The sequence below is a fragment of the Urocitellus parryii genome, chromosome 7 (genome assembly GCF_045843805.1).
Source record: "Urocitellus parryii isolate mUroPar1 chromosome 7, mUroPar1.hap1, whole genome shotgun sequence".
NCBI lineage: Eukaryota > Metazoa > Chordata > Mammalia > Rodentia > Sciuridae > Urocitellus > Urocitellus parryii.
Genome location: NC_135537.1, coordinates 131445416 through 131517264, shown reverse-complemented (window position 1 = coordinate 131517264; position 71849 = coordinate 131445416). Strand labels below are relative to the sequence as shown.

At 47.9% G+C, this 71849-nt stretch overlaps 2 protein-coding genes and 3 pseudogenes across 2 annotated transcripts; 3 read left to right on the top strand and 2 right to left on the bottom strand.

Moving 5' to 3' along the window:
• Positions 1-38170: 38170 nt before the first annotated feature.
• LOC144255873 (olfactory receptor 1E2-like) lies at positions 38171-39179 on the bottom strand (annotated as a pseudogene).
• An 8269-nt stretch (positions 39180-47448) lies between these two features.
• LOC144256170 (ras association domain-containing protein 5 pseudogene) lies at positions 47449-48396 on the top strand (annotated as a pseudogene).
• Positions 48397-49556: 1160 nt separating this feature from the next.
• LOC144255948 (bcl-2-like protein 1 pseudogene) lies at positions 49557-50262 on the top strand (annotated as a pseudogene).
• Positions 50263-61504: 11242 nt separating this feature from the next.
• LOC144255777 (olfactory receptor 1468-like) lies at positions 61505-62455 on the bottom strand. Its single transcript, XM_077800672.1, has one exon. It carries the CDS (start codon positions 62453-62455, stop codon positions 61505-61507), a length of 951 nt encoding a protein of 316 aa, XP_077656798.1.
• A 2804-nt stretch (positions 62456-65259) lies between these two features.
• Positions 65260-66192, top strand: LOC144255882 (olfactory receptor 1-like; the record flags this gene model as incomplete). Its single annotated transcript, XM_077800925.1, has 1 exon — positions 65260-66192. A coding segment is annotated over one exon (933 nt), but the record flags the coding sequence as incomplete, so codon positions are not given.
• Positions 66193-71849: the final 5657 nt, after the last annotated feature.

The following is a 71849-nucleotide window of genomic DNA, read 5'->3' as shown; positions in this document are numbered from 1 at the left end:
CCATCCTTACTATTCTAGAAACTTCCATAAGTAGGATCAGTCGGGGGACGCTGCTCTGAAGTTGGCCTGGACTCTGTGCATGCCTGTGCGCCATGGTCCTGTCCTCTCTGCTCTGTGCTGCTGCATGATGTGCTGTTGACAAGGGTGTCACACTGATTCCATCTTTCTTCTGTTGATGGACAGACAGGGAATGGACACACACAAGTCCCTGGGGATGCTGACTTTCATGCTCCCTGGCCGTGTGGCTGGGAAAGCAAGTGCTGGGCCATAGGGAGACTGATGTGGAGTGTGAGAGTCAGCTTTCCATTGCTGTAACACCATGCCTGAGACCTAGGAAGAGGCTTATTTTGTCTAACAGTTCTAAAGGTTGCCATTCAGGCCTGCTTTGGGGCCTATGGTGAGGCAGCACACCATGGAGGAGCACTTGGCAGAGCCATCTTCACAACTCATGTCTGGGATATAAGAGAGAAACAAGGAAAAGGCCAGGGTCCCTTCAAGGATTCACTGAAGTGACCTGAAACCTCCTACTAGACCCCACCTCCTACGTTCCACCACCTCCCAGTAGCACTCTCTAGGAACTAGCCTTTAACACGTGGGCCTGTGGGGCACTCTGTCCTCCAGGCAGTCCTGCTGGGATTCACTCCTCATGCTGCATGAGACACACCTACAATTATTCATGTTTCTCTGAAACCCAGACCTGACCAGCACCCTGGCTGCTGAGGCAGGCCCAGAGGCTGCCGGGTTGCCTTGCCTTCATTCTGGGGGGAAAGCATGAGGGTCGTCTCTTCAGGGGTCAGTTAGACCAAACTGACAGGACAGAGGCATCTGGGACCTGGCTCAGGCCTCTGACTTCTCCTGCTTCACTTGCCATTCCTAGGGCTGCCCTGGTGGCTGATGACCTGCTGTCTCAGCAGAGCTTGCCATGTATACTGGAATTGGGGTTATCCCCCCGACTCTGGGCAACGGCATGGCTTCCCTCCCTCAGCCACGTCACCCCTCTCCCCCAGCCAAGGCTACAGGATGACTCCAAGCCTGGGAAACAGCAGAAAAGGGCACAGAGAATGATTCATAGCAGATGGGGTGCTGTTGGGGCTGTTTGTGGGGGGGGACTCATGACCCCATGTATGTTATGCAAATCCACATGGGCCATCATAGCACTGTAGGTGTTTTTGGAGGGCGTGCCGGGGGACACCAAAAATATCCATCAAGAAAGATGGCATTCCCGTCATAGAGAGCACCCTGGTCCAAGAGTCCCAGAGAAGGGACCCTCCAGCCCCATCCTGGTCAAGACGCTCCCCTTGAGCAGGTATCACCCTGGACAATGAGGAGGAAGCTCTTGGCCTGGAAGGGCCCCCAGGATTACCCTCCTGTGACTTCCACCAGGGGACACCTTCTGTCCAAGACTTTGAAGCTTTGAGTGGTGGAATAAGAGTGTGGGGGGGTGTGGAGAGCGGCCTTGTATCTGTCCCGGGCCTTTGTCAGAGCCACTGACCAGCAGCAAGCATGCCCTGGCTTCCTACTTCATCCGTCTCTACTGTGTGTGAGCACTTGAGGCTGCAGCTGCAGAATTGCTGTCATTACCAACATGGCCACTGAACACGTCTTGGCTTTGGTGGCTTTTCATCCCTGTGGCCTTTCCAGCAACATGAGTCTGCTCCTGGGGTCTGTGAGCAGGAGCACAGCTGTGGGAGGCTTTCCCGGGCCTGCCACAAAGGAGGGCAGGGGTGCTTCTATCTATCCTGTCCTCCATGAGGCCACTGGAAGCCATGCTCCTGCTGGGCACTGGCCCCATCAGCCAACTGCCATCTTGACACTGGAATTCTGGGGTGGATACTTGGGTCTGGCCTTATATGTCAGTCTGAGGGTGCTGCTTGTCTGCCACAGGCTGTCCTGTGGACACAGGGATCATTGTCATCGCCATAACTGCCGTCCACCAGCAGAGGGCAGGGTGGCACTAGCTCTGCTCCCAATGATTCTGAGGACCTGGCTCTTCAAAGGCATGGTCACCCCAAATTAACAGACAAAACACGCACACACCACGTGCACACGCACCTGCTACATATCACATGACACACACCACCCAACACATACTCGACACACAGTACTACAACTCACACGCCACATAACATACCATCCTATACTATGCTGTACGAAAAACACGACATGCATAGCACCCAATTATCCACACAAGCACAGCACACAACACAAGCACACTTCACACACACACACTTCACACATACACATTAGACTACACACCCACACTGTGAACCCTATTAAGCTTTTTTGTGGTTCATTATATGGTTATTGTTTGAAAAGCTCTCTGCACATGTGTCCTTGTGTCCTGTGTCACAGATCACGGTTCCTGTGTTGTGTGGGGTAGCCATGGGGCGACTTGGGACCTGGAGGAAGGGTTTGCACTCCCCTAGGGCTCACCCTTCTGGGCCATGCTGAGCCCCTCCCTCCCCAGCCGCCCCTGACAATACACTGAGGGATCAGGGCCCCACTGAGGGATCACACCTGGGCACCCACAGGACAGCCACACCACATAACTCAGCTTCCTCATGCCCTCCATGTGGGCTCCCCTCCACCGCTAACCCACTTGGCCTTTCTTTCTGCTGGCCAAGATGCCGGAGCCCCTAGTCTTTCACATTTCTCCAGGAGACTGGCTGCTGCAGAACTGGGGAGGAGGCTATTAACCTGACTGTGCCCATTGACCTGCACTGAAGTCCAGGAGCAGCTTGAGGTAGTCTGGGCAGGTGGAGGCTCCATGCTCTTAGGAGGACTTGCTGTGGGGGCCTGGCATAGAGGGGGAAAAGGGAAGAAAGTTGGGGAGTCCCTGAAGGGACTGAGATCCTGGAAGCTGGGATACCATAGGCCCAGGCTGCTCATGGCCACCAGGTATGCAGGGTACATGCACAGTGCCTCAGTGAGGGGCTTAGGGTCAGATGGCTGGGGACTATTGGAAGTCCCAGAAGGGTAGCAGGTACGGGGTATGACGTGGGGCCCAAGAATCTAGAGTCTTTGTAACTGGATTTGGGCATTCTCCAGTGTCAGAAATGAGAGAAGACAATATAAAATGGAAAAATGAATTAAATCACAATTTGGCCAAAATGGAGGAAGATGCTGATCTGCCTCCACCTGTCCCAAAGAATCAGTGCCATCTACAGGAAAGAAGCTGGGAGATGCAGATTTGTAGACCCTGGGGAGCCCTGATAGGTACTGCAGTCAGTTTCCTCCAGCCCTGCATTCCTTCCTGGGCCAGGGCTTTGGCCTGGCCAAAGTTCCATCCTGGGCATGGGATGGTTGCATGCAGGGAGCTGGGACACTAACGGGATAAGGTAGTAGAGAAAAAAAGAAATTTGGAATTTCTATGAAATTTTCTGATTTTAACTGGGCCCCACCACCATCCCCTGTCTTAGCCATTCTGCAGTCTTGAGGGATATGGGGCTCGCTGACATCTGGTCCTTTATTGCTGGGTTGGTGCAAAGATCTCCTCAAGGGCACCCAGAGCTTGAGTGAAAAGAGCCAACTTCTGTGCTTTTCTTTACAATTCCATTGCATTCTGTGTTCTTAAACAATGCTTGGTTTTGTGTATTTTAAAGCTTCATAAATGAGCCAACTTGCAAAGTTGCCCACTGGCTCCACCTAGTGGAAGACTTGGGAACCCTGCTCCAAAGCCTCCCAGATCTGTGAATAAATTTTTCTGAAGATGTTACTGATTGTTCGTCCACCAAGTGGTCTTGCAGGCTTGTCCCATCCTTTGGTGTGATCTGACCCTTCATCAGAGGGGAAGTGACAGACTTTTAAGAGTCAGTATCAAAAGACCCTTTTTGAGACAAATTTGAGCAACAAAACAGGCTTAGAAAGAGTGATTCCCAGACTAAAGCTTTTACTAGGAGTCCTGAAACACCTGTGTGGGGTCTTCCAGGTGAAGCACCGGGAAGGCTTGCAGTGAAGGAGAAGCCTTGGTCAGCATCTGCCCTCTCAGACTCCAGGTTCCCTGGCTGTAGTCACTATCCTATCAAGTTCCCTGGACCCCTATTCACCTTATGGGGCTCCACTTCTCTCAACGGATCTGGGGGCTATCCACTATGAAGGTCACCAGGGACGCCTGTGAGGACATGGGGCTCACAACGGGTGCTCACACCTACCTCCCCCATTCTCCATCCTCCCCAACATGTATGTATGGAGAACTTTGCCATCTGAGCCCCCACACTCTCCTCATTCACCCTTGGGCTACCTGCACCTGAGTGTGGTCACAAAACCCAGACACTTTCCCTAATGGTAGAGCTAAGAGCTCTCACGTGTCCTCTGCCTCATCCTCCCCCTTCAAAAGTGTAGCTCCTGCAGTTCTAGCTGGGAGTCCATTTGTGATGGGGGGCAGGCTCCCAGAGGCCCCAGCTGTAGCCTCAGCACAGTGACACAGTGACCATAGCTACAAACTCACACTCAGGGTGGTTGGGAAAAGATTCCATGTGCAATTAAATTCTTTATTGTGTTACAAAATGGCACACATTGCTGTGGAAACCTTGGAAGATCAGAACAGGAGGAGATCCCAGACCTACATGGAGGAGCACCCGAGGCCACAGCATCCGAGCCACGCTGCCGTCTCTTCTGGTCTATGAGCAGGGAGATGGAAGCTATTAGAAGCAAGGAAGCCTTGCTTTGCACATTTCACTGTTGAAGCTGACCTGCAAGGCACTTGGTAGAAGCCTCCACTCCACCTCCACCAGGGCTGGACATGGCCATTGCCTCCTCTCCATTTTCCAGGGCTGAGTGATGCCATTGTTTGCAGAGGGCCGCGGACATTTACAGTCTGAATTTTCCAAGAGCCAATGCTTCCTTTGCACCTGGGGGAAGGCATATATTTTTATTTACCTTTCACTGCAACCACTTCTTCCCTGCAGGGGCACAAGCACCTCTCATGTCAGTGTCATTCCTCAGGCCATGTCCGTCAGATCCTTTTTCCTAGTTCTGGTGCCCATCATTCTGTCCCTTTACCTATAAACTGGATCCATCATCTCAGGTCTGATCAGGAGCCCAATCTGCAACCACACTCCCAGCCAAAGACAAAAACTACCCCAGCCCCTAACTGTCCTCTAGAGACTCAGGAGATTCCCAGAAACTGCCAGAAGGTCACTCCAGAAGAGACCTCGGAATTCACCATGCAGTATGCATGAGTCCACTGAGTGTGTTCACTGGGCTAAACATCCATAGGGCTTGGTGCAGTGGCCACCCCTGCAATTCCAGCTACTGGGAAGGCTGAGGCAGGAGGTTCACAGGTTTGAGACCAGCCTGGGCAACATTGTGATAACCTGTGTTGAAATTGAAAAGAAAAAATAAAGTGTGGGAGAGTGCCCCTGGGATCCATACGCAGTACCACAAATAAACAAATACACGATGTGCCAAGAGCCAGCAACAGGGTCCAGGATGGTCCCAGACCTGCCTGTGGAGGAAGCAAGTAGCCAGCACCACCACGCCTGGCCCTGCCTCCGCACACCTGGTCCTGCTGCCTGTCAGCTGTCAGCTGAGCTTGGCTCAGGTTGTCTAGGACAGGGTCATACTGGTCTTTATCTTGGCATTTGCCTTGTCTTGACCTGGCTCAGCTCAGCCCTGGACTTGGTCTGGACTTTGGTTTTAATCTTGAATGGACCCTTGGCCTTGTGCCTTATCCTGCTCTGTACCCACAGGCTTCTGTGTACCTTAGATTTAACTTCAATCTAGGTATGTCCAAGTCTCTGAATGGGCCTTCCAACTCATGGGGCTCCCTCAGGGACAACTTCATGGTAGACTATGCCTGTCACCTCCCTGGAACAGCCAGGCAGAACAGCCCAACAGGCCACAGGACAGACCTGGCTCCTCTTTGACCTGTTCCTGTCTGCATCCTCCCTTGGGAGGATCTGTTCTTGCTAATGGACAGCATGGTTCAGAGGTCAGATGGGCCACAGTTCTGGTACCTGCTCTGCCCCTCATTGCTTGGGTACTACTGGCAAAGTCACATAAACCCCCTGAGCATCCTTTGCCATTTAGAAACTGAGGGGAACGCTGCTACCTTACAGACTTGAGGCAGATGGTCCCTGACATCAGGTGTGTTGAGCATCCTGCCAGACTCAGGGAATAAAAGGTGCTGTCAACAAAGGAAAGCTCTGCTCTCTCCAGTCTCACCAGCAGGATGGACCTGGGGACCCAGCCTGCCTTCACATCCTCAAGTCAGTGCCCACACTGGGTGCCTCCCCTTCTAGCGCCCCACAGCCTCCACTTGCTCTGTGCTCACATTCTCTCCCTCTCTCCCTCTAATTTCCAGAACATCCAAAAGGAGGTTCAGTCCCACTCCTTGGGCTTAATGCTGGGGCAGAGGCCTGTCCAGCAGCTCAGGGAAGGCCCAGCCTGACCAGGAGGGTGGTGGTGCCAGCTCTGTGGCCATGCCCTGCTTGACATTGGCCTGCAGACCTGGCCAGAGCTCTGCTAGGGATGGAGCCTCTCAGAGGAATGCTCCAGGGCTGCTGGGAGAGTGCTGCAGGGAGGGGCAGGCAGCACTGCAGGGCTCTCAAGGCATAGGACTAGTGGCCAGAGCAGAGCCCCATGTGGGAAGCACCACTGTCTAGCATCTAGCAGACAGATGTTCCCCAAAGGCCCAGCCAATGAGTCTGCACAGAGCATTCCAAGAACACATGCCTGTGGGCCAGTGCACACAACCCCATGGTCAGAACTTCAGAACCAAAAATGTACAGAGCTGGTGGCACCTTGGCCTGAGTCCATCTGACAGGCAGATCTGTTCTTGCTCTCTGTGGCCTTCTGTGCAGCGGCATCATGGCCCTGCCCACTCTGTCCAGCTTCTCAGCTCCTTCACCTTCACTCTTCATCACACATCTGAAATAAAATTTCCATATCACATTTCACATCCCGCTCTACTGGCTTAACAACCATCCTCCTCCAGCTTTCAAGTGCTTGACAATTTCTAGAAGTAGCCAAATGAGCAGAGTTCCTTCTGATTGTTCCATCTGCATTGTTTAGCCCAAGGCATGTGAGCTTGAGGCTGGGTTGTGTGCTGGTCCAGTTACCAACTCGCTTTCCAAATACTTCCTACTGGCTTCTTGGCCTGTAAATATTTGGAAATGTCCAATTCATCTCAACCTCACTGGCACCTGATATTTTCATTTTGAGAAAGGTTCTTCCTGATCAGGAGGGTGAGATCTGACCTCCTGGCTTGACTTTTTATTTGTTTCCAACTTCATACACCCTAGTGAGTTCTAAGGCCTCACTAGGGTGTATGTGTTTGCCTAACCTCTTAGGTTTTGGTTTTCTCCTGAAAGTCCCTGTTGATGGCTCTGAATGAAGATAAGTATGATTTCCTTAACATTGACTTCAGGTTCAGAGGAGCCAGGCAGAGCCCAACCCAGTCTGACCACGGGTTTGGGATGCTCAAGAAGGATGCAGTGAGAGAAGTGCCAGGAGAAGAATGATGTGGAGGGGGGGCTGCAGGGCCAGGAGAAGCCAGGGGAGGGAGATCAGCCCTGAATGCTGGAGGGGAGCAAGGAAGGCTCTTGCTTGAGCTCTTCAGAAAAAGAGAAGGATACAGAGGAGCCTGAACACTGGTGGGTGAGGGGCACTCACCAGCAGGGAACTGAGGAGACTGTGTGCTAGTGGGCAAGGGGCCCTAACCATCAGGATTCAGAGTCCATGAAACCTTTTGGAGAATATACCTAAGCCCAATGTCTCAGTGATTTCAGTGATGGTGGGACAATGGTGCATTCTCACAGGTCTCAGGAAGTCCTCCATGATGGTGGGAAGTTTTTCTTTGCCACATTTCACACTCATCTGTCAAGGTGGGAATTGCACATGATCCACAGATCCCAGAGGGCTTCATCTCTGGTGAAAAGAGAGTCACAGATTATGATGAAGATCCCGACAAGAGTTGGAAATTTGGCTTTAATTCACTGGTCACAGGGACCTCAGAAATCCTGGGCATGTTTCAATAATCCATAAGAGTACAGTGACTTGAGCAAGAGTGTGGAAATTCTGGAAAATGAGTGAACAAAACCAGGTCCTCAGTGCTATTGGAATTGAGATCCACCAACAATTGCCTTGTGGTTTTAAGAAATTGGTGAGAAGTCTCTGAATAGCAGCACCAAAATGTCAGCAAGGTTGTTTGAAAGGAGAACTATCCAGAATTTTCTCCAAGGCTTCAGTAGTGTTGACCTGGACATTCAGTTAAGACCGAAGATGTTGTACTGGTGCTAGAGGAAAAGGGACTCACCCATAAGGTTCATAAACAGAGCCAGGTAGCACAGGAATCAGAGAAGACTGAGCATTGGTGGGGGCAGGGCAATACCCCCAGGATTCAGAAGAGACTTTGAGGACTGGTGGGAGAGGGGCGCTCACACAGAACCCAGAGGACACGGAGAATTAGAGGACTAAAAATGTTTACACTCAGGACCATGGACACTGAGCCTTTGTAGGAGAGAGGCACACATCCACAGAACACAGAGGAGACTGAGGATTGTTAGGTGAGGGGAACCATCCATGGATGCTGAGGAGACCGAGGAGTGCAGAACAAGTGGCAACAAACCACAGCATCCATAAAACACTGAGCACTGGTGTCAAGATGGGAATCGCACATACAAAGGCAGAAGAGATGGAGCACTGCTGGGCAAGGGTCACCACCCTAAAGACCCAGAGGAAACTGAGAACTGGTGAGTAAAAGGTGATCATCAAGAGGACCCAGGAAAGAAAGAGAACTGGTGAGCTCCTTGTGTTCAGCTACAGGTTGAAAGGAGATTGAGCAATACTAGGTGAGGTGTGCTCACCCGAAGAAGGCAAGAAACTCAGAAACTGTGTAGACCTATGATAGGCCACAGGGACCTCATGACATTGAGCACTGAAGGGCGAGGTACACTCTACACAAACAATAAGAAAATTTTGAGCACTTGTACCTAACAGGCATCATGAGAAAAAGAGAAGACTGAACACTGAGAGACTAAAGGTGCTACCACAAGAAACAGAGAGAATGAGCAAAAGTGGGAGAGGGGCGCTCACCCACAGGGTTCAGAGTCCCGGGAACCTTTGCTAGACAATCCCTCCACTCAATGTCTCGGTTACCTTGGTGAGGTTGGGACAGGGGTGCTATTCCCCAGGTCTCAGGGAATTCTCCATGATGGTGGGGAGCTGTTCTTGGCCACAGTTCCCACTGTCCTGTCAACGTGGGCATTGTTCCTGATCCAAAAGTCCCAGAGAGTTTTTCCCTGGAGCAAAGATCACGCCCAGTGGAAAGTCACAGGAGATCTGAAAAGAGAAGGATATTTGACTTTCATCCAGTGGTTCCAGGACTTCCAAAATCCTGGGCATGTTGTAAGCATCCACAGAGCACAGCCAACTGAGCACAACACTGGGGAAATAGTGGCTAATGAGTGAGTGATCGATCCCAGGCATTCAAGCTGTTTGAAATTAGATCCACTAACTATAGGATTGTGGTTGCAGGCTCTATTGAGAAGCCTGTCTGAATGACTGCAGGAAAGACCAAACATGGTCTTTGGAAATACAGAGGAAAGACTCAGATGGCTCCAAGGTTCCTAGGAAGTGTCAACGAGGGACCCCCATCTAAGATCAAAGAGGGTGTCCTTGCAAAGAAGAAAAAGGCACACACCCAAAGAGTTCATTCAAAGAGCCAGATGGCATAGAGCTAAGAGGACATAGGGCACTGAAGGCTGAGGGGCGCTCACCCAAAGAGCAAAACTGCTGAGCAGTGGTGGGTGATGGGCGCTCACTCTTGGGCACCGAAGAAGAATAAACACAGGTGGGACATAAAGGACAGGTGCTACCCACAGGAACCTGAGAAGAAGAACACTGCTGGGCAAAGGGCACAAACCCAGAGGCCACAGTGAAGAATCAACACTAACAGGCATGGGGCAATACCAACAAGGACCTTGAGAAAAGGAAAGAGGCCTGGGAATAGGGGCCAACACTCAGAGGATACACAGCACTTTGAGCAATGCTGGGAGGAGGAACTCACCCACAGGACCCAGAGGGCACTAAGTCAGAGGGGGGGCGGCCCTCAGCCTCAGGACACAGGGGACAATGAAGACCTGCAGGCGAGGGGTGCTCATCCACGGGCCCCAGAGCTCACTGGTCCTTAGGGCTCCTGGGAGGCTCACCCAGGAGGCTCAGGCCCACCGAAGACCCACGGGCGAGGGGCGCTCACCCACAGGCCCCGGAGGACAGGGAAGCCTCCTGGGCCCCCGGACCCACCCCCACCCCCACCCCCACCCCCACAAGTCAGGCGCTTGCCTGCCCGCAGGACCCTGAGGACACTGGGCGCTGATGGGCGAGGGGCGCTCACCCAAAGGCTGCAGTGCAGCAGCAATGCCAGTGTCCAAGGGGCCCTCCCCAAGCAGGAATTTGCGGAGAGGGAACAGGGCTGGGACCCGGGGTGGGGACCTCGCACCCGCAGCACCCCCAAGAGCACACTGAGCACTGCAGGGCGAGGGGCGCTCACCAGCAGGGCCCAGAGCACACTGGGGACCCCAGGCTGCCTGGGGGCGCTCCCCCAAGGCCACCAGGCCTGGCCCAGCACTGCCTAAGGGAGGGGCGCTCACCCCCAGCATCTAGGGAAGCCTGAGCCCCAGCGGGCCAGCGCTGCTCCCCGCCACGCCACCCACTCAGGGCTGCCTGGGCACTGCCGGGTGAGGGGCGCTCACCCACAGGACCCAGAGCAGCCTGAGCGCTGGGGGGCCGAGGGTGCTCCCCCGCAGGAACCCTGGAGAATGAGTGCAGGTGGGAGAGGGGCGCTCGCCCACAGGGCTCAGAGTCCCGGGCACCTGTTGCAGAGGATCCCTCGGCCCCGTGTCCCCCGTTACCTGGGCCAGGGTGGGACAGTGGTGCCCTCTCACTGGACTCAGCAGTTCCTCCAAGATGGAGGGGAGATGTCCTTTGCCAAATGTCCCACCATCCTGCCGAGGAGGAGGGCGTTGCTCCTGATCCAGAGGTCCCACAGGGTTCTTCCCTGGGGCCAAGATAGCCATAGCGCCTGGTGGCGCGTGCCTGCTGTCCGGGGTCCCAGTGCAGGTGTGCTCACACCCTGGGAAATTGGCCCTGCATCCACTGGTCCCGGGGACCTCCGCAGTCCTGGGCGTGTGCCAGGAGTGCACAGGAGCACAGCCCCAGGGGCAGAAAGGCCAGAAAATGGTGTGTCAGGCGAGATGGATCCCAGTCCTTGGGTGTGCCCTCAGAGGGAGGTGAGATGCCCTCACGGTGAGTGGTCTTGGGCTCGCAGGTTTTTTGGACCAGCCTGCCTGAAGGGCCACAGCAAAGGCCTTTGCAAGTTTTGTGGACCAGCCTGCCTGAAGGGCCACAGCAAAGGCCAAAGGCCGAGCAGAGTGTGGGCCAAGAGAACGTATCCAAGGTGCTCTCCGAGTTTCCCAGGTGGCCTTCACGGGGACGATTCACCCATCAGGCCAAAGAGGGTGTGCAAGCCCCGGAGGGAGTGACCCTAGCACCCACACAGTTGGCTCCCCAGGCACCAGGGGGCATTGGGGTTCAGAGGAGCCTGGGCCCTGACAGGCCAGGGGCGCTCACCCACAGGGCCCAGGGCAGACTGAGCACTGGCGAGGGAGGGGCAACACCCCCCCCCTCAGGCCCCAGAGGAGATCCCTGAGCACTGCTGGGAGAGGGGCGCTCACCCCCAGGACCCCGAGCAGCCTGAGCGCTGGCTGGGGGGCTGAGGGAGCTCACCCGCAGCAGCAACCCTGGAGAATGAGTGCCGGTGGGCGAGGGGCGCTCACCCCCGGGGCTCAGAGTCCTGGGCTCCTTTGGCGGAGATGCCCTCAGCCCCAAGTCTCCCTTACCTGGGCCAGGGTGGGACAGTGGTGCCCTTTTCACGGGTCTCAGCAGGTCCTCCGTGACGGTGGGGAGATGTCCTCTGCCAAATCTCCCCCGCTCCTGCCCAGGTGGGCGTTGCTCCGGATCCAAGGGTCCCACAGGGTTCTTCCCTGGGGCCCAGAGAGCGCCCGGTGGCGCGTCCCAGGTGATCCCCACAGGCCTTGGAAATTGGCCCCGCATCCACTGGTGCCAGGGACCTCCGCAATCCCGGGCAGGTTGGGGTCATGCACAGGAGCGCAGCCCCCTGGGCCCAAAGGCCAGAAAATGGTGTGTCCGGCGGGATGGATGCGGGTCCTGGGTGCCCTTGGAGTTGAGATCCCCTCACAGTGTTCTTGGGGTCGCAGGTTTTGAGCACAAGCCTGCCTGCAGGGCCGCACCAAAGGCCAAAAGCCAGGTGTTTGCCAGGAGGAGCTCTCCACCTTGCTCCAAGTCTCAGGGGGTGGCTTCCTCCACAGGGACTCTTCACCCCTCAGGCCAAAGAGGGTGTCCCAGCCACACAGTTCACTCCCCAGGCACCAGGTGGCCATAGGTTCTCAGAGGAGACTGGGCCCTGGCGGGCAAGGGCAAGGGGAACTCCCCCACAGGCCCAGAGGACACTGAGCCCTGGCGGGCGAGGGGCGCTCACCCACAGGGCCCAGGGCAGACTGAGCACTGGCGAGGGAGGGGCACCAGCCACGGGCCCCAGAGGAGACCCACTGGGCACTGCTGGGCGAGGGGCGCTCACCCCTCAGGACCCAGAGGGGACTGAGCCAGGGGCGCTCAGCCTGGGGACACAGAGGACACTGGGGACCAGCGGGCGAGGGGCGCTCACCCGCGGGCCCCAGAGGTCACTGCTCCCTGGCGCGCCTGGGGGGCTATCCCCAGAGGCCCGGGCACACCGAGGACCCGCGGGCGAGGGGCGCTCACCCGCGGGGCCCTGGAGGACAAGGGGCGCCCACCAGCAGGGCCCAGAGCGCCCCGGGGACTGCAGGCCGCCTGGGGCGCTCACCCACAGCCAGCAGGCCAGGCCCAGCACTTTGGAAGGGAGGGGTGCTCACCCCCAGGAACTAAGGAAGCCTGATCCCCCCTGCACCCCCGATGGCCAGGCCGGCTCCCCTCCACACTCAGGGCCGCCCGGAGCACTGCTGGGTGAGGGGCGCTCACCCCCAGGACCCCGAGCAGCCTGAGCGCTGGGGGGCTGAGGGAGCTCACCCGCAGCAGCAACCCTGGAGAATGAGTGCTGGTGGGCGAGGGGCGCTCACCCCCGGGGCTCAGAGTCCTGGGCTCCTTTGGCGGAGATGCCCTCAGCCCCAAGTCTCCCTTACCTGGGCCCGGGTGGGACAGTGGTGCCCTTTTCACGGGTCTCAGCAGGTCCTCCGTGACGGTGGGGAGATGTCCTCTGCCAAATCTCCCCCGCTCCTGCCCAGGTGGGCGTTGCTCCGGATCCAAGGGTCCCACAGGGTTCTTCCCTGGGGCCCAGAGAGCGCCCGGTGGCGTGTCCCAGGTGATCCCCACAGGCCTTGGAAATTGGCCCCGCATCCACTGGTGCCAGGGACCTCCGCAATCCCGGGCAGGTTGGGGTCATGCACAGGAGCGCAGCCCCCTGGGCCCAAAGGCCAGAAAATGGTGTGTCCGGCGGGATGGATGCGGGTCCTGGGTGCCCTTGGAGTTGAGATCCCCTCACAGTGTTCTTGGGGTCGCAGGTTTTGAGCACAAGCCTGCCTGCAGGGCCGCACCAAAGGCCAAAAGCCAGGTGTTTGCCAGGAGGAGCTCTCCACCTTGCTCCAAGTCTCAGGGGGTGGCTTCCTCCACAGGGACTCTTCACCCCTCAGGCCAAAGAGGGTGTCCCAGCCACACAGTTCACTCCCCAGGCGCCAGGTGGCCATAGGTTCTCAGAGGAGACTGGGCCCTGGCGGGCAAGGGCAAGGGGAACTCCCCCACAGGCCCAGAGGACACTGAGCCCTGGCGGGCGAGGGGCGCTCACCCACAGGGCCCAGGGCAGACTGAGCACTGGCGAGGGAGGGGCACCAGCCACGGGCCCCAGAGGAGACCCACTGGGCACTGCTGGGCGAGGGGCGCTCACCCCTCAGGACCCAGAGGGGACTGAGCCAGGGGCGCTCAGCCTGGGGACACAGAGGACACTGGGGACCAGCGGGCGAGGGGCGCTCACCCGCGGGCCCCAGAGGTCACTGCTCCCTGGCGCGCCTGGGGGGCTATCCCCAGAGGCCCGGGCACACCGAGGACCCGCGGGCGAGGGGCGCTCACCCGCGGGGCCCTGGAGGACAAGGGGCGCCCACCAGCAGGGCCCAGAGCGCCCCGGGGACTGCAGGCCGCCTGGGGCGCTCACCCACAGCCAGCAGGCCAGGCCCAGCACTTTGGAAGGGAGGGGTGCTCACCCCCAGGAACTAAGGAAGCCTGATCCCCCCTGCACCCCCGATGGCCAGGCCGGCTCCCCTCCACACTCAGGGCCGCCCGGAGCACTGCTGGGTGAGGGGCGCTCACCCCCAGGACCCCGAGCAGCCTGAGCGCTGGGGGGCTGAGGGAGCTCACCCGCAGCAGCAACCCTGGAGAATGAGTGCTGGTGGGCGAGGGGCGCTCACCCCCGGGGCTCAGAGTCCTGGGCTCCTTTGGCGGAGATGCCCTCAGCCCCAAGTCTCCCTTACCTGGGCCCGGGTGGGACAGTGGTGCCCTTTTCACGGGTCTCAGCAGGTCCTCCGTGACGGTGGGGAGATGTCCTCTGCCAAATCTCCCCCGCTCCTGCCCAGGTGGGCGTTGCTCCGGATCCAAGGGTCCCACAGGGTTCTTCCCTGGGGCCCAGAGAGCGCCCGGTGGCGTGTCCCAGGTGATCCCCACAGGCCTTGGAAATTGGCCCCGCATCCACTGGTGCCAGGGACCTCCGCAATCCCGGGCAGGTTGGGGTCATGCACAGGAGCGCAGCCCCCTGGGCCCAAAGGCCAGAAAATGGTGTGTCCGGCGGGATGGATGCGGGTCCTGGGTGCCCTTGGAGTTGAGATCCCCTCACAGTGTTCTTGGGGTCGCAGGTTTTGAGCACAAGCCTGCCTGCAGGGCCGCACCAAAGGCCAAAAGCCAGGTGTTTGCCAGGAGGAGCTCTCCACCTTGCTCCAAGTCTCAGGGGGTGGCTTCCTCCACAGGGACTCTTCACCCCTCAGGCCAAAGAGGGTGTCCCAGCCACACAGTTCACTCCCCAGGCACCAGGTGGCCATAGGTTCTCAGAGGAGACTGGGCCCTGGCGGGCAAGGGCAAGGGGAACTCCCCCACAGGCCCAGAGGACACTGAGCCCTGGCGGGCGAGGGGCGCTCACCCACAGGGCCCAGGGCAGACTGAGCACTGGCGAGGGAGGGGCACCAGCCACGGGCCCCAGAGGAGACCCACTGGGCACTGCTGGGCGAGGGGCGCTCACCCCTCAGGACCCAGAGGGGACTGAGCCAGGGGCGCTCAGCCTGGGGACACAGAGGACACTGGGGACCAGCGGGCGAGGGGCGCTCACCCGCGGGCCCCAGAGGTCACTGCTCCCTGGCGCGCCTGGGGGGCTATCCCCAGAGGCCCGGGCACACCGAGGACCCGCGGGCGAGGGGCGCTCACCCGCGGGGCCCTGGAGGACAAGGGGCGCCCACCAGCAGGGCCCAGAGCGCCCCGGGGACTGCAGGCCGCCTGGGGCGCTCACCCACAGCCAGCAGGCCAGGCCCAGCACTTTGGAAGGGAGGGGTGCTCACCCCCAGGAACTAAGGAAGCCTGATCCCCCCTGCACCCCCGATGGCCAGGCCGGCTCCCCTCCACACTCAGGGCCGCCCGGAGCACTGCTGGGTGAGGGGCGCTCACCCCCAGGACCCCGAGCAGCCTGAGCGCTGGGGGGCTGAGGGAGCTCACCCGCAGCAGCAACCCTGGAGAATGAGTGCTGGTGGGCGAGGGGCGCTCACCCCCGGGGCTCAGAGTCCTGGGCTCCTTTGGCGGAGATGCCCTCAGCCCCAAGTCTCCCTTACCTGGGCCCGGGTGGGACAGTGGTGCCCTTTTCACGGGTCTCAGCAGGTCCTCCGTGACGGTGGGGAGATGTCCTCTGCCAAATCTCCCCCGCTCCTGCCCAGGTGGGCGTTGCTCCGGATCCAAGGGTCCCACAGGGTTCTTCCCTGGGGCCCAGAGAGCGCCCGGTGGCGTGTCCCAGGTGATCCCCACAGGCCTTGGAAATTGGCCCCGCATCCACTGGTGCCAGGGACCTCCGCAATCCCGGGCAGGTTGGGGTCATGCACAGGAGCGCAGCCCCCTGGGCCCAAAGGCCAGAAAATGGTGTGTCCGGCGGGATGGATGCGGGTCCTGGGTGCCCTTGGAGTTGAGATCCCCTCACAGTGTTCTTGGGGTCGCAGGTTTTGAGCACAAGCCTGCCTGCAGGGCCGCACCAAAGGCCAAAAGCCAGGTGTTTGCCAGGAGGAGCTCTCCACCTTGCTCCAAGTCTCAGGGGGTGGCTTCCTCCACAGGGACTCTTCACCCCTCAGGCCAAAGAGGGTGTCCCAGCCACACAGTTCACTCCCCAGGCGCCAGGTGGCCATAGGTTCTCAGAGGAGACTGGGCCCTGGCGGGCAAGGGCAAGGGGAACTCCCCCACAGGCCCAGAGGACACTGAGCCCTGGCGGGCGAGGGGCGCTCACCCACAGGGCCCAGGGCAGACTGAGCACTGGCGAGGGAGGGGCACCAGCCACGGGCCCCAGAGGAGACCCACTGGGCACTGCTGGGCGAGGGGCGCTCACCCCTCAGGACCCAGAGGGGACTGAGCCAGGGGCGCTCAGCCTGGGGACACAGAGGACACTGGGGACCAGCGGGCGAGGGGCGCTCACCCGCGGGCCCCAGAGGTCACTGCTCCCTGGCGCGCCTGGGGGGCTATCCCCAGAGGCCCGGGCACACCGAGGACCCGCGGGCGAGGGGCGCTCACCCGCGGGGCCCTGGAGGACAAGGGGCGCCCACCAGCAGGGCCCAGAGCGCCCCGGGGACTGCAGGCCGCCTGGGGCGCTCACCCACAGCCAGCAGGCCAGGCCCAGCACTTTGGAAGGGAGGGGTGCTCACCCCCAGGAACTAAGGAAGCCTGATCCCCCCTGCACCCCCGATGGCCAGGCCGGCTCCCCTCCACACTCAGGGCCGCCCGGAGCACTGCTGGGTGAGGGGCGCTCACCCCCAGGACCCCGAGCAGCCTGAGCGCTGGGGGGCTGAGGGAGCTCACCCGCAGCAGCAACCCTGGAGAATGAGTGCTGGTGGGCGAGGGGCGCTCACCCCCGGGGCTCAGAGTCCTGGGCTCCTTTGGCGGAGATGCCCTCAGCCCCAAGTCTCCCTTACCTGGGCCCGGGTGGGACAGTGGTGCCCTTTTCACGGGTCTCAGCAGGTCCTCCGTGACGGTGGGGAGATGTCCTCTGCCAAATCTCCCCCGCTCCTGCCCAGGTGGGCGTTGCTCCGGATCCAAGGGTCCCACAGGGTTCTTCCCTGGGGCCCAGAGAGCGCCCGGTGGCGCGTCCCAGGTGATCCCCACAGGCCTTGGAAATTGGCCCCGCATCCACTGGTGCCAGGGACCTCCGCAATCCCGGGCAGGTTGGGGTCATGCACAGGAGCGCAGCCCCCTGGGCCCAAAGGCCAGAAAATGGTGTGTCCGGCGGGATGGATGCGGGTCCTGGGTGCCCTTGGAGTTGAGATCCCCTCACAGTGTTCTTGGGGTCGCAGGTTTTGAGCACAAGCCTGCCTGCAGGGCCGCACCAAAGGCCAAAAGCCAGGTGTTTGCCAGGAGGAGCTCTCCACCTTGCTCCAAGTCTCAGGGGGTGGCTTCCTCCACAGGGACTCTTCACCCCTCAGGCCAAAGAGGGTGTCCCAGCCACACAGTTCACTCCCCAGGCGCCAGGTGGCCATAGGTTCTCAGAGGAGACTGGGCCCTGGCGGGCAAGGGCAAGGGGAACTCCCCCACAGGCCCAGAGGACACTGAGCCCTGGCGGGCGAGGGGCGCTCACCCACAGGGCCCAGGGCAGACTGAGCACTGGCGAGGGAGGGGCACCAGCCACGGGCCCCAGAGGAGACCCACTGGGCACTGCTGGGCGAGGGGCGCTCACCCGCGGGCCCCAGAGGTCACTGCTCCCTGGCGCGCCTGGGGGGCTAACCCCAGAGGCCCGGGCACACCGAGGACCCGCGGGCGAGGGGCGCTCACCCGCGGGGCCCTGGAGGACAAGGGGCGCCCACCAGCAGGGCCCAGAGCGCCCCGGGGACTGCAGGCCGCCTGGGGCGCTCACCCACAGCCAGCAGGCCAGGCCCAGCACTTTGGAAGGGAGGGGTGCTCACCCCCAGGAACTAAGGAAGCCTGATCCCCCCTGCACCCCCGATGGCCAGGCCGGCTCCCCTCCACACTCAGGGCCGCCCAGAGCACTGCTGGGTGAGGGGCGCTCACCCCCAGGACCCCGAGCAGCCTGAGCGCTGGGGGGCTGAGGGAGCTCACCCGCAGCAGCAACCCTGGAGAATGAGTGCCGGTGGGCGAGGGGCGCTCACCCCCGGGGCTCAGAGTCCTGGGCTCCTTTGGCGGAGATGCCCTCAGCCCCAAGTCTCCCTTACCTGGGCCAGGGTGGGACAGTGGTGCCCTTTTCACGGGTCTCAGCAGGTCCTCCGTGACGGTGGGGAGATGTCCTCTGCCAAATCTCCCCCGCTCCTGCCCAGGTGGGCGTTGCTCCGGATCCAAGGGTCCCACAGGGTTCTTCCCTGGGGCCCAGAGAGCGCCCGGTGGCGCGTCCCAGGTGATCCCCACAGGCCTTGGAAATTGGCCCCGCATCCACTGGTGCCAGGGACCTCCGCAATCCCGGGCAGGTTGGGGTCATGCACAGGAGCGCAGCCCCCTGGGCCCAAAGGCCAGAAAATGGTGTGTCAGGCGGGATGGATGCGGGTCCTGGGTGCCCTTGGAGTTGAGATCCCCTCACAGTGTTCTTGGGGTCGCAGGTTTTGAGCACAAGCCTGCCTGCAGGGCCGCACCAAAGGCCAAAAGCCAGGTGTTTGCCAGGAGGAGCTCTCCACCTTGCTCCAAGTCTCAGGGGGTGGCTTCCTCCACAGGGACTCTTCACCCCTCAGGCCAAAGAGGGTGTTCCAGCCACACAGTTCACTCCCCAGGCGCCAGGTGGCCATAGGTTCTCAGAGGAGACTGGGCCCTGGCGGGCAAGGGCAAGGGAAACTCCCCCACAGGCCCAGAGGACACTGAGCCCTGGCGGGCGAGGGGCGCTCACCCACAGGGCCCAGGGCAGACTGAGCACTGGCGAGGGAGGGGCACCAGCCACGGGCCCCAGAGGAGACCCACTGGGCACTGCTGGGCGAGGGGCGCTCACCCCTCAGGACCCAGAGGGGACTGAGCCAGGGGCGCTCAGCCTGGGGACACAGAGGACACTGGGGACCAGCGGGCGAGGGGCGCTCACCCGCGGGCCCCAGAGGTCACTGCTCCCTGGCGCGCCTGGGGGGCTAACCCCAGAGGCCCGGGCACACCGAGGACCCGCGGGCTAGGGGCGCTCACCCGCGGGGCCCTGGAGGACAAGGGGCGCCCACCAGCAGGGCCCAGAGCGCCCCGGGGACTGCAGGCCGCCTGGGGCGCTCACCCACAGCCAGCAGGCCAGGCCCAGCACTTTGGAAGGGAGGGGTGCTCACTCCCAGGAACTAAGGAAGCCTGATCCCCCCTGCACCCCCGATGGCCAGGCCGGCTCCCCTCCACACTCAGGGCCGCCCGGAGCACTGCTGGGTGAGGGGCGCTCACCCCCAGGACCCCGAGCAGCCTGAGCGCTGGGGGGCTGAGGGAGCTCACCCGCAGCAGCAACCCTGGAGAATGAGTGCAGGTGGGCGAGGGGCGCTCACCCAAGAGGCTCAGAGTTGCAGACATGTTTTGCAGAGCATCCCTCAGCCCCATGTCTGTCTTACCTGGGCGAGGGTGGGAGAGGAGGAAATAGAACTTGTGATGGGGATACACCCTCCATGTGTCCTAAGGATCCTGAGCACTGCTTGGCAAAGATGTCTATCACTAATATCCTAGGGGTATTGATTGCTCCTGTGTGTAAGGCACTATTTGCAAGACCCTGAGTTGTCTGAGTACTGCTTGGGAAATTCCTTTGTCAGCACTTAATATCTTATTCCTCATGTGAATTCAGCACTCAGTGTTCTCAGATGTCTCTTGTTCTGATGTGACATTGGCCCTGATCTCTAGGTTTTTTGGGTTCTTCTCTGTTCATGTAAACAGGGCCTTATGTCCTGTGACTCACTGTGTCCTCTCCCCTGGTGGTCTGAGAAGTGTCTCCAGGTAGTCTGTTGGGGCTCTGCCCACCCTCTCTCCTTTGTATCCAGGATGTTATTGATGTCATAATGGGTGGGGGAGGGGCAGGCACAGCTCATTGGAGAGGTGTCAGTGCCCTCAATACTGACTGTCCTCCAGTCTAACCTTTCGTTAGACCTAATGACCTCTGCCCCCACTGGTTCAAGTCTGAGACCTGAAGAGCCCTGGCCAAATTCAGTTTCTGATTCTTATCCCTTGAATTGAATGATTCCATTGGGGGTGCTGTCCTGGGCATCAGGGGTTTGGGGTCACAGTGTAACTGTGGAGTGTGAGAGCCCCAGTTTCCCATCTAGTTCCTGCTGGTGCCAGGGGCATCTCTGCCTGCTGCTTTCTAAATAGGGACCCCACACCTGGGCTCTAAACCTTGTTTCCTCTGTGCTCAGCCCCGGGAAGCCTGGGTCTCCCCTTTCTCTTCTCCCCTTCTCCAGCCCTCCCCAGGCACATGCAGACTGCCATGCTGCACTGGGTCTTCTGACCCCGACAGGAGTCCCATAGGCTCCTGTGTGGTGCTCATTGAAGGGTGGGAAGAAAGTCCCACCACAGGCCTGGGATCTCTCATAGTCCTCAAGCTCCTCACCAGTGGCACTTATGACCAGGCAGAGCCTGCCCCTCCACCACAGGCCAGCCCCAGTGTCCCCAGGGCTACAGAGCTGGGGCATGTCCTTATTACCAACTTTCACCCCCGCCACAGACTTCCCCAGGGGGCTGTGGTTTTAAAGGAGCCCTGAGGTGTCTGGGCCCCATGGGGATGGAAAGAGACCATGGTTTGGCTTCAGGGACCACAGCTCAACCACCAGACCAGCCTCTGCCAGAAACCGCAGCACTGAATCAGAACCCACCTGAGCAGACTTCCCGGAAGTACCAGAGCAACTTCACTAGGATGTCCACGGCTGCCTTGCTTTCGTCCTTTTGTGCTTATGGGTTTGGGGGGTTTTAGTGATAAATTCACCCTTTGGTTTTGCACACTTAAATTATACATCTGTTTTGTTTCAAAGGAAGCTTTGGCTCTAGGGCCCTCTCTGCTCCTTTTCTGGTAAGCTCCTCTTATTCAAGGTTACTTAGGGGACTCTTCACCAATCCTCAAGTTAACTAGCCTGCACCCTTGAATGTGAATCTGCTTTCCTAAATAAATTGCCTCTCTGAAAAGAAAGGAAGGAAGGAAGGAAGGAGGGAAGGAAGAAACAAATTAACTCTCAGACTGTTCGGGCATGGAAGACTTTGATAAAGACTTGCACATAGTATCCTAAAGTTAAATCATACAACCACATGACCTCAGCTTGTTTCAGCAGATCACAGCATGACTCAGATCTAACTGCCTGTGTATAGACTTGGTACTTACATACATGGTGCTTTGACTCATGGCTAAAATCTTAACCTAGCAAGATCTCTGACAAATGGGTTAATTTCGATTTGTCACAGACAATAAAGTCGACTTCAAAACTGAAACACGTTTGTTTTGTTTTGTTTTTGTTTGGGGCTGGGGGTTTCCTGCCGTTCAGTATTATTACAGCAATTTTTAGGGTTTTAGGTTAAAGTATTAACAATGCTTCTCTGGCATCTCAAAATTTCATGAGAAGGTAATCAAGAAATAACTTAAAAAATAAATTTGGTGGCCAGTCACTATGGCACACGCCTATAATCCCAGCGGTTCAGGAGGCTGAGGGAGGAATGTGAGTTGGAAGTCAGCTTCAGAAACTTAGCAAGGTGCTAAGGAACACAGTGAGACCCTGACTCTAAATAAAATACAAAATAGGGCTGGGGATGTGGCTCAATGGTTGAGTATCCCTGAATTCAAACCCCAACCCAAATAATAATAATAATAACAATAATAATAATTTGGTGAGGATAAATATATGTGATAGGAATAAAACATCAAAATAATTTATAAGTGAGTTAAAATACTAAGCCATCCTCTGCTAAGTATGAATCAAGTACTCAGATTCATGAAGTCTGTTGAAAGGCACTGCATTTGGGTCTGTTCCATGTGGTTCACAGATTCTTGGTACAGAAAAACACTGATGTCATCAAGGATAATCTGATCTTTTGAGAATTACTATTCTAGAGGAACAATGTAAGTATCTAGAAAAAAAACTTTAATTAGAAAGCAATCTCATATGGAGACATACTTCAGTGGACTTTGAGCAATGAAGTTTTAAGATATTTAAGGATCATTTTTGTCATCCATTTTAAAATATCTGGAAGTCAATAATTTGTAAAAGGACAAGTTATTGAATACTTAAGCTTTAAAATAGCCACCTTCTATTTTAGGTAGCAGTCAGTTTGAAGGAAACATATTTTGCTTTGTGGTAGATGGGCTAAGGAAGGCTATTCTAATAGAGGCAGCAGCTCTGGCTCTTCCTGCCTGTTGAGAACCCTTTACTATGTGGCCCAATGCCAGCAGGGACGGCAGGGACTTCTCTGCAAAATGTCAGCTTCTGCTTTATTTCTATCACTCCTTTGCTTACATTAGATTCTTTAAAATGTACTTTTTAAAATCCATTTGGTGTTTCAGGAACGTCTTGCAGGATTCAAAAATAAAAATCTTAAGCTAGGCCAGGTGGCACACGCCTGTGATCCCAGCAACTCGGGAGGCTGAGGGAGGAAGATTGTGAATTTAAAGACAACCTCAGCAACTTAGTGAGACCCTGTCTCAAAATAAAAATGAAAAGGGTTGGGGATGAAGCTCAATCTCCAGGACCAACAAAAAACAAAAATCTTGACCTTTTCATACCCAAATCTGTTGTGTGCTGTTGCTGTTGCTGGTGAGTGACCAGCATTTGCACCTGCACATGGCACTGGTCCATCTGGAGTGTACACATGGTAGGCATTAGAGGGTTTGCAGCTGAACTGTCCCCTCAAAGTCCTGTGTTGAAGTCTTGGTCCTCAGGGCAGCAGTGTTCAGAGTGGGGCTTGGGAGAAGTGATCAGATCAAGACAACTCTGACCTCACTGAAGGATCAGTCCTTTACTGGGTCATCTTGGAGGAGAATACTGGAAGGTGGGGAGGAAGGACGAGGGGCGTAGGGAGAGGAAGGGTGATCTCATCCCCAGGCCCTCCCTCTCCCTCTCCTTCCCAGCCCCCAAGAAGCCAGCAGCTTTCTTCTGCCAGGAGCTCCCTCTCATGGTGCTCTACCTGGGGCCCAGAGTCAATAGAGCCAGTGACCATGGACTGAAACTCTGGAACTCTAAGCCAATATAATTATAAGTCAATTTCTCTGGTGTTTTGTCACAGGGACAAAACTCTGAGTAATAGCATCTGCATCGCCTTACAGGACCATGGACAGCACCTGTAATGTAACTTGATGATGGGTTCCAGGTAGGTTCAGCCTAAGAACCACTCCTTCTAACTCTGTCACCCAAGTTAGACCCAAAGGGCCTTTCCACACTGACTTCCCCTCTGATGTGGGACCACATCAGACTAAGGATGAGGCAAATCCACCTCGGCATTGAGGGACCAAACCACCTGGTGGAAGATCAGCAAAGTCTTCAGAGAAAGCCCCTCAAGAGGAGGAAATTGTCAAGAGTCAAAATGGAGTCACTGGTGTCAGCCCAGAGTCCTGAGGCATCCTGCACCAGGCACAGTCACTGGGCTTCCTGGGCACCTCTGTGCCCGGGCTCCTTCTTGCCTCCTGCTCTGCAGTTGGTGACAGTGCTCTGTGTTCAGGAAGGAACATCTGCTCTGCCCCAGGTGCCTTGATAGGGTTCCCACTGCAGTCCAGCAGTAAATGGCCAGTCAGATGACAGCACTCCAGAGCCCTCAAGACTGAGGAACAGATGGGAATGGGGAGCGGGGTGGACTGTAATGGTGCCCATTTAAAGTTAGAAAATTTCTAAGAAAGATTTTTTTTCTCAGTCCCCAGGCATTTCCTGAAAACCTGTTCATCCTAAATTGGTGTTTGGGGCTACTGGAAGAGAACAAATGAATTCTACATGTTCGAGAAGGATGTGTACTTTGGGAGGAACTACATGGCCTTAATGCTTCCTGACCTCCTCCCCCAATTGAATGTTGAAATTTGTGGAGCACTGGAGAGAGGATTCGGTCTGGGGGGCAGAGGCTCTATGGGTGGCATTAGTGCTCTCCTGAAAGAGGCCCAAGGAGCACAGCTTATGCCATGTGAGAGCACAGCCAGAGGTGATGTCTGCCAACCAGAAAGTGGCCCTCTCCAGACACCAAGTCTTCCAGTGCCATGACCTTGGACTATGAGCCTGCGGAACTGAGCATGAATGTCAGCTGCTTGTTAGTCAGACTTGGATCACTGCACAAAATGCCCAGTGCAGCTAACTTTATGAAAAGAGGAGGCCAATTAGCTCAGTTTTGAAGGTGGAAAACCATGGCACCTGCCTCAGCTCAGTTCTTCTGAAGGCCTCATGATGATGGCGATGGGGACCTCAACAGCAGGGGTGTGTTTGAGCAAGCATCACATCTCAAGTGGGGGGCAGGCAGGCTCTGGCCACTGACCCAGGGACTGCCCTAGCATTACACCTGGGAGCCTTGTTTAGAGCAAATTATTCTTTTATGTCTCCAGATTCCTAAGGCTGTCCACATGTCATCCCTCTCCAGAGATCTAACTCTAGTCCTGTGGGCCAGCTCTGCTATTCTGTGCCTGTCACATCTGGCTCCCTGGGGATTGCTTCCTGATAAGCAGCCATGAAAGAGCCTTCTGTCACCCCAGGGATTCCTCACCCCCAATCCCATTCTCACCTTCTTCCTCCTGGCACCCCAGGAGCACCCCTAGCACAAGACCACACTTTGGTGTAACTGGTCTGGCACTTCTGCCAACAGGCAGGGACTGGACACAGCCCCTGAGTGTGCATCCCAGGGGCTGCTGCTTTCAGCCCAGAACCCTGAAACACAGGTCCAGGCAGCCTCTGGTCTCCAGCCCTCGGTAACCCCTTTGCATTTCCAGGTTCTGGTGAGGTTTCTGAAGCTGGGCCTTCCCAGAGGCCTGGGCTTCCTGCCTCAAGTGTCTTGGGCCCACAGGGGTCCTGCAGCCACTTGTGGGATTCAACATCCTCTTTGTTCTGGCAGCACTGCCACCAACTCAGCTCCAAAGATTTTCCCCTTTATTTATTTTTATTTAATTTATTTAATCAATTCATTTAGTAGTACTGAGGATTGACCCCAGGGGCACTGACGGCTGGGTTACAGACCTACTTTTATTTTATTTTGAGACAGGGTCTTGAAGTTGCCCAGGCTACTCTAAAACTTGTGATCCTCCTCCTCAGCCATCCAAGGTGCAGGGATTACAGGCCAGAGCCACTCAACCACTGATGGCTTTTTAAAGAATCCTCAGCATCTTGTCCTGACCAGTAGTGTAAGGGTTTGTCAAAAATGACAGAAGGGCAGGGGTCTGGGGGTAGGAAGGACAGTAGAATGAATCGACATTATTACCCTATGTACATATATGACTATAATACCTGTGGGATTCTACATCATGTGCAAACAGAAGAATGTGAAATCAGACTCCATTTATGTATGATACATCAAAGTACATTCTACTGTCATGCATAACTAATTAGAAAAAAATTAAAATTATATTTTTAAAATAAAAAACAGGACGTTCCCTTAAAATTCTCTTGTTTTCCATTTCAACTTAATAATAAATAAATAAATAAATAAATAAGTAAGTAAATAAATAGATAGATAGATAGTAGTAAAGATAAACCCACAACTCACAACTTGCCTTGGCGTCGCCCACCTGGCCCTGGAGGTTTCCTTCCTGAACCCTCCGTCCTCTGGCCTGCGAGGTTTCCTTCTCGACGGTTGGGGGCGCGCGCGAGGTTTCCTTCGGAACCTTTAGGGGTCGCTAGGCAGCGGGCACGCGGCGACCCACCTCCCTGCTCCCCTCAGGACCCCGCGGAGGGCTGCTGTCTACTATGGCGCCCGCTCAGGCTTCACAATGAGACTGGGGTGCAAAAGGTCCGGCACCACCCACAAGGGATGAAGACAGGGCGGCTTGCAGCTCCCTCCCCCAGGCTTCGGACCCTGACCAGCAGGGCGCTAGCTGGAGGGAATGCCTCTGCTCTTGAGCCTCTTCCTCCTGGCCACTCAATGGTTGGACACCCCTGTAAGGTGGACGCTCTCCAAGCCTGTGGCACACCCGGCCAGCCCATTTCCATCCAGGAACCGGCCTCATCCAGGGCCAATGTGGGTGGAGTTTGCCAGCCCCCATGCCTGGCCAGGGAGACTGCACCAGCCAGAGGAACAGGGACTGTCCCGCCAGGAGGCGTTGGTGGTTGCTATGGTAACATTAGCAGTGACCCCAGTAACTGTCCCAAATGGGGTCACCTTTGCTCAAGCAGCAAAAGCGGGGGCAGTGCCTGCGAGGATAGTCACTCAGCCAGTGGGCCAGTGCTCGCTAAGTCGCACTACCCTTCAAAGGGACAGTGAGACTGTGCAGGGGTTGACAGGCAGGTAGGATGGGTGTGAAGGTGTGAGAAACACAAAGTCCTGTGGTCCATTTTCAGAATGAGTATTTAGCTAATCTGGTGTAAGAGCCAGTTGCTGCCATTTTAACTACAGCCCTTCCCTTTTCCACAGTTTTAAACTGAGCCAATCACATAGATGTAGGCCCTGAGGGCTTCTTATCAGAGCAAGGGGCAGTGCTGCCTTAGGGTTAAAAAGAGGCAGCCTGCCCACCCAGGGTAATTTCTCACTGAACTGTTCCAGAGCACATCCTTCTGCAGAAGTAATGTCTGCCTTGCTGAGTAACTTGAGCAGTGCCTGATTTCTTGCAGCACAGGGTATTTCCAACAAGGGGCTCACCAGCCTGAAGGCCCAATGCAGCTGCAAGGCAGGCACTGCAGGGAGACTGAACATGGGGTGGAGACACTGTGACTGAACCTGGAGCCTTTCCAGCTCAGACTCTTGCCTCACTGGCTGCAGGTGCCTCTGAATGTCAGCTGCCCGACCTTCACCATGCACTCAGCACCCTGGCCTGAGCAGGGAGACAGAGCTGGGTTTCTATTACTGTTTATGCATTGTCTCGGTCTAATATTGAGATTCCAGCTGGAGTAGCCAGTGTCCTCCTTGAGCAGCAGTTAAGTTCAGTCCCCAACCACTTTCCTCCTCCTGTTAACAGGAAGCTCTGCCCTAATAGCCCCAGGGCCCAATACAGGACAATTAGGGGCAGTCCTATGCCCCTTTGTCCACCCAAATTGTTCAAATTAACCAACCAACAGAGAGCAGGAAAAACCTAGCTACCCCTACCCTGTGAGCCATTGTCAGCCCCCACAGCTCCAGAGGGCCGTCACCCAGCCCCAGGGACACCCCCTGTGGCCCTACCTGGCAGCCTCCTCTTGGTTAGAGCTCTGCCTTCCATCTCCCCAGGGTCACTGTGGGAGTCCACATTGAAAGACCCTTTAAGTCTTCTGTAACAGGGCTCTGGGCAGCCTCTGGCCCCAGCCCCAGGAGGATGAGGCAGGGTGATCCACAGGAAGATGCCCCGAGTGTGAGAAATAGAAAGTCTGGTGGCTCTTTTTCAGTTTGGTATTCAGCCTTTATTGGATCCAATCACAGCCCTTTCCTTTTGCCCACCCTAATTCTAAAATTAGCCAATCATGTAGATTACATCCTGGAACTCCTCTGAAGGATGTGAAAGGAGGGTACAGGTAAGAACAATGGAAAGAACCCATATGGATAAGTCTTCTTTTCCTTTAAAGAGTTTTAAGCAAGCAAATGAACAGTGACAACAGGGTGTAAGAATATGTAGTTAGTATTCTTCAGTCACAGGAAGCACACCTGGAGGCTAAGGGTAGACATTAATGAACACCATCAAGGCCTAATTCAAATGTAAAAGACCTGAGGCTCCCCTGTGGGCTGGACTGTCCTATGGAACAGTCCAGCCAACTCCTTTATCCCAGAGGTGGAAAACCAGAAGGTGGGGGTGAACCCAGATGGAAGTTATAGGAGGACGTGGGGGTGAACCTGGATGAAAAGGAAGACAGTGGCTTTGATTCTGAGTGTTTAACATAGCTTTTGCTCCATGCTCTACCCAGAACCATGTATAAACTCCTAAGTTGACACACCACAATGGGTTTTTCTGCTATCAGGCTTCCTCCCACATGGCGGGACCTGTCCCTTCTCCCTTAAGTAAATCCTGATCCTTTTACTCTTCCCTTTTATCATTGCCTGTCGATCTTATTCTTCAATATTCAGGTGACAAGAACCAAGAGGAAATTGGCAAAGTCCTCCATGAGGCCACTGGAAGCCACAATCTTGCTGGGCACTGGCCCCACCAACCGACTGCCATGGAATCCTGTGATGGACACTTGGGCCTTGCCTTATATGTCAGTCTCAGGGGCATTTCTTGTCTGCCACATGATGTCCTGTGGACACAGGATCATTGCCATCACCATAACTGCCATTCGCCAGCAGGATGGGTGGCACCAGCTCTGCTCAGCTTGATCTGAGGGTCTGACTGTGCAAAGGCATAGTGTCCCTGGAATTGATGGAAAAAACACAGAGGCACACATCAGGCAAACACACACCTCCTTACACATCACACAACCCAATACACACATCACACACACCCACTCAACATACAGTACTACAACTCACATGCCACAAAGCACACCATCCTGTCCAAACTGTGCTTCACAAACAACACACGACATGCACAGCACCCAACTATCCACACACAAACACAGCACACACATGTCATGCACGCAGCTCACACACACTGCACACACACCACATACATAAACATTATACTACACACCTATACCATTCTTTGAACATTATTAAAGCTTTTTTGTGGCTCATTAAATGATCAGTGTTTGGAAAGGTCTGTGCATGTGTGTCTCTGTGTCCTGCGGCTGCGCATCAGGTTCCGGGGCCATGTGGTGTGACTATGGGGGGTCTTGGGTCCCATAGTCACATAGAGGAGGGGCTCATGCCCCTGGGGCCTACCCTCCTGGGCCCTGCTGAGCCCCTCCCATCCCAGCTGCCTCTGGTGATACACTGAGAGATCAGGGCTGAGCTTTCATGCTACCTGTCAGCCAAGGACACCCCTGGGCACCCACAGGACAGAAGCCACACCACACAACTCAGTATCCCCGTGCTCTAGAGCTGTGGGCCAAGTCCACCCATCACCCAAGTGGCCTTTCCTTCTGCTGGTCCAGATTCCAGGGACTTCCCTCCCAAGGACTTTGCCTGGTGTCCTTCACATTTCTCCAATGCTCATGCCTCCCCCTGGAATGCAGAACTGGAGAGGGGAATATTAACCATGGGGTGGTCCTCCAGGGTGGGCTCAGAGGCCCTCCTCTCTGGACTCTCTCTCCAACTCTAACTGTGCCTCAGCGACCTGCCCAAAGCCCAGGAGCTGCTTGGGGTGGTCTGGGCAAGTGGGGAATCCATGTTTTTAGGGGGACATGCTTTGGGGGCCTGGTACAGGGGGAGAAGGGATGAAAGGTGGGGAGTTCAGGAGGGGACTAAGGAGACCCTGGAAGCTGGGACATCGCAGGCCCAGGCTGCACATAGCCACACCTGCTGTGCAGGGGACATGGACAGCACCTCAGTGAGGGGCCCAGGGTCTGTAGACTGGGGACCCTTGGGAGCCCTAGAAGGGGAGCAGGCACTGGGGAGGAACTTTTTTACTTCTGGACCCAAGAATCTGGAGTCCCTGTTGACTGACTGGGGAATTCACCAGTGTCAGAGAAGACAATATAAAACAGAAAAATGAATTGAATCACAATTTGGCCAAAATGGAGCATGAAGCTGATCTGCCTCTGCCTGTCCTTCCATCTGCAGGAAGGAAGCCAGGAGACAGAGGGAGAATCTGATCTTCCTCTTCTGTCCTACAGAAGCACTGCCATCCACAGGAACAAAGCTGGGAGATCAGTTGTGTAGGCTCAGGGGACCCTGCTGGGGACATGATCAGTTCCCTCCAGCCCTACATTCCTTCCTGGGCCAGGGCTTTGATCTGGCCAAAGCTTCCATCCTGGGCATGGGACGGTTGACTGCAGGGAGCTGGGATGTTGGTAGGAAATGGCAGGGATTGAGTAAAGGGCAATATGGAATTTCTTTGAAATTTTCTGATTTTATAGGGCCTTGTCTCAGTCTCTTTGTCTTGTCCATCCTGCAGTCTTAAGGGATGTGGGGCTTCCTGTCATCTGGCCCTTTATTGAGATCCCCTCAAGGGCACCCTGAGCTTGTGAGTGAAAAGAGCCAACCTGCAAAGATGCTCACTGCTTCCACCTAGTGGAAAACTTGGGAAACCTGCTCTGAAGCCTTGGCAATGCCTGCTTTGGGTAGGGTTGGCACCTGCCCATCTTCATTTGACAATTCCCCTGTCTCTGAATAACCTTTTCTGAAGACATTACTGATTGTGTATCAAGTAGTCTGGGCCCATGTCGCTGGAATGGACTTATCCTGTCCTTTGGTCTGATCTGGCCCCTCATCAGAGGAGAAGTGACAGACTGTTAAGAGTCAGTGTCAAAAGACCCTTTCTGAGCCAAAATTGAGCAACAAAACAGGCTTAGAAAGAGTGGATCCCAGGCTAAGCTTTTACCTGGAGTCGTGAAGCACTTGCCTGGAGTCCATCAGGTGAAGCACCAGGAGGGCTTGCAGTGGAGATGGGGCCCTGGTCAGCATCTGCCCCCCTGCCCAACCCCAGATTCCAGGTTCCCTGGCTGCCATCACTGTCATGTCCAAGTTACCAGGATCCCCTTTCACCTTATGGGCCTCCTCTTCTCTCCAGGACTCTGGGGCTGTCCACCATGAAGGTCACTGGGGACATCTGTGAGGATGAGGGGCTCAAAACAGGTGCTCAGATCTACCTTATTCCCCACCCTCCTGATGCTGCATGCATGGAGAATTTTGTTATCTGAACCCTGAACCTCTCCTCATTTGCTCTTGGGGTACTTGCACCCAAGTGTGGTCCCAAAATCCAGACCCTTCCTCCAATGGTAGAGCTAAGGGGTCCCTCATCTCCTCTGCCTCATCCTCCCCCCATAAAAAGTGTGGATCCTGCAGTTTTAGGTGGGAGACCATCTGAGATCATAGGCAGGCTCCCGGAAGGCCCCAGCTGTGGAATCAATGAGGCATCACAACCGTGACCAGGTGACCCTGGCTGCTAACTCACACTCAGGGTCTTTGGGAAAACATTCTATCTGCAATTAAATTCTATCTTTATTGTGTTACTAAACAGCACACATCACTGTGGAAACCTTGGGGAAGGTGGAGAAGGTGAGAGCAGGAGGAAGCGGTGGCCTGCATGGAGACACACAGGAGACCTCAGCCCTGGCGCCAGGCGGGCATCTCTGCAGTCTGTGAGCAGGAAGAAGGAGGCCTTACACATTCTGCTGCTGAAGCTGACCTGGAAGGAACTTAGCAGATGCCTCCACTCCACCTCTGATCAGGGCTGGACGAGGCCTTCACCTTCTTTCCACTCTGCAGGGTTGAGCAAGGCCATTGTCGCAGATGGCAGGGGACATCTGTAGTCTGGACTTTCCAAAGAGCCAACACTGCCTTTGCATCTGGAGGATGGCATATGTTTTTATTTATCTTTCCCTACAACCTATTCTTCCCCGCAGGGGCAGAAAGATGCACTTTTCAGGTCCGTGTCATTCCTCAAACCATGTGAGTCAGATCCTCTTTTCTAGTTAAGGTCCCCATCAATCTGTCCCTTTCATCCATGGACTGAACCCATCGTCTCAGCCCTAGTCAGGAGTATATTCTGCAGCCACATTCCCTGCCAAACACTAAAATTATCCCACCCCTGACTGCCTACTAGAAACTCAGGAGACTCCCAGAATCTGCCAGTAGATCACTCCAGAAGAGATGTGGGAACTCACCCTGCAGTGTGCACAAGTCTTCCATTGAGTGTGGTCACCGGGTCAAAACATCCATAGAGCCTGGTGCAGTGGCCACGCCTTAATGCCAGCTACCAGGAGGCTGAGGCAGGAGGATCACATGTTTGTGGCCTTCCTGGATGACTTTGTGAGATCCTGTGTTGAAATTAAAAAGAAAAAAAAAGTCTGGCAGAGTGCCTCTGGGTTCCCTTACAGGTATCACACATCAACAAATATATATATATTTAAAGATCCACACACTGATGTGCCAAGAGCCAACATCAGGGTCCAGGATGATCCCAGACCTGCCTGTGGAGGAAGCAAGTACCCAGCACCACCACGCCTGTCCCTGCCTCAGCACCCTGGTCCTGCTGCCTGTCACAGCTGTCAGCTGAGCTTGGCTCAGGTGTGTCTAGGACAAGGTTGCCCTGGCCTTTATCTTGGCATTTGGTTTTGTCTTGACCTGGCTCAGCTCAGCCCGGACTTGGTCTAGGCTTTGGTTTTCATCTTGACAACCCTGGCCATGTGCTTTATCCTGCTCTGTAGAAAGAGGCTTCTATGTGCTCCTAGAATTGACTTAAATCTAGATATGTCCAAGTCTGAATGACCCCATCAACTCACAGTGCTCCCGCGGGGACAACTGCTTGATAGACAGCATCTGTCATCTCACTGGAACACCCAGGCAGAACATCCTCACAGGCAAGAGGACAGGACCTGGCCCCTCCTTGACCAGCTCCTGACTGTGTCCTCCCCTGGAGGGTACTGCTAGTACCACACAGACGATGGGCCCAGGGGCAGATGGGCCTGGGTTCTGGTATATGCCCTGCCCCTTGTTGCTTAGGTACCACTGGCAAAGTCACATAAACCCCTTGAGCATCCTTTGCCATTTGGAAACTGAGGCGATCACTGTTCCCTTACAGACTGGAGGCAGATGGTTCATGACATGAGGTGTGTCGAGCATCCTGTCAGACTCAGGGCAGAAAAGGTGCTGTCAACATAGGAAAGCTCTGTTCTTCCAAAGTCTTACGAGCAGGGTAGAGCTGGAAGCTCCTCCTGCCTTCACACCCTCAAGTCAGCACCCTCACTGGAAGCCTCCTCCCCAGCAGCCTGCATTTCCTGTACCCCAGCCCCCACTTGCTCTGCGCTCACATTCTCTCCCTCTCCCCCTCCAACTTCCACTGTCTGGCTCCCCCATAGCCTCCAGAACACCCATAAGGAGGCTCAGTCCCACTCCTTGGGCTGGGAGCTGGTGCAGAAGCCCAGGGAGGCCCAACCTGGCTAGGAGGGTGATGGTGCCAGCTCTGTGGCTGTGTTCTGGTTGAGAGTGGCACACAGGCCTGGCCAGAGCACTGCTGAGGGATGGAGCCCTGGAGAAGAATGCTCCAGGGCTGCTGGGAGAGAGCCGTAGGGAGTGGCAGACAGCAGTGCAGGGCTCTGGAGGCACAGGGCAAATGGCCAGGGCAGAGCCCTGTGGGGAAAGGACCACTGTCTAGCATCTAGCAGACAGACGTTCCCTGAAGACCCAAATAATGAATGCACACAGAGTACTCCATAAACACATACCTAAGGGCCAATGCATACAACCCACGGTCAAAACCTCAGAACCAAAAATGTGCAGAGCTGGGGTGCTTTGGCCTGAGTTCATCTGACAGGAGGGTCTGTTCCTCCTCCCTGTGACCTTCTGTGAAGCTGCACCAACCATGGCCCTGTCCACTTTGTGCAGCTTCTCAGCTCCTTCACCTTCACTCCTCATCACAGAAGTGTTTCCTCCCTTGGTCTGAAACAGGATTTCCACTTCACATTGCAGTGCACATTTCATGGGCTCATCCTGCCTTACTGGATAAACACCTCCTCTTCCCCTTTCAAGTGCTTGACAATTTCTAGAAGTGGCCAAGAGAGCAGAGTTTCTTCGATTGCTTCATCTGCATTATTGAGCCCAAGACATGTGAGCTTGAGGCTGGGTTGTGTGCTGGTCCAGTTACCAACTTGCTTCCCAAATGCTTCCTACTGGCTTGTTGGTCTTGTAGCATATTTGGAGACAATAACCCAGAGAAAATTGATGAAGTCCTCCATGAGGCCACAGGAAACCACGATCCTGCTGGGCACCAGGCCCGCTAGCCACCTGCCATCTTGACACAGGAATTCTATGATGGACACTTGGGCCTTGCCTTATACATCAATCTCAGGAGTCCCTTGTCTGCCACAGGCTGTTCTGTGGACAAAGGGATCACTGTCATTAACATAACTGCCACTCACCAACACAGGGCAGGTGGCACCTTGACCCTGAGGGTCTGGCTCTGCAAAGGAACAATCACACTAGAATTGACGGACAAAACTACACACACACATACCAGATGCACACACACCTCCTTGCACATCACACAACCCAACACACATAGTCACATATCCCCACTCAACACACAGTATGACAACTCAAATACCAAGAAACACACCATCCTGTCCAAACTTTGCTGTACAAACCACACATAACATGCACAGCACCCAACTATCCACACACAAACACAGCACACACATGACATGCACACATCACACACACACTCCCCATCCACACCATACTTTGAATGTTATTAAAGCTCTTTTGTGGTTCATTATTCAGCCAGTATTTGGAAAGTTCTGTGCACATGTGTCCTTGTGTCCTGCAGCTGCCGATTATGTTTCCTGTGCCATATGGGGTGGCCGTGGAGGCCTTGGGACCTGGAGGAGGGGCTTGCACTCCCCTGGGGCTCACCCTCCTGGGCCCTCCTGAGCCCCTCCTGCCCTAGCTGCATCTAGTGATACACTGAGGGATCAGGGCCCAGCCCTCCTGCTGCCCATCCCTCTGCCACACCTGGGTATCCACAGGACAACAGCCACACCACACAACTCAGTTTCCCCATGCCCTCAAGCTGTGGACTCCCTCCACCCCTCACCTTTCCTTCTGTTGACCCAGATTCTAGGGGCTTTCCAATGAAGGAATTTGCCCCATGTCCTTCACATTTCTCCAGTGAGCTGGACTCCAGCTGCTGCCTCTTTGAATGCAAAACTAGGGAGGGGGATATTAACCATAGGGTGGGCCTCCAGAGTGAGGCTCAGACGCCCTCCTCTCTGGACTCTCACTCCAGCCCTGACTATGCCCCAGTGATCTGCCCTGAAGCCCAGGAGCTGCTTGAGGGTGGTCTGGGAAGGTGGGGGCTCCATGCCCTTAGGAGGACTTGCTGAAGGGGCCTGGCACAGGGGGGAACAGGGAAGAAAGGTGGGGAGTCCAAGAGGGGACTGAAGAGACACTGGAAGCTGGGATACCACAGACCCAGGCTTGTCATAGTCTCTAATTGTGCAGGGGACATGGTCAGCACCTCATTGAGGGGCCCAGGGTCAGTTGGCTGGGAACCCTTGGGAGTTTCAGCAGGGGAGCAAGCATCGGGGATGACATTTTTTTATCCCCGGGGCCCAACATCTAGAGTCCCTGCGGACTGGATAGGGGCACTCACCAACATCACAAATAAGAAAAGACAATATAAAAAGAAAAATAAATAAATTCAATCTCCATTTGGCCAAAACAAAGGAAGATGCTGATCTGCCTCCACCTGTCCCATAGAAGCAGTGCCATCTACAGGAACGAAGCTGGGAGACCCAGATGTGTGGATCTGCTGGGTCTGGAGCTCTTGTTCCTCCCCTCAGTGCTGCTTCTCCCACTGGGTACAGAGCAGAACACAGTGAGTATGTCCCCCAAAATCTGGACTAAAGACAGGGAAGAAGAACCCACTCTTAATCCCCAACACTTCCTCTAGGGAAGAGCTGACCAACCTGAGAAAGAGTCTAGGTGACTGAGGAGGCAGACCATGAAGCTGACTGTGGCTGTCATCAGTGAATAAGAGCCCAGAAGGGACAAAAAGAGAGCCTGGGAGGAGGGCAGAGCCCTGCTCCCAGCCTTTCCCAGGGATGACCCTGAGAAGGAGGCAGCCTGGTCAGAAGGAGGCTCAGGGGTAGGTACAGGAAATCTCTGTCTCAGGGCTTCTGAACCTCAGGACAGCCATCTCTGTCTGGCACAGTGCAGAAAGGCACCCTGCAGAAAGCCTGTCAGCAGCTACAGATCTATCTAAGTAAGAGGACAGAACAACCCAACCAGGACAGCCAGATGTCTCCAGGAATCATCACAAGCTGGGGTGATGAAGGACCACCGCGAGTTGAGAGTACTCCTGCACCACACGAGAGGCAGCCAAGAAATTCAAACTCCCAGCATCTAAGAGCCCAAAACAAAACACACAACAAACTCTTCGAGGGACAGGCAAGAAAGGAAATATGCACTCAACAACAAAGATCAAAGGTGCCCAGGGAACTGCAGGAAAAACACCCACCATATTCTCATAAAGAAGTAACACTAGAGAGAGGGTGGTGCTCACTAGTAGGCAACCAAGAACCAACTGCAATGAAGACACACTGGGGTGAGGCCCCTGGACACATAGGTGCTTTAGCACTGGTGGGCAAAGAGCGCTCACCCACTGGAGGGCGAGGGGCTCTCACCCACAAGACACAGAGGAGACTCATCACTGAGCAAGAGGGTACTCATACTCAGGACACTGAGGAGACTGCATGCTGGAGGGCAAGGGGAGCTCACACAACACAGATTCTTTGAGAGAATATCCTTTAGGGCAATATCTCAGGCACCACAGTGATGGTGGGACAGTGTGGTTTCTCACAGGTCTCAGGAAGTTCTCCATGATGGTAGTAAATGGTCCTTTGCCATATTTCACAATGTCCTGTCAAGGTAGGAATTGCTCCTTATCCACAGATCCCAGTGGGTTTCTACTCTGGTGAAACAATAGAACCTAGAACTCAGAGAATCCTGAGCAATGGTGGGTGAGGGGAGCTCACCATAGGATCAAGAGGAAACTGAACACGGTTGAGCAAGGGGCCCTCACCCTCATGACCCAGAAGAGAATGAGTACTGCTGAGCATGAAGGAAACAAACAGATCAAGGACCAGTGCTGCCAAGAGTTTAAGAAAGATAACTGCATTGTTGGTGGTACAATAACTTGGGATACTGAGACAGGAGGATAGCAAATTTGAGGCTAGCCTCAGCAACCTAGAGAGACCCTACTCAAAATTAAAAATACAGAGGACTAGGGATATAGCTCAGTGGTAAAGCACTTCAGTACCAAAAAAAGGGAAGGATGGAGGGAGGAAGGAAGGAAGGAAGGAAATTAAAAATGGATACTCTTTCTCTTTCAGAAGTGGGAGAAGAATGAGAAGAAACTGTAGAATCAGATGGTTTGTGATTTTACACAGGTTCAAACTGGCCCTCTTTGTGATATAAGAAAATGTTGAACTTTAATTTAAGCCTGTAAAACAACAATGCTATTTTTTCTATTCCCATTGAATTGTCATGAGAGTAGGGAAAAAAAAAACAGAAAATACATTGTCAAAGTCCAAAATACCAAATAGAAGAGAGGTGTTCTTACAAACTAAAAATTTTAACCAATCTCTAGTTACTCTTCCTATTACTGGGGGAAAATAATAATAAAGTTTCATGTTAGGTAATCATCAGGGTATGTACAAAATGAAATATCGTAGCAAAAATAAAATATCAATTTTAAGGAAAAAAAAGAAAGATCCATTTATGTTTAGGTCAAGTCAGAACATGTTAAACATGAAAATAAATCCAGGAGAGGGAGGGAAGAAGGCTTCAAGATAAAATGATGTGAAAATGTCTGCAGGAGAGCATATGTAAGAGACATTGGGGGAGCACTGGAGGGCAAGGGGCTCTCACCCACAAGGTTGAGATTTTTGTATCTTATTTAATATTAACCTAAGATTATAGAGAACTATTTAAAAATGACACCAGAGACAAAGCAGAGTTCTAGATAAAATTATAAGATCCTGAGATAACTAAGGATGTTAGGCATGAACATCACATCAAACAGTAATTCTTACACCTGGCTTTCCCAGGATCACTTGGGAAGACAAAGAAAGGCAAATCCGGATCACCAAGACCCCCATGCCTAGGTGAACTGCTAAGCTTCTAGGTGAACTGCTAAGCTTCCTCTCTTTTACATATTGAACCACTGTGTAGTGAGTGTGCTACATCAACAAAGGTTCCCAAGGTGAGGGGAAAATTCTGGAATAATATTCCAATATTAATATCCATATATTCACTGAAAAAAATGATATGAAAATCACAAGTGTTTCCATCAAACGCAGAAGGACTTTTTCTTCTTACAAACAACTCTTCCTAGGGCTCCCTTCATGTCTCTGTTCCTCAGGCTGTAGATGAAGGGGTTCAGCATGGGAGTCACCACCGTGTACATCAGAGCCATGATAGTCTCTTTCACAGTAGAATTATTAGCTGATGGACATAAATAGAGGCCAATAATTGTCCCAAAGAACAGTAAAACCACAGAAATGTGGGAGCCACACGTGGAGAAGGCCTTGTGAATACCACAGGAAGAAGGGACCTTGAGGATGGAGGAGAAAATTCATGCATAGGACCCAATAATGAGTAGGAATGGGAAGACAACAACGGGTCCTCCTATGATAAATATCACCAACTCATTGACATGGGTGTCAGAGCAGGCCAGCTTCAGCACAGCAGACAAGTCACAGAAAAAGTGGGGGATCATGTTGTCCACACAAAAAAAGATGGTCTAAGGTGGGGATATAGCTCAGTTGGTACAGTGCTTGCTGCACATGCACAAGGCCCTGGGCTCAATTCCCAGCATCACACACACACAAAAAAAATAGTCTTGCCATGAGCAGAATATGCAACAGGGCATGGAGCATGGTCAGCACCCAGGACAGCACCACCAGGGAGAGACAGAGCTTGGGGCTGTAGTGCAGGGGGAAGTAGGTGGCCACATAGTAGTCATAGGTCATGGCCACAAGGAGGAAGCTCTCTAGGTCTCCGAAAAACAGGAGGAAGTACATTTGAGTCAGGCAGCCTGCATAGGGGATGGAGGGAATTTGAATCTGCATGTTCTGCAACAGTTTAGGAATGGTCACAGAGGAAAAGCAGAGGTCAGAAAAAGACAAGTTGCTGAGAAACAAATACATAGGCGTGTGCAGATGGGAGTCTAGGCGAATGAGGATAATGGGGAGGAGCTTCCCCAGGACAGAGGTAAGATACATGGCCAGGGACAAGGCATAGAACAGGTTTTGGTGCTCTGGCTGGATGGGCAGGCCTAGGAGGAGAAACTCTGTCATGCTCTGTCTCCAGTTTCTTAAAGAGAAAATAATTCAGTCCTTTAGAAACTCAAATAAAATTACATACTTCTATGATATAAAACCTGTTAGGGATCTATCAAAAAATCTTTATTTCACTCTTTGCAATAATTACCATCTTATATCACAAATGTGTATAATTATAATCTTTTAAAAAAGACATGACATTTGCTTCACTTCTTTTTAACATGGTATAATATTCCATTTTTTTGGTAAACATTTATGACACACAAAATGTATTGATGTGGTTTGGTTTGGTTTGGTTTTTGCTTTTCTGACAGGCCAGTCACCCTCAGTGATTATAAATGGGTTCTGCTTTTTCAGTTTCTGACATGGTCATGCTCTTTAGGAATTTTTCTAAACTTTGCAGCCTTCTAATTCAACATATACTCCCAAGAAAAACTCATGTACTTCAAAGTTTCAAATATCATTTAAAACTCAGGTGTTGACCTCTTTCTATCCTACAGAACCCTATTTTAAGACTTAATGATTTTCTTCCCTTGAATGTACCACAGGCATAGTAAGCAGAACAGATCCCAAGTGAAATTCATGATCTCTGCCTGCTCCTTTCCCAACCCTGTCCTCCTGTCTCTCATATTAAGTAAAAGGAATTCAGGCTCACACTCAGAAACCTGAGAGCTTTGTTTCACTCACTCATTTCTCTCACCATCCATATCCAATCCAACAAGTCCTACAGAGTCTGCACTGCATTCTGAATTCATCCACTCTTTGTTCCAAACATCACTACCTTAGACAAGCTGACCTCCTATGTCACTTGAACTGTGCGAACTGCCTCTTAAATTCCTGCTTCTAAGCTTTAATACCCTTCTCCTCCAAATACTTTCTTTCACACTGTGACATTATAAGATGAAATTCATTCCTCTCTTCTGGTTATATCCAGTGATAGATTCTCAGTGCTCTTAAGAAAAAGGCAAAGTTCCCTTCAGGAGCACAAATGAGACTTCATTACCTGATCCTTTCCCACTTCCTCAGCCTCTCCTGGCTGCACGATGCCTCTTGCCTCCCCTGTCAGCAGTGCTGGGCTGAAGCCATCATTTCTAGGCTCCAGTGTTTCACACTTGCTGTTTGTCCTGCCTCCCACCTGCTTTCCTTGCCTCCCTCTTCACCTGGCCTACCCCCTCATCTTTCAGGGTATTATGTGGCACTTGCTAAGCTAAACCTTCCTTGTATCATGCTACAGTTTCCACAGCATCCTGGACTCATCTCATGGCACTCAGTGCCCTGATCCCTGTTTGACGGCTGACTTCCCATTGATTATGAACTCCATGAAGAAAAGTCATGTCTGCCTCATGACTGCAGCAGGGCAGCCCCCGGCCTGGAGCCTGACGTGGTCAGTGTCCCATAAATACTCACTGACTGCCTCTCAGGCTGAGGCACGCATTCCTTCACCTTCAATGACAGCAAAACTCTATCAAGTTAAAATTACCACTACTGTCAATTGTTTCCAGAACAAGAACTCACTTCTTAACTGTTTAGCTGTGCATTTTGACACTCTGTTACAAACTTCATGGATGTAATTTGCAAACATGAAAAGCATTAGGGTATATTAGATCTACTTCTCATTTCACTACTTTGTATTGAGTTGGTCTAAAACTCCCCCCTTTTTTTAAGACCTTAGAAACCTAGGAGGTTTCTAGTCTTATTTATTTATTTATTAGGTTATATGGACACAATACCTTCATTTTTTTGTTTATTTTTATGTGGTGCTGAGAATCAAACCCAGGGCCTCACACATGCAAGGCCAGCACTCTACCACTGAGCTACAACCACAGCAGCTCGTCTAAAAGTCTTTTATGCTTCGTTTCACCTTATGTCATTGATATTGGTGTGGAGAAAAATTAACATGATGGTAATTTTAGAAATTATGGGGGAAACAAAAACAATTCTACCTCCAAGCCCTTAATTGAGTTCTTCCTCCACTATCCACAGCCCATGTGATGGTTAATTTCATGGTTAGTTTCATTTTGTTTCAACTCGGCTAGGCCCTGGTACCTAATTGTAAGACTTGGTTAGATTTTCATCACTATGACCAAAATCCCTGATATAAGCAACTTAAAGGTGGAAAGTTTACTTTGGTTCACAGTTTAGAGTTTCCGTCCATGGTTGCCTGGCTCTGTTGCTCTTGGCCTGAGGTGAGGCAGATCAAAATGATGTAAGGGTGTGGTGAAGGAAAGCTGCTTAGCTCATGGCAGCCAGGATGCAGAAAGGAGGGAGGGAAGGGCCCAGAGATAAACCCCCTCCAGGGCTTGTCTCCAGTGACCTGCTTCCTCCATCTAGGTCCCACCTCCCTGTGGTCCATTCAACCCTCAATGGATTAATCCACTGATGAACTCAGAGGCCTTAGATCCAATCACTTCCCCAAAGCCCACCTCTGAACACATGAGACTGGTGGCCATTCCAGATCCAAACCACACCACCTTTTTTGGGTCAAACACCAATCTAGATGGTTCTGGGAAGGCATTGTAATATGACTAGCATTCAAATCAATAAAACAAATCACCCTTCATGGGGAGGTGGGTTCATACATTAAGTGAAAGCTTTAAGAGGAAAGACTAAGTCTGCTGAAGAGAAAAGGGTTCTGCTCCAGTTTGCCTTCAGACCCAAGATGGTAGCATCAACATTACGGGGCATCCTCTCTACTGACCTGCCCTGTAGATTTCAGACCTGCCTGTCCCATGATCATGAGAGTTAATTCCTTAAAATGAATCTCTTTCTCACTCTTTATCCCTGTTCTTCTCTACCCCTTCCTCTTTATCTACACATATTTATCTGTGTAAATGGTCTGGTTCTGATTTCTGGAAAATTCTGACTCTTATATAGCCCATTGTACCCCAAATCTGACAAATAAATCAGAGGAGGGGCAAGGAGCTCCTTAACTAAAAAGACATAATGGAAGCCAACCACTGGGATCTTCACCCTGCTAGTGGTGTTTAATTCTGCTGCATTAGCAGTTTTTACACTTGAACATTATCTGCTGACATTGCAATGGGAAGAAAATGTCTACTGCAAATCATATACCTGGTTTCTCATAAGTTTTCTTTCCTTGTAACTGAGGAAATTCCATCCCAGATGTCAAGAGTGTGTCTAGGAATCACAAACAAGAGGCATCACTTTCAGCTGCTGTGCTGAGGATGGATTAACCTTCATGTCTCCCTGACCCTTGAAATCAGGAATTCTCAGTGCGGGGTGCACATAGGAATCAGTGAGGGCAGTGCTTCTAGACCTTAGTGTACATGCAACTCACTTGGGCAAATTGTTAAAATACTTATTCTGACTTCATGGTTCAGATTTTATATTTTTCCTTAATACCCACAGAAAGTCAATGCTTTGGTAGATGGGTTGCACAGGAATAGGAAGGACAAACATTTTCTTTAAACTGCAGATTATTGGATCCTCTCAGAAAAATTTAATCACAATGTCTTAAGAGGGGGGCTGTCCAAAAAATGTTAATTCTTTACAGATGATTTGAAAAGAAAGCAATTGCATTTAAAGCTTATTGCATTAAAGCCTACCTAGCTCACAGAGCTGTCATTATGTTGAAATGATATAATCTTGTCGTTGTATCATAAGATATACTGCACATTGATATTTATGAATGTTATCATTAACAATTCAACTTGCAGACATTAGACAAAATACTTATAGAATGTTGGGAAGATGTGAGAGGCAGAGGGTTATAGAACAGATAAGCCATCCCATTAAAATAAAACATCCTAGAGTATGCATAACCTGGAAAAACTATACCTTCAAAATGAAAAGACACTACAGGTGAAATAAGCACACCCTTCTTGATTTACCTTGGATTTCTAAGAGTGACCTCTGACCTGAGATCCATCTCCCTTCATTCATTGTAGGCATGTGGAGTAAAAACCTCTATAGTCATAATCTGTGTCTACACCACCCCAGCTCATATCTCTTGCTACTCATTGCTGCACCTTAGGGAATCGGCTCCCAATGGACTTCAGATCCTGGGATAACTAATTATAAACAAAGTAATTAATCAGGACCTCATTAAGACAATTCTCTCAGAGTCCTGCCACAGTGAGTGATTATAGCCATTGATCACAGCTGACTATACTTTGGGGAACATTGAGGATGGAAACAAGCTCAGGGATGGATGCTTAATCACTGGCTGCTTGGGGAATGGGCAGGAGTTCTGTGCTGGTGCAGCCTGCTCATATATGCCTATATAAGGAAAGGACAGGAATAAAAAAAAAGATGAACACCTCCACATCATGTCCAATACTTTCTCAGGTCAAGTTAGAAAAAGAAGCTCAGATTCCACATTATTTAGTTACTTTTGCCTCCTTACCTCTCTAGGAAAACCTTCATAGCACCCATCATTAACACCATCCCAAATACTCTTCAGATGACTCTATCAGATGACTTCCTAATGTCATGTTCTATGTTCCTGAAATTGATTACAAGGCCATACCATCATTTATATTCCCTTCTTCAACTGCCTGCTCCATATGGCTCCAGAAATCGGAAGTCACCAACTAAATTAAGTTCTGTGCATGGTGATACAGTGCAAACTTCATTCCTAAGGAATCTGCATCCTCTATAGTCTTATTGGGTTGTTATAGATTATATTAACATTTATTTCTGGACATGAAAATAGGATGTGATACCCAAAAATTACCCCAGGTTTTCAGACTCAGTCCTCCCCACTCTAGTTGTGTACAAACAACCTTTTCCTTGGTATCAGTATTAATCACCTCTCCTTTTTGTGCATTGGTTTAGCCAAAAAACAAAATACAGAGAAAGAGACTGTACTATATTTCCAATTTCCAAATCAGTGAAATAGTTGTTACATCCCTGGCAGAAATACATATTTTGATACAACATTTTAGGTTCATCAGTCTCGTCTCTTCATTCAGCCACAGCTGCAGGAACCAGCTCTGCACTGGCTTCAACCAGCTTGAGTGGATGCAACTTGACATCACTTTCCTTCAATCCTTTTCCACCTGTTCTTTAATTTTTGTTCTGGGACTTTTTATTTTATTTTGGTACTGGGATTGAACTCAGGGACACTCAACCACTGAGCCATATCCCCAGTCCTTTTTTGTATTTTATTTAGAGACACAGTCTCATTGAATTGCTTAGTGCCTCACTAAGTGCTGAGGCTGGCTTTGACTCACAATCTTCATGCCTCAGCCTCCCAAGAAGCTGGAATTATAGGTGTGTGCCACTGCACCTGTCTCTGGGATTTTTCTGACTCCGGAGAAAGATGTCATGGGAACTCTCCTCATACTCACACAAATAACAAGGTCTATGATGCATTTTAAGTTAAATTATTTTAGAGGATGAAAGGAATGGAGTAAAGGGTTTTGTTGTTGTTGTTGTTGTTTTGTTTCTTTAGCATGAGAAATCTGAACTTTCCAGCATCATTTGTTGAAGGCTATAGTCCATTGATTTGCCTTGGTTACAGTATTAAAAATCAATGGAGGATATAAAAGTAAATCTAGTTCTGAATTTTATGCTATTCTGACTCTCAATAGTGATTTATGTTTCTATCTTTTCTTTAGTATCACACTTCGTTGGTCATTGTCACTTAATAGACTAGAAATAAGAAATGTGAAACTTTCTATTTTGCTCTTCTCTTTCAAAACTGATTTTAATTTCTAGCTTTGCCTTCTCGAATAAATTCTATAGTAAGATCATCATTTTGTACACAAAAGAATCTTGTTAGAATTATGATTGGAATTTTGCTGAATCCTGAGAGAAGTTTTTGAAGAGTCAACATTTTAAGAATATTGAGTCTTCCAGTTCAGACCATAGTATGCATTTCCATTTCCATTTCTTACATCTTTTGTTTCTTTAATCAGTGTTTTATAGTTTTGAGACACAATAGTTCCACTTATCCATGTTCTCATTTTTCCTGATTTCATTTACTTCCACTAAACCATAGTCCTACAATATTTAATGAAAAATTCCAGAAGTAATTGTCATGTTCTTTTTTTTGCCCTTTCTCATTACATAATAATAAAAGGGTCGATTTTTCAATTCTCAAACAATCCTTAAAATTACTTTGAACTCAATGAAAAGGAAAGTACATCTTATAAAAATTACCAGGATGCAACAAAAGCAGTCCCTAGAGAAAAAACTTATGGCATTAAATGCATGTATTCAAAAGTAAAAAAGATCTAAAGATGATAGTCCGTACTTCTATTTTATCAAGTTAGAAAAAGAAGAGTAAATTAAATTTAAATTAAACAGAATTAAATAAATAATAGAATGAGAATAGAAATCAACATAATTGAAACAGGAAATCGATAAAGAAAACCAGTGAAACTAAAAGCTGCTTCTTTGAAAAGATCTATGAAATTAAGATGCCTCTAGTCAGACTAAGAGAGAGAAAGGAAGAGATAGAAATGACATAAATACTTACATCAGGAATAAAATAATATTGTGAACAACTATATTACCATCAATTCACTAATCTAGATGCAAGAGACCAATTCCTTGAAAAAAAAAATCTCACAAGTGCTCCCAAGAAGAAATAGATGATCAGAATAGGCCTGTACCAATCAAGGAACTTGAGCCAATAAGTAATTACCTTCTAAAAGAGAAAGTGCCAAACCCAAATAGTATATTTGGGTATATTCTGCCAACATTTAAGGAGAAAATGATACCAATTCTGTAGAACCTCTTTGGAATAAAGAAGAAGAGGGAATACTTCTTAATTCATTCTATGAGAATAGAATTACTATAATACCAAAACCCAATAAAGACATTACAAGAAAAGTACAGTCAAATATCTTTCATGAATACAGATGTAAAAATTCTCAACCAAAAATATTAGCAAATGAAATACAATCATGTATAAAAAGAATTATAAACCATGACCAAGTGAAATCTATCCAAGTGATATATGAGGCTGGTTTAACATTCAAAAATCAATAATGTAAAATCCATCACATCACAACCTAAAGAAAAAAATCACATGATCAAATCATTAAATGCAGAGAAAATTGCTTGACAAAATCCAGTACCCATTCATGAAAAAAAAAAAAACCCTTGGTAAGTTGGATATAGATAGGAAGAACCTCAACTTCAGAAAGAATAGCTACCAAATAACCTACAGCTTATATACTTAATGGTGGGAAACTTGATACATTCTTCCTAAAATCATCAACAAGGCAAGCATGTTGCTTATCATCTCCACTTTTCAACATAGTACTAGAATCATGGCTAATGTGATAAGAGGGGAAAAACAAATAGTGATAGATTGGAAAAGTGGAAATAAAACTGTGTCTGATGCTGACATGGTCCTCTAAGTAGTAAACCAAAAAAAGTTCACAAAATAACTCCATAACTAACAAATAGTTATAGGAAGTTTGTATGATTCAAGCTAATATACATGAGTCAATTGATTTCCTGCACTCTAACAATGAGAATGTGGAATTTTATATTAAAAACACAATGACATTTTTATTCTCATCTCCCTAAAATGTAATATTTTGGAATAAATCTAACAAAAATACATCAAAGATCTATAGGAGCAAGAAATATAAAGCACTGATGAAAGAAATAAAGAAAAATAAAATACACAAATATTCTTTGTTAGCAAGTCATGCATTTGATAAGAGATTAATATCCAGTATATTTAAGGAACACAAACTCTATTGAAAGAAAATAGATAATCCCATTAAGAAATGGGCAAGGGCCCTGAACTAGATATTTCTCAAAAGAAGACATACAAACAGTAACACATAAATTACTGAAAGATTTAAATATGAGAGCTAAGACTATGAAACTCCTAGAATGTAAGAGTAATCTTCATGAAGGTGGATTTAGCTGTGGTTCTGTGGTTATGACCAAAACAAAACAAACAACAATAACAACAACAACAAAAAAAAAACCCTCACAACAGAAGCAAGAATAGATGAATAAAAAGCATGTATGTATCAACAAACACTATCTGAAAAGTTAATAAACAACCTACAAATGGGAGAAAACATTTGCATATCAGTTTGTAAGAGTATTAATATGTAGAAATGTATAAAGAATTCTCACAACTAAGTGATAAAGACAAAAAGCCCAATTAAAATGTGCAAAGGAACTCAACGAATATTTCTCCAAACGAGATGTATAAATGGCCCCATGTGGCCCCGTGTCCATGAAAAGATGTTCAGCGTCATCAGTCATCCTCTACAGATCTTTAAAAGTTTCAAGGAAGGCTTTCCAAAATACTAGTTGTACACCAGTTTGATTTTAGCTTTTAAAAATGGAAAAAAATATTGGTAAGAATGCGGAGGAATTAGAACTCCCATACATTGCTGGTGGGGATGTAAAATTGTGCAGCTGCTCTGGAGAATTTATTCGACAAATTCTTCAAAAACAGAGGAGATGGTGCCCCTGGGCTGAGCGAGCTAGCCAGCTGGTCCAGACGCGGGTGGAGAGCAGCATGAGCAGTAAGAAGTACTGCAGCCTAGAGGAGGAGTTGGAAGATTGCTTCTTCACGGCCAAGAGGACCTTTTTAAGGAATGTGAAAAGCAGACATCTGTCAGAGAACATCTGTAAGATGGTGGAGGAGGGAATCTCGGGAATCTCCTCTGCCTACACTGCAGGAGATCAAGCAGATCAACAGCCACAACAGCCTGGAGAAAAACTGCCTGGGCATGAAGCTGAGCGAAGATGGCACATACACGGGTTTCATCAAAGTGCATTTGAAACTTCTGCGGTCCATGGCAGTGCCTGCTGGGATCAGGCCCCAGTCCATCAAGGATGCCATCAAGGAAGTGAACCTGGGGCGATGACGGGCAAGCAGACATCTTTCTACATGCCACTGGATGTCTTCTAGTATCTGCCCATCAGCAGCACAATCACAGGCTGCTCAAGAGGTTTATGGTTGTGGAAAATCCCTCAAAGTCTGTACTTTTTAAGCAAATACACAAGGATGGTCAAGTGCTCTTCTAGAAACTCTTTGTTGCTGACTGCTCCCTCTATCTGTGCCTCCTTGCTGGCCAGACACAGATGTCCTCAACTTTGTGCTAAAGGAGAATGAAACTGGAGGAGGGAGTGGGACACATTCTCCATCCCTGAGTTCCAGAACTTCCTAAGGATCTTGGAAAAGGAGGAACAGGACAAAATCCAGCAAGTGCAGAAGAAGTATGACAAGTTTAGACAGAAATTGGAGGAGGCTTTAAGAGAATCCCAGGGCAAACCTGGGTAACTGGTCTTGCTTCCTCTCCTCCTAATGCTCTCAGATTTGTTTTTATTAATAATTATTATTTTGCAGCAGATACTTTTTCTCAGGACACCTCTGGTGGGTGTATTTGTACCCACCCAGCTGTTCCAGACGTGGCACAAAGTCTCTTCCATGGACAAGTGTCTGTGTGTGGGGGGGTTGACTCCTGCCCACTTCCCATGCTGTGCCCCCCAACAGACTCCGCCAAGGATCAGAACTCATGAGATGGACAACATTGGCATCTCTCAAGCTGCAGGCCTTTCACTGACCAAATAGTTGCCTCTTTTGTTACCAAACCAGAACTTCTCACACCAGCCAGCAAAAGGAAACCAGTAAAAGGTTTTAGAACTCTATGTTCTTTCTCTGGCTTTGACTCATCTTTAGTTTCTCTTATTCACCACCTTCAAAACCTTTATTTAGGTCAAGTGTTGTAGCATATTCCTTTAGCAGGTCTGAGCTAAGTTCCTGAAAGCAGAATAATGTTCAGAAAAGGGTTGTCCCACACTGCCCAAGGCACCTGCTGTTCCTGCTTAAGGGAAGTTCATGTGGCCTCTGGCCTAGCTGCTGGGGTAAGGAGCACCAAGGCTGAGGCTGGCTCAGAGATTTGCAGCGAAGTTGCTGCCTGCTCTGGCCCTGGTCCTCATTAGCAAGACTGTGCATGAGTAAACCCAAAGGCGTACATACATGTGTTTGATCGTCACATCTTTGTCAATACTGTTTGTTTTTAAGTTACAAATTTGAATTTAACATTGCCATCATCCTCATGTGTTTCCATTAAGGGGAAACTAGCCATTTACCATTTTTAAAGTCTCCTGTTGAGTCCAGAAATCAGGCTGCAAGAGAAAGCCAGAAAGCATTGCAGAGAAACATGTCTAGGGGGAACATAGTGCATTGGCGGTGGCAACCTTACATGCCTCGTCCATCTTGGAGAGGACACCTGTGCAACTGGTGGGTGGCAGCACAGGAGGAGACCCGGAGCAGTGGGCGGGCACTGTGGAGTAGAGTCTGGACGAGGAATTCAGCAAAGAACAGCCGGTCCTCTCAGAACCTTATCTTGGCTTTGGATCTTAGAAGAGAATCATTAAGCAGAGATCAGACACAGTGAGTGAGCAGATGTTTTGGACACTGGACTGATTGAGCCAATCTCTATTTTTAAAATGGCTCAGAGCAACCAGGAGCTAGTGATTGACTTTCTGTCCTACAAGCTTTCCCAGAAAGAATACAGCTGGAGTCAGTTTAGTGATGTGGAAGAGAATAAGATTGAAGCCCCAGAAGGGACTGAATCAGAGGCGGAGCCCACCAGTGCCATCAATGGAAACCCATCCTGGCATCTGATGGACAGCCCCATGGTGAGTGGAGCCACTGGCCACAACAGGAGTTTGGATGCCCCTGAGGTGACCCCATGGCAGGAGTGAAGCAAGCACTAAGGGAGGCAGGTGACAAGTTTGAACTATGGTGGTGGAAGGCATTCAGTGACGTGATATCCCAGCTCCACATCACTCTGGGGACATCAGAGCTTTGAACAGGTAGTGAATGAACTCTTCCAGGATGAGGTAAACTGGGGTCACATTGTAGCCTTTTTGTCTTTCAGGGAACATAGTGTGTGGAATGCATAGACAAGGAGACGCAGGTATTGGTGAGTCAGATCGCAAGTTGGATGGCCATTTACCTGAATGATCACCTAGAGACTTGGATCCAGGAGAATGGCGGCTGGGACATTTTGTGGAACTCTATGAGAATAATGTGGCAGTGAAGAGCTAGAAGGGCCAGGAGTGCTTCAACCATTGTTTCCTGATGGGCATGACTGTGGCTGGCATGATTCTGCTGGTCTGGCTGTTCAGTTGGAAATGACCAGACACTGACCACCCACTCACCCTCCCTCCCACTCCACCCCACCCCACCACATCCCTGTGTCCAACCAGCATTGCCACCAGGAGAACCATTACATGCAGGCCACACCCACCGTCCATCACTGGCTTGGGCCTATACCTGGGTCCCTGCAGTTAGTTTTCTAGATCTACCATGATTCTATGACAGCCACCTTCCTGCATACCTCAGTTCTCTTGGCCTTGAAGTCTACAGATTTTCCCTAAAATCTGTCCTATGAAGGCTGGCAGTGGGTAGGGGCAGCTAGGAGCAGAAGGGCCCTACCTGGTTGGTAGAATCCTTACTACCCCTTAGCCTCTAAGACTGCTTTCTTAGAAGCTAGAACAGTTTTTGACCCACTTCCCTAGAAAAAGACTATATTGCCTTTTTTTTTAATGTTAGTAACCTCAGAGTTGATCATCATTTTCCATCCCATCTGGACCTATTCCTTCCATCTCTACCCCCAAGAACCATTTAGAGGCCACTTTTGACTAATTAGGAATAGAGGCTGCTTGGGATAAAGAAGCAAGGATCAGGACTTCCTCCTCCCCTCTGGCCTGGACCAAGTCCCCACTCCTAGTGTGAATATTTTCCAAAGGCCTCTGGCTAGAAGCCAGTCCTAATTAGGAGGGAGGGTGCTATTGCTGCAGGAAGTACCCCCATGCTAAACCTAGGGTGGCCCTTATAGTTTAACACCCCCCGCTAGTCCCTTTCCCTCCTCTCTCCTGGCTCCCATGAACATGACCGAGGGACCATCTGGGCCCAAGACAGTTGCCTCAGAGCTATTTATGGCCTCAGCTGCCTCACTTCCTACAAGATCATCCTGTGGCATCGTTTCCCTGGGCTACTGTCTATTGGGTACAGGGATTCAGGGGACTCCCCCAGATGTAAAGGGGAAATATAGAGAACAGCAGTAGGAGCCCTGGGGTCTTCCCTACCTCAGGAAGGAATGGTGGGAAGGAGACCTTAGGGCACAGGCCAGTGGGTGGGGGTTGACTGGAAGGGCCTGTGTTGCCTGACCAGGTAGATATTGCCCTACTGTCCATCCTGGGCATCCAGGCTGCCAAGGTCAAAGTGGCCTGGCCCTTCAGTCCTCCCTCTACTCCAGCCTTGTCCTGTCTCATCCCTGGGAGTCCCAGCATAGCACTGTCCACCCCAGGCCCTCTGCTGTACATATTCCAGACAAGTTTTCATTCCTTGTGAAGATGATATACTATTTTTATTAAGTGTGTGTGTGTGTGTGTGTGTGTGTGTGTGTGTGTGTGTGTGTATTCACGTGTGAGGAGCTGCTGGCTTGCTGTGAGCGTGCAGGTGGAGAGCTGGTGCCTGGAGATTGGCGGCCTAATTAATGCTCCTTCCCCTGCCCTGTTCCAGGAAAGCTGTCCTAGGGGTCTTAGCTCCTGAGAGGTACCTGTCCCCCCTCTCTCCTTCAGTTGTTGTAGCTCTTTAAAATAGTCTGTGTGAAAGTGAAAGTGCAGGTCAGTAATAAACTGTGTTGACTCAGTGGGAAGAAAAAAGTTAGGCACTGAGGTATAGCTCACCTACCTACCTAGCATGCATGCAGCTCTGGGTCCAATCCCAAACACAAAGACCTGTAAAATGATCAATCATGCAATGTGAATGCTACTAGCATTGCATTTGGCATAAAACTTGCCAAAGTCAATAAAAGGGTCTTCAAAGCTAAAGAGTAGTTTCAACGTTATTTTTGTAGCTTACTATTTCAAGCTTATTTTTTCCTTCAGGATTTATAAAATCAAATGGTGAGATTTTAGTCTTCATAATATTTGGATGACGTTGGATTTTTGTACTCTTTATTCAAATTAAATACTAAGTTGTCTAGAGCCTTGCCTCCGTCATCAGCAGAGAAGGGCCTGGCTGCCTTAGGTTCCCCCTGGGCCTCCAGCACGGCCTCCTCCTCCCCCTGGAACTCTCGGGTCTCCAGGTGCTGCCAGAGGTGTGGCCTTGATGACAGAGGGAGATCCTCCAACTGGGCCAACTTGGAGTCCTTGCTGTTGTGATGCTGGCCAGGCATGTGCTCAGTGAACCTGTGGGCCTGGCTCCCCATTGACCTCAGTGCCTTTTGTTGCAGAGAGATGGGAGCAGGGTGTGTTTGCATGAAGCTCTGCTGCTGGCTTGCTTCTGCCGGGAGGTGGACATCAGCAGTGTGGGAGACAAGGCCAGGGGAGCCCTCACTTGAAGCATAGGGTGAGGGTCTCATACCTCCTACCCATCTGGCTTCCTGGACTTTGACTTCCCAAGAAGTAATATCAGGGTTTTTGACAGGGAGGATCAGATTCGTGACTCTGAATATTTGTACTGGCTCCTTGTTCAGGGTCAAGCTTAAAATAAATTAGCCAGATGATTCCAGCAAGTAGCCAGGACCGCAGAGACGCTCCAATGCAAAGGGAGAAGGACTTGCCATTTCTCAAAAATAGAACTGGTGTCCTCAACCAGCCTCTGAATGACTGTTTATTTGCTGTCCTCTGCTTTCCCAAGTCCCTCTTGAGTCAGTTCCAACCCAAGCTTCATGTAGCCTCAGAATTTTCCTCCTTTACCAAGGCCGAGTCCATAATGTCCCATCCCAGAGCAATGCTAATCCCTTGTCATAAACCCTGTGCATCATCTTCAGAACTACAAAAACAACATGAGATAACAACAAGTTTTTAAGCCACAAAAAGCCTGTTTATCTGCTGCCTCATGCTCAGTCTTATCACTTTCCTCCCTTAAAAAGAAAAATCTCTCCCTGTCCCTGCTGCATATTATTCCCTTTGTCCTGCATGTCTCTGCTGATAGTCTCTTGATTGGGATGGCTATTTTATTTTTGAGAAGGAAAAAAAAGTTGTGTGTGTGTGTGTGTGTGTGTGTGTGTATATATACATACACACATATACACATATATATATATATATATATATATATATATATATATATATGGGGGCATATAGCTATATATAAAGAGAAAGGGTGTTTATAAAATAAGAAAATTACAGGAAAATTCAGACTTTAAAGCACAGTTAGACCTGGGACCTATGCTGAGATCTGAGCCTTTGGAAGTGACGTTGGGTTTCCTTCCCTCCCAGAGGTGGTGTGACTGCTGGTAGTGCCTTCTATGGTTGTGTTGCTCAGTGTGCAAGTGTTTGTTCAGAGGATATTTTCTTTTGTCCACATATAAAAACTGTTGGTGTAGCTGTATTAAACACCATCAGCAGAGTGAAGGTTCCAGCAATCTGAGCTCAGGTATGAGCTTCCTACATCTCTTAATGCGCCTCCTCGGTTTTATTTAACAGTTTGGGTTGTGCAGAAGAAAACAGAAGTGTGTGTGTTTGGGTGGGGGATTCATTTTAAAGATATATTTCACATGGTCCTGGGGACTGATAAGTCTGATATCTGCAGGGCAGGCCCACCTACTGGGATCCCTGGAAAGAGGAGAATGTTATAGTCTTGAGTCCAGAATATTCTGGAGGAAGAAATTTTTGTCTTTAGAGACTCAAGATTTTTCTGTTAAGTCCTTCAAATGACTGTACAAGGCTCATTACATTAGGGAGGGTATTATGGTTTGAGTGTGAGGTGTCCCGCAAAAGCTCACATGTGAGACAATGCAAGAAGGTTCAGAGAAGAAATCATTGTGTTACAAAAGCCTTAACCCAATCAGTGAATTAATCCCTTGAGGGATTAATTGAGTAGTAACTGAAATGGTAGGGTGTGGCTGGAGGAGATGGGAATTGGGATGTGGCTTTGGGTATATATTTGTATCTGGCAAGTGAAGACCTCTCTCTCTCTCTGCTTTCTGATCACCATGTGAGCTGCTTCCCTCTGCCACACTCTTATGCCATAATGTTCAACCTCACTTCAAGACTTGAGGAATGGAGCTGGCCTCCTGTGGACTGAAACCTCCGGAACTGAGCACCTAAATAAACTTTTCCTCCTCTACAATTGTGTTAATCAGGTCCTTTAGTCACAGCAGCAAAAAAGCTGCCTAAAACAGAGGGTAATCTACTTTACTTAAGGTCTAATGATTTAAATTTTAATACTTTTTAAAATTTTTAAATGTATTTTTAAAATTAATTAATTTATTTTAACTAGGTATATATGACAGAATAATAAATTTTGATTCATTGTACACAATTGCAGCACAACTTTACATTTCTGTGGTTGAACATGGATGTAGCGTCACACCATATGTGCAGTCACACATGTACCTAGGGTGATGATGTCCATCTCATAAAATACCTTCGCAGCAACATTTAGAACTGTTATTTGGTATCAGGGTCTAGCCAATTTGACACATAACAATTAACCATCCCTTACGGCGTGAACATCTGTAGAAGAATTGAAGCAAAGTCTTAAAAAATGCACCTTTTCCACCCCGATACCTTACAAAATGTTCATCATATTTATTTTTCCCACATCAATGGAATCATGTGGATTAAAATAGAAGGTTGTTTGTTTTGAGTCACTGGTATCACTGAAAAGAATAGCACATTCCATGTACCCTAATATTTTTTGTAGATACAAAATTACATGTGTGACCTTGGTACTAGAATGTCAAAATTTAGGGCTAAATGCGTAAGTCTAGTGAATTCTAATTCTGGGAAGATTTAGCAGGAGAGTAATTCTAACTTAACGGGACTTTGTTGCCTTTAAAGTTGAAGGAATCTGTCTTAGCCTGAAGGACAGCCAACAAATACTGAAGAAGCCTTGGCCACATCAGGCACCATGCCAGGGGCTGCCCTGCTGCAGGTGTGAGGCAGACATGGAGTTTCCTGCATGGAGTTTACAATCTGGTGAGAAGTCAGCTACCCACCAGTGATCAGAACATCCACTGGTGTGACATGAGTGCAGGAGGCTGTGGGACCTGCAGCAGGACTCACCTGATCTGGGGAAAAGAGCAAGGTTTGTATTAGCAAGTGCCATATAACATCCCTGAAGGGTAAATCAGGATGGGCCAGGCAAAGAGGAAGCAGAGGGGAGAAAGTGATAGGCTGGGGGAACACTGAGTCTAACGTGCTAGAGACAATAATTTGCAACCTTAGGTCCAGCATTGCTGGAGAGTGGGATGCAAGGGTCACGGTGGGGACAGAGGAGACAGTGGGGGTAGATACAGGTCAAATAATGAAGTACAATTTGTCCCTTGAAAGTGACTTTGCCTTTGTCTTAAGACCAATGATAACACAGTAAGGTACTCACCAGACAAGACTTGATTGTTATGTTCAGAAAACACTCTTACATTCAAGTTCAAATCAATGAGAGCTTTATTAACCTGGCCAGGGACTGTCACCCTGGGCCCCAAAACAATGGAGTTGGCCAACCAAGGACTGAATCTGCAAATCTGAGCTAAAATAAACTTTTCCTCCTCTAAGTTTTTCTTATTAAGTCACAGTTTTTCTTGTTTGGGTCAGAGACAAAAAAAAAAAAAAAAAAACAAAAACCTAGCACAATGCACAACCTCAAACTCTAGGTTCCAAACAAGTGTTCTCCTTTTCCTTTTCCTCATACAATGATTAATGATATCAACCTCCCATGTGGTGACCTGAGAAACCACTTCTGTGTGTAAGTGGTGGGGGGTGTATTCACAAAAGTAGATTATGATGATTTGGGGGGGCTTTGGGTGCCGCCCCCGATCTGCACGGGCGCTGAACTTCAGGTCACTTGTAATTTTCAGGGACACCAAATAAAACCCAGACACAAATTACCTTTACACAAGCTTCAGGATAGCTTCTCAACTCTCAGCCTTGGGCTCCCCAAAGAGGAGAGCAAGAGAAAGTCATGAGAGACTGGCAAGAGAGAGAGAGCACGTTTGGAAGTGGGCTTTTATTGGGGGACTCTTGTTCTTTAGAAAGTTCTATCCAAAAAAAAAAAAGGCCAAAAGGGGCAGGGTTACAAGGATCAGGTAAGTGAAACGCAACCCAAGGGCGACACCTACACCTGAAGACCCACCTTTACTATCTGAGCTGGGCAATGTACAAGTCACCAGGAAATGTAGTGATTGCTCAGAGCCTCCTGCTTTGGGACCGGAAGGTATGGGTCATTCAGAGCAGCTCCCCACATTTGGGACTTGCACTTTCCCCTTGATCTTCTCTAAAACTATCTTGAAAGGGCCCTATTCTGCCATTGGCAATGGCCCCCATTAATATTTCTGCTATCTCCCAGTACCCTTGATCTTGAGGCTGCAGTATATGTCCTTGAGACCCTCCTTGTGCCAAAGCTGCATTGTGTTCCTTGAAAAGGCAAAGAAAGTCTCTCTCTCTCTCTCTCTCTCTCTCTCTCTCTCTCTCTCTCCCTGCCTGCACACTTTAACACTTGACCCTGAGCAGCCCCTGTCTATGTCCTCTGCCTCACAGAGTTGGCTGAAAGCAGAGCTTGTATCCCTTCTCCAATCCTCAGACTCTTTGTTTTTTGTTTGTTTGTTTTGTTGTTGTTGATGTTGTTGTTTTGAGTGAACCAGGGGATATGACAGATCTCACACTGACCAGTCCATCCTGCTTCCCTCTCTCCCCTGCTCAGGCACACACCTAGCCCCCACTCCTGTCCCAATTACCTAGTAGAAATAGGTCCCATTATATCCTGTCCCACCAGCATATCAGACCTAAACATCTGTTATTATGGGTTGAATTGTCTCACCCAAAAAGGTATGTTGAAGTCACAACCCACAGCACTTGTGAATATGACCTTACTTAGTACTTTGTATTCAAGTTAAAATGAAGCCATGGGGGTAAACTGTAGGCTAATATAAGCAATGCCCATTTAAGGAGATAAAAAAAAAGCTATTTGAAGACAGAGACACAGAGAGTACACCATGTGATGCTGAAAGCAGAAAACAAAGAAATAGAGCTACCAGCTAAAAAACCCACGGCCTGATGACTACCCCTAGAGCTGGGCAGAGGCAAGGGAGGGTCTGCTCAGTCTGATGGGGACCAAGGCCCTGCCGACACCTCACTTTGAACTTCTTTTCTCGGGAACACAGAGAAAATAAATTTCTATTATTTTAAACTGCCCAAAATAAAAGAAGCAGACTATGGTTCACAAAATTTTGCACTATACATACAATATTCCTTTGAGTATTATTCTCAATTGTTTTTTTTTTAATTTCCGGTGGTTGTTAAGGTAACACCAGTTTTTATCATAGATAAACTCTGAAATATCAGTGTCAAACTACAACAAAAAAGTATTAGTGACAAGACAAAGGATTAATATTTCAATTAAATCAATTTCTTTTACACCAGAAAAAAATCTAACAAAAAATGAATCCTATACTCAATTGCACTGAAAACTAAGTACAAGAACTATAGGGAGGAAAAAAAACTATCTCCTGATAGATACAAAAGAATATTACAATAAAAGGACACATAGAATGACCTCAGAAATCTTGTAACATTTAAAGATATTTTTTCATTTTTATTTTCATTTATATTAAACTGTCACAGAAAAAAAAACATGAAAATTGTACATATATATTATCAGGACAACTTGCAACATTTTGACAAATGTAAATATTGTATAATGTTTAAATTAAGATTTCTATGTCCTCAAACATTTGCCATTTCTTTATGGGGAAAATTTTCAAAAAAATTTTTCCAGCTTATTGAAATACACAGTATATTATGGTAACCTATCAGCCAAATAGCACACTGAACTTCTTGTTCCTACCTTACTATAACTTTGTAGCCATTGATCAATGTCTCTCCGTTCTTCCCTGCCCCATCCTACTTTCTCCAGCCTTGGATAACCACCATTCTACTCTCAATTTTTATGAGATTGACTTCTTTAGATTCAACATTACAGTGAGACTTGTCTATCTTTCCCTAACTGATTTCACTTAACATAATAGTCTCCCGTTCCATCCATGTTGTCACAGATGAAAGGATTTCATTATTTTCATGTCTGAATTGTATTCCATTATGTATATATGCTACAGTTTCTTTACCCATTCATCACCTGGTGGACACTAAGGTTGTTTTCATCTCTTAGCTGTTATGAATAGAACTGCAAGGAACATGGGAGTTCAGATGTCTTTTCATCATACTGACTTCATTTCCTTAGATCTATACCCAGGAGTGGGATTGCTGAATATGGTGGTTCTAGTTTTAATTATTTAGGAACTTTAACATTGTTTTCCATATCAGCTATACTAATTTACATTCCCCTCCACAGTGAGCAAGGATTCCTTTACTTCACATCCTTGCCACCCAGCACTTGTTATGTTCTTTGATAGTAGCCATTTTTACTGGAGTAAGGTGATGTCTAATTGTGCTTTTGATATGCATTTTCTTGGTGATAAGTGATGTTGAGCATTTTTTCAAATGTTGGTATGTCTTCTTTTGAGAAATGTCTGTTTAGCTCTATTGCCCCCTTTTCAGTCAGGTTTTTGTTTTTTTGCTATTGAAGTTTTTTATTCCTTATATACTCTGTATGTAAAAATATTGTCAGAAGTATACTTTGCAAATATTTTCTTCCATTGTGTTGCCTGTTTCTTAACTCTTCATTCTTTTATTTGCAGTGTAGAAATTTTTTGGTTTGAAGTAATCCCATTTGATTATTTTTGCTTTTGTTTCATGTGCTTTGGGGATCTTGTGCAAAAATTCCTTGCCCATTCCAATGTTCTAAAGCATTTCCTCTCTGTTGTTTCTAGTTGCTTCATTTTTATTTTTAAGTTATTAATGTGTTTTGAGTTGGTTTTTACTAGATAGAGTGTAAAGAGATAGGAGAGAGAGAGAGAGAGAGAGAGAGAGAGAGAGAGAGAGAGAGAGAGAGAGAGAGAGAGATATCTAGGTGGATATTCAATTTTCCTTGCACCATTTATTGAAAACACTGTGGGTCCTCCAATGTTTTCTTAGGACTTGTATCAAAAATCAATTGGTTGTAGATGCATGAGTTTGCTTCCAGGTTCTCTTTGTATTGTTGATTTATGTGTGTTTCTATGTCAATACCATGCTGTTTTAATTACAACTTTCAGGTCATACAACACCTCCTGTTATTTTCTTTTTGCTCATGATAGCTTTGACTATTACGGGTTTTTGTTCTCATATAAAACCTAAAACTACTTTTTCTAGTTATGTGAAGAATATCATTGATTTTTTAATATTTATTTTTTAGTTATAGTTGAACATAATATCCTAATCATTAACCCAATTAATAACTACTCTTTATTTTTCCATATGTACGAATACTCAGCAATTTGCAACAACATTCTATCTTTATGATTTTCCTAGACTTAATATTTCATATGAATAGAATTATACAATATATGGTCTTTACAGCTGTCTTATTTCAATTAACATATTGTTTTCAAGGTACATGTATGTTTTTTCATTTATTTTATAGGTGCATTAAATTATATAGAATAGTGAGATTCATTGCTATGTATGCATAATATAATTTGGTCACTTTTGTTCCCAGCTCAAGGTACATTTATGTAAAAGTATGTATCAATATTTTATTTTGTTTCCGGTAACTACATAGAAGTTATGCGAATCAAGAAACAGAATGTAGGATAAAGAATATATGTGAGTAGATAATGGAGCTCAAATTTCTGTGACTCAGAAATCATCAGGTGAAGATATTCATTGAAAAATGAGGATAAAAACTATTATGTTTTGATATGGAGGAGGTCTAGGCTGCAGAGATGTGGAGGTCAGTGGCATTTAAGAGAAGTTGAAATGATACAGTTGGTTGTCATCACTTGCAGGGGACAAGGAAAACTCATGAGCCAATGATAACAATCCAGACAATGTACATGTAGCTCACATTGGAAAATGTGAGGCTGCATATCCTATTTCTGAGGTGAGGGAGAGGTGAGAAGAACCCCCACAATCAAATATCCTGCAATCTTAAACAGGTTCAGTACTGACACATAGTGGAGCATTGGCATGTTCAAATCCCACATTTTTCAATCTTTGGCCCATATTAAGATTCCCTTTCCTCCATGGATTCATCACAAGCGTTAAGTATGTAAATACTTAAATACTTAAATACTTTAAATACTTAAATGAATGTAAAGTTTATTGATAACTTGTAAAACCAAGGAGGGAAAGGTGATCCTTGAAGAGTAAGGTTGAAAAGTGTGTGGGCTCTCTCTCATCCAGCGAGGAGGTCCACGGAACAGGGTAGAGGAGAGTGTGGCTGCAGAGTCACTAACCAAGACCTCCAGAGACCAAGCAGGAAGCAGGTCTGATTTTATTGCACAGTTACCATGTATATATACTCAGGCAGTAGCTAGGCAGATTACAGGCAGCCATCAATGCAATTCTGCTAACTGCTCTTGCAGCGACCAATCGAGTAGTGGGCTGTGGAGCAAGCACAGGGACTACAACACATGGCCTCATGCCCAGGGTTGTGCCTACAGGGTAAATAGCCTGCTGCTTACATGCCTAGCACAAAGGGAGTGGCCTGCCACTCAGATGCCCTTAACGTATGCCATGTATGCAGTACTCCATGTACTTGTCCCCACAGAAAAACAGACTCAACAGCACTTAGCGCCTCAAGGGGACTTCGTTTCCAGCAAATACAAACTAAACTGCTATAACACAGTAAATGGAAAATTTATTTTAAGTACAGATTGGGTACAAAAGAATAATGCAGACATGGAAAAAAGGTAGAAGTAATAAAGTTTAGAATGATGTGAACACTTTCTGAGAAAGAGATAAGTAAACACTTTCTATTCAGGTATAAAAAGTTCCATTTAGAAGAGCAAGCATTGGCCTGAGTTGTTTGAATCTTGGCATTGACGTGGAAGAGCAGTATATCACTTTAAAAAAAAAGTTATAGTTTTGGGGCTGGGGCTGTAGCTCAATGGTAAAGCACCTGCTTTGCATGTGGGAAGCACTGGGTTTGATCCTCAGCACCACATAGAAATAAATAAAGATACTGTGTGTTAATCAACAACTAAAAAAATTTTTTTACAAGTTATGGTTTTTTAAAAAGGAACACATGGTAAATTATTGATTTAACAGATAGAAATTTCAATTAAAATATTTAAATTATGCTTCCAGGGTCAGCTAGAATTAACAAGCAAGAAACCTTCCTAGCAGATTACTGATAACAGACTTTACATCAACTACCCATCTCCACTTCAGCTCTTTTCTTTTCACTTCAGATTTTTAACATTGGAAAATGATGTGATATTTTATTTGAACAGAAAACTTTGGGATGGGAAGAAAGAACTGCAAAAATATTCAAATGTACATCACAATATTTATACTGGACAAAACTGTAGTACCTATTGCAAGAGTTACCATGATACAGAGAATAGAATTGTCTTCTTACAAAAGACTCTTCTTAGGGCTCCCTTCATGTCTCTGTTCCTCAGGCTGTAGATGAAGGGGTTCAGCATGGGAGTCACCACCGTGTACATCAGAGCCATGACAGTGTCTTTCACAGTAGAATTATTAGCTGATGGACATAAATAGAGACCAATAATTGTCCCATAGAACAGTGACACCACAGAGAGGTGGGAGCCACAGGTGGAGAAGGCCTTGTGGATACCTCGAGCAGAAGGGACCTTGAGGATGGAGGAGAAAATTTGTACATAGGACCCAAGGATGAGTAGAAATGGGGTGACAATAACAAGTCCTCCCATGATAAATATCACCAATTCATTGACATGAGTATTGGAGCAGGCCAGCTTCAGTAAAGCAGATATTTCACAGAAAAAGTGGGGGATCACGTTGTCCGAACAGAAAGACAATCTGACCACAAGCAGAGTGTGCAACAGGGCATGGAGCATGGTCAGCACCCAGGACAGCACCACCAGGGAGAGACAGAGCTTGGGGCTCATGATGGTGGTGTAGTGCAGGGGGAAGCAGATGGCCACATAGCGGTCATAAGCCATGGCCACAAGGAGGAAGCTCTCTAGGTCTGCAAAGCACAGGAAGAAGTATATTTGAGTCAGGCAGCCTGCATAGGGGATGGAGGGGACTTGACTCTGCATGTTCTGCAACAGTTTAGGAATGGTCACAGAGGAAAAGCAGAGGTCAGAGAAGGACAAATTGCCGAGAAGCAAATACATGGGAGTGTGCAGATGGGAGTCCAGGTGAATGAGGATGATGATGATGAGGTTCCCCAGGATGGTGGTAAGATACATGGAAAGGAACAGGGCATAGAAGAGGTTCTGGTGCTCTGGCTGGATGGGCAGGCCCAGGAGGAGGAATTCTGAGACGGGAGTTTGGTTCCTTTCTGTCATGCTCTGTCTACTGTATCTTTTTTTTTAAAAAAGAAAGACTTGGGTCCCTTAACAATTCAAATAAATGAACATTTTTCTCTTATATGTCATCTGGTACTCATTCTACAATAACTGATCCCACCTTGATTACAATAATTATTATCTTTAAAATCCAATTGTCCATCATCTCTATAATCATGAATGCCTTTTTCTTAACTTCTTTGTAACATGTTTGAATATTCCATCCTTTCCTAAACACTTACCTATTGGTTTCTGAGACAAAATGCATTACTTTTTTACATACATGCCTGGCTGGTAATCCTAGGGAACCATAATTGGCTCCTGTTCTATCAGTAACTTGTATGTTGATATTCCTCATGGATTTTGCTAAACCCTATCTTATCATAACTCTACATGGAACTCTCCTAATAAACCTGATGCTCCAATGGCTTATATCAGTATTTAAAACTCAGACATGAAAGCTGGGGATATAGCACAGTGGTGAAATGCTCATCCAACATGCAAAGGGCCCTAATGCAATCCCCAGCACCTCAAAAAATTAATCAATTAAATAAAAATAATAATCAGTAAATAAAACTCAGGTATAGACGCCCCTAACCTATAAATTTCTATATCCCATAACAATTGTCTTCCATTCAATGAATCATAGGTTCCTTAAGCTCAACAGGTCTCTAATGAAAATCATCAGATTGCACTTCCTCTGTACCTCTCTCTTCCTCCTCTACTCTCATATTTTAAAAAAGGAATGCAGCATCAGATCAGAAGTCGTGAATTGTTTCATTCATTCTTTTCTCTTACTGTCAACTCCAACATACCATGTCATGTATATTCTACACTTTGTTCTCCTGCTACTTCATCCACTTCTTATCACAAGGCCACATTCCTCATCCACAATGGCATCTCTTCTCACCTGTACTATTGAAGCAGTTTCTCAAGTCTTGTCCCTAATAGGGAAAATTGTGCACCTGGTTTCTCAGAATGCTGAGTCCCTTCTGAGTGAGTAGGATGATCTCTTGAGTCAGGAATATATGCTGGGATCACAAACTGGAGACATCACCTGCTATTGTCACTGCTGACCCAATCAACTATGATCTTCTCCTGTGGGAAAATCCATAATTCACATCCTGCACTGACATAAGAAACACATATGGCACTATTTATAAATCTTATATATATGCAAATACCTGGGGATTTGTTTTAAAAAATTCATTCTGGTTCTATTGCTCGACTTTTATATATTAAATGAACATCCAGGTAATGGCAATACTGTGGTCAATAAACTGCATATAAGTAACAAGTACATACACTGCCATCAAAATATTTCTACAGTATAGAAATATTTTGACTAAAGTTCAACACTTATAACACTTCTTATTAATAATACTGCTCATTAATGTTACTTACTGTGCAGTGAATCCTCAAAGATCACAGCATTTTGACATACCGGGCCTGTAAGACAAGGTTTAGTGCAGTAACAGTTCTTAACCTTTCTTTATTTTACATTCACCTAAGGAGCTTTAAAAAGCTTCGCACAAGCCACTTCACAGAGATTTCAATTAAATTATCTCAAGGTGCTCAGTAATCGGAGTTAAACGGCAATGTGTGTATTTGCTACTCAAGTGCAGTCCAGTGATCACAGTATTGACACCCCTACTTGGGTGTTCATTTAAAGTGTAGAGTCTGAGCTATAGCACCAGAACCAATGTCTTAATGATAGGTAATTTGCATGTGAGTTAAGTGTAGAAACACTGCCCTACATGATTCTTGTGTGCACCCCAGAGTGAAGATATTGGATTTAATGGCCGAAGAAGAGGAAGCTCAGTGGATCATCTATGAAAACGTCTGCAGCTGCTATCTCTGGTTTTGTGATCCCTGCACAGCTTCTAGACACAAAGATAGACCCACAAGCTCAAAAGGTAAGAAACAGGCTGAGAAACCAGGTACATGATGTTCTCCTCATGTTTTGTCCCTTTATGATGCCAACACATGGTGTCCAAAGTCCAAAGGTACAAACTGTTAATGCAGTTCTGTTAAACACCATCAGCAGTGGGGTGGACTTCCCAGCAGTAGGACTCATTTATATCATTTTAAATGAGTTTCCCACATCTTTTAATGTTCTTCCTCTGCATTTGTGATGACTTGGAGACAGATTGGGGTTTTGTTTGTTTGTTTGGTACTGCGGATTGAACCCAGAGGAGCTCAACCACTGAACCACATCTCCGGCCCATTTTTTATGTTTTAGTACAGACAGGGTCTCACTGGGTTGCTTAGTACCTTGCCAAGTTGCAGAGGCTGGCTTTGAACTTGTGATCCTCCTGCCTCACCTCCCGAGCTGATGAATTACAGAGACATGCCATCATGCCCAACCATAGTGAGCTTTCTCAACCAAGGTTACCCAAAAGAAAGTGGCATGTGTGTGTGTGTGTGTGTGTGAGAGAGAGAGAGAGAGAGAGAGAGAGAGAGAGAGAGAGAGAGAGAGAGAGACCAATTACAGTTGCTAAGAATGACCCAGTCAGGCAGGGAAGAGAAAATCCAACACTCCTTTTGTGACAGAAGCAAACAGATAAGTACTTAGGAAAGAATGGGCTACTAAAACATGTTGAAAAGAAGATGAGAAAAAGTAATAAATGATCATAGAGATTAAAGACACTTGAAGGTTTTACTTATTGTGATGGTGGTGGGATCAACTATTGTAGAACACGTAAACACTGTGTATGAGAAAAAAATGATAATTTTCACTTGGGTTTTTAAAGGGCCTTTTTATTTCTCTTAAAGGTATTGGAGATAAATAATAATGGGAAAAAAACCAAACTCTCATCTCAGAGTTCCTCCTCCTGGGCCTGCCCATCCAGCCAGAGCACCAGAACCTCTTCTATGCCCTGTTCCTGGCCATGTATCTTACCACCGTCCTGGGGAACCTCCTCATCATCACCCTCATCCGCCTGGACTCCCATCTGCACACTCCCATGTATTTGTTTCTCAGCAACTTGTCCTTCTCTGATCTCTGCTTTTCCTCTGTCACCATGCCCAAATTGCTACAGAACATGCAGAGTCAAGTCCCCTCCATCCACTATGCAGGCTGCCTGACACAAATATACTTCTTCCTGTTTTTTGGAGACCTTGGGAACTTCATCCTTGTGGCCATGGCCTATGACCGCTATGTGGCCATGTGCTTCCCCCTGCACTACACCACCATCATGAGCCCCAAGCTCTGTCTCTCCCTGGTGGTGCTGTCCTGGGTGCTGACCACATTCCATGCCCTGTTGCACACCCTGCTCATGGCAAAAGTCTCTTTTTGTGTGGACAACGTAATCCCTAACTTTTTCTGTGACATGTCTGCTATGCTGAAGCTGGCCTGCTCTGACACCCATGTCAATGAGTTGGTGATATTTATTGTGGTAGGACTCTTTCTTGTCTTCCCATTCCTACTCATTCTTGTGTCCTATGCAAAGATAGTGTCCTCCATTTTCAAGGCCCCTTCTGCTCGAGGTATCCGTAAGGCCTTCTCCACCTGTGGCTCCCACCTCTCTGTGGTGTCGCTGTTCTATGGGCCAGTCATAATTCTATACTTATGTCCATCAGCTAGTAATTCTACTGTGAAAGACACTGTCATGTCTCTGATGTACACTGTGGTCACTCCCATGCTGAACCCCTTCATCTACAGCCTGAGGAACAGAGACATGAAGGGAGCCCTAGGAAGAGTCTTTTGTCAGAAGAAAATTCCCTTCTGTGTATGATACAAATAACTGGGGCTTTTACATCATTTTATCCAGTAAATTTGTTGATATTAATATTGGGATATTATTGTAGATTGTTTCCCACATCATGGTAACTTCTGATGAAGTAGCATATCACTTAATTGTTCAACAAATAAAAGAGAGGAAGTTTAGCTGATTAGTTGGAAGGAGGTCTTGTTAACCTGGCTATGCCTTCCTGTTTCTCTTTTCTTGGTGATCCTGGGAAAGCACAGGATAAGGGCTACTGTTTTATGGGAACTCCATTCTTTACATTCTTAAGATACCCCTGTATTTTGTTATCTTGTCTCAAACATGCTTTGAATATGGCATAATTTTTAAACAGTGATTCATAATCTTAGGTTGTTGCCCAATAACATTTAAATATCTCAAAATCCCAGGCTCCTTCTAATATTTCCTACATAATTTTTCTGCACAAATTTTGACATCATTCTATCACTTAACTTTCCTACATCCCTGATTTATTTTCATGTCTATGTTAATTTTTCTGCCCTTCCCTGACCCTAAATACATTTTCTAACCCTTTTGTAATGCTGATAATTCTGTCTTTATCTGTAATTGCATAAGGCAGGAACCCTATAAATTATTTCTCCAGGACTGGGCAAGGAAGCTTGAGATTGGTTCAGTTTTAAAGGATGTCTTTTTGCTTGGTATTTTGACTTTGAATAATTTCCTGACATGTATATTTTTATTATATACTCATGACAGTTCAAAGGAAGTAGAAAAGATACTCATTGTTTGGGATTGCAAAATAGGAAATTCATTGACTTTCCATGTCATCCAGAAAATCAGTTGTTTAGCCTATGCAAAATCAGAGAATGATTCTAAGGTTTCTTTTGATTTTCTCCCACTTCCAAAAGAGGGAAGTACCCATTCTTTTTTTTTAACTCAGCTCTCTATAGCATGGGTTGATTCCATTCTTCATTTATTTGTTTCCTTAGTTGTACTCTGTAGGTGATGGCATTCAAACCTATTTCTTTCCTCCATTCATAAATCTGCTGACCCCACAACTATCTGAATGCCAGAACTTTCTCAAAAGCTCCCAGCAATTCTTTCACTTCCTCTCTATTCCTTTTATTCTAAACAATTTAGAATTGTTTTATCTAGTTATGTGAAGAATGTCATAGGTATTTTTGTAGAAATTGCATTGATGGAATGTATCGACATTTTAATTGGGACTAAACTGAACCCATATATCACTTTGGGTATTATGGACTTCTATTTTTTAAATGTATGTATTTTAATCACAAACTGTATGGACCACTTAAAATATTGATTTTTCAATCCATGAATATGGGATGCTTCTTTCTTTCTTTCTTTCTTTCTTTCTTTCTTTCTTTCTTTCTTTCTTTCTTTCTTTCTTTTTTTTGGTGTGTGTGTCCTCTTCAGTTTCTTTCAACAATATTTTATAATTATCATAGTAGAGATCTTTTTTCCTCTTTGGTTAAATTTATAGGTATTTTAGTTAACGTTTTAGCTACTGTAATTTGGATTGTTTTCTTGATTTCCAATTCATAGAATTCACTTTTGGTATAAAATTGTATGCTTATTTTGTACCATGAAAAATTGCTAAACTCATTTGTTAATTTTAATGTTTTTATGGATTTTGGGAGGTTTCAAGATGTAAGATCATGTCATTCAAACAATTTGACTTCTCTTTTGTATTTTGGATGCCCTTTACTTCTTTCTCTTGCCTGTGACTCTGGACAGAATTTCCAACACTATGTTGGATAAAATTTGTAAAAGTGAACATCCTTTTCTTCCAGAGCTTAGAGCAAAAGCTTTCAGATGTACCCATAATTTTAGTTGTTGGCTTATTGTAAGTGACTTTTATTATATTTAGGTACATTCCCTCTATGAAGGATTTCTTGAGGGTTTTTTGGAGGTGTTAAATTTTATCAAATACATTTTCCATATCTATTGAGATAATCATGGGTTGTGTCTTTCATTCTATTAATGTCATGTATCATGTTTATTGATTTGTATTTTGAACCATTCTTGCATCTCAGGGATTAATCCCACTTTATCATGATGAAAATCTTTATAATGTGGTTTTGGATTCAGCAAAGTATTATTCTACTGAGAAGTTTTTGCATATATGTTCATAAAAATATTAGCATGAAATTTTCTTTCCTTACTGATTTTGGCATCAGGTTAATGCTGGTCTCATAGGATGTGTTTGGAAGAATTACTTTTGAAAATTTTTTGAATAACATAAGGAAAATTAAAATTAATTATTCTCAACTATTTTGCAGAACCCAACAGTTAAGTCATCTATGTTCTAGGTTTTTCTTTGATCAGAGGCTTTTATTATTGATTCTAATTTGCTACTTGTTATTGGTAAGTTCTGGTTTTTATTTCTTTATTATTCAATTGTATTAAGGTATCTGAGTCTAAGAATTTCTCATTAGAAGAATAGTCATTTTAAACAGCTTTTGCAGATGAATTTTGATATAATAAAGTCAATCAATTCAAAATTCTACAATTTACACTTGCCTAGCCTACATGAGACCCTGGGTTTGGTAATCAGCATGATCAAAACTATCTACAATTTGATGAGATTTGAACAACTTCAGTTCTCCTCAAGGACACTATATGAAATTCATGCCAAATGCCAACTAGAATTATTTTTATGGAAATGAAAAACTTAAATTTAAATTTACATGAAAGAGAAAATAAGTAAAATTTCTAAGAACTATTTGAAAACGTGGAAATGTAAGTTGGTTCCATGACTAGCAATATCAATATATATCTTTAAAAAACTCCTATACAAGTATACATTTGTATAGGAATTGAAAAAAAGTTACAAGAAATGAGGAAGTATCTGAAGAAACAGTCCTATGGGGGGGATTGTTTTATGATGAATATGGTATTTAAATTAAATGTAGGGAAGAATGCAGTACCTAAAAATGGTACTGGAATAATTGACATGGTAAAATACTAAATGAATTTTTTACTCACATAATGAAAGTGCATTTTAGATGGCTAAAGCACTAAATATTAACTACAATCTTTAAAAATATTTTATACAAGAAAATATTTAAATTTATGCAAAACTCAGAAGCTACATTTATTAAATTTCATACATATGACCATGCAAACTAAGAGCTTAACTTAATTATATTAACTTAATTATATTTTCAACCTGCATATAACCATAATGAAAGCATTTGTTTAATTAAAATGAATAAATAGTACATTATTTCAGGATGTATTTTCTTTTCTAGCATTAAAAGTAAAGATAATTATAAAGTAGAAAAAATATAAAGTTATCTTTGAATATAATTTTAAAGTATCCCAAAAATACTTAAGACATTTATGTATATGACATTGATTGGGAATTAATTCATTTCTCATCACCTGATCACTCCTGAAATCAATAACTAAGTTGTAAGAATTCAAGAGGACCCCAAATTACCCCAAAACTTTGAAAAATGTCCATCAATTTGCTGGATTCTTCTACTAGTTCAAAGCCACAGGGTAAAATGTGCACTGATTCACATCTATTTCTCCTGAAAAGGATGGGGAGAAAATGGCAGACACACAGAGCCTCATTGGCGTCCTCCCAAATGTTAAGGAGTAAGAACTGGAGGAAATAGTAAGCCATGAGCCAAATTAAGAACACTATTACTGAAAGAAAAGTGGCACAGGACTAATCACACACACACACATCTGGGATAAAAAGTGGGTTTATGGTCAGGAGCCTGACAAGGCTGCTCTGCACAGAGAGAGGGACAGCAGCAGCAAGCAGGGACAGCAGCAGTGACTCCCCCTTGGAATGTTACCTCTTATAGGCTAGAATCATGGCTGGGGCTAGGGGCAGATTTAGTTTTGACTGACATAGTGAGCATCTCCTGATCTTGTGGAAGGCAAGTCTTGTTTCTTGGAAACAAAGGCAGGCAGTTTCCCTATCTCTCCGAAGGTGGTGGTGGCTGGATGGGGGACAAGAAAACCAGCATGTCCTTTTATCTTCTCAAGGAGAGAACAGGGAAATCACTACATCCCTATCTCAGGGGCTGGAAAGTTGCCTCCCAACTCTCAATAAGAAGACAGGGGGAGACCGGCACGTCTCCAGACCAGTAAGTTTTATCTTGGGAATAAGAACAGTATTCATAAAGTGGGGGTGGGGGAAAAGGAAGATGGTTGCAATTATGCTAACAATTACCTGGGTCTGTTGTCACCAGCACTTGAAAATGATGTTTTTAGAAAGCTAAATGTAATAGGGCAGCACTAATTTAAGGAAATAGCCACCACCACATTCCTCTCTTTTGGCCATCTGTCTATCCTGTAACTTAGTATAGGGTATAAGATGAGGGCCCAACATGATAATCCTTTTCCATATGACTGAGAATGTTAATCCTTTTTGTGAACATACACCCATATTTACACAAACATGCACAGCTTATTAGGTAGCTATTTGGAAGGTAATGTGAATCAAGAAATGGAATGTAGGACAAAGAGTGTATGTGCATAGATAATAAAGAGTTCAACTTTGTGTCAGAAAGTATCAAGTGAACATATCCATTGAAAAATGAGGGCAAAAACTATGAAATGGGCTGCAGAGATGTGGAGGTCAGTGCCATTTTAGAGAAGTTGAAATGATACATTTTGTCGTCATCACTTGCAGGGGACAAGGAAGCCTATGACCAAGAATGGAAACAGACAATGACACACACAGCTGACACTGAAAAGTGTAAGGCTGAGCTGGGGTGTGGTGGGCATATGCCTGTAATACCAGTTACTCAGGAGCCTGAGCAGGAGGATCACAAGTTCAGAGCCAGCCTCAGTAATTTAATGAGGCCCTAAGAAACTTAGTGAGACCCTCTCTCCAAATAAAATATAAAAAGTGCTGGGGATGTGGCTCAGTGGTTAAGTGGTCCTGGGTTCCATCCCTGGTACAGAAAAAAAAATGTAAGGCTGCACATTCTATTTCTCAGGTGGGATTAGGTGAGAAGAACCCCCACAATCAATAATCTGGTGGTTTTAAACAGGTTCAGTACTGACACATAGTGGAACACTGGCATGTTCAAATTCCACATTGTTCAATCTTTTTAAATATTTATTTTTTTATTCTAATTAGGTATATATGACAGCAGAATGCATTGTGATTCATTGTACACAAATGGAGCACAAGTTTTTATTTCTATGGTTGCACACAATGTAGCATCACACCATATATGCAGTCATACATATACCTAGGATAATGTCCATCTCATCTATTCAAGCTCTGACATCATAATTTTTTCCTGTCCTTCATGGAATCATCACAGGAGTTAAATAAGATCATGGAAGTAAAGTTTATGGAATACTTAAAGAACCAAGGAAGGAAAGGTGATGCTTAAAGAGGGAAGTTGAAAAGCAGATTCTGGCCTCCTCGACCATGCTTGAGGCAACAATATTTAGGGCCCCAAGAGGACTTAGTTTCCAACAAATACAAATTAAACTGCCATAAGAAGGTAAACATAATGTGCATTTAAATACACATCAAGTAAAAAGGAAGGAAAATGCAGACATGAGAAGAAAAGAGAAGTAAAATGGTTGAGAATGATATAAACACTTGCTCAGATAGAGATTTCTACTTAGAAATGAAAAATTAAATTTACAAGAGTGACTGCTGACCTGAGTTGTTTGAATCTTAG

Excerpts from the sequence above, each read along its gene's own strand:
- LOC144255777 (XM_077800672.1), bottom strand. The coding sequence starts at position 62,455 with ATGACAGAAAGGAACCAAACTCCCGTCTCAGAATTCCTCCTCCTGGGC.